The following is a 72089-nucleotide window of genomic DNA, read 5'->3' as shown; positions in this document are numbered from 1 at the left end:
AAAATAAGATTATAAAAATACTGGAGGAAGTGTGAAAAAATTGTAAGAATGACATTGTCAGTAAGATGGTGGAACTTTAATGAATGATTGGACAGACTGGGACTCCTTTCTCTCCAAAAGTGAAGTTTGAGAGTAGACAGAGTTCTTTATAATTATGAAGGGGTTTAATCAGGTAGAAATAGAGGTGTTTACACTTGGAGGTGAGGAAATTTAACATTGAAGCAAAGAACCATCGAATCACAGGAGGACATTGATCGTGTCTATGCTGGATTCTACAAGAGCAACACAACTCATCCCACTCCTCCACCTTTTCCCGATATTTCACCAAATCTTTATGTTCAGATAATTATCTAATTCCCATTTCAACGCCACGATTGAATATTCCTCCACCACACTCTCAGACAGTGCATTCCAGATCCAACTACCAGCTGCATCAAAAAATATTTTTTCCTCATGTTCTTTGGTTCATTTGCCATTCATGTTAAATCAGTGCAAAAGTAAAACGGGAAAGGTAGCCAAACCATGGCTTGCAAGGGAAATTAGAGATATCATTAGATCCAAGGAAGAGGCATATAGATTTGCCAGGAAAAGCAACAGACCGGAGGATTGGGAGCAGTTTAGAAAGGAGGATCAAGGGATTGATTAAGAAGGGCAATATAGAGTACAAAAGCAAGCTTGCAGGGAACATAAAAACTGACTGTAAAAGTTTTATCGGTATGACACAAAGGTTGGTGGAGTTGCGGATAGTGATGAGGGTTATCAGAGGATACAGCAGGATATAGATCGGTTGGAGACTTGGGCGGAGAAATGGCAGATGGTGTTTAATCCGGACAAATGTGAGGGAAATCATTTTGGAAGGTCGAATGCAGGTGGGAAGTATACAGTAAATGGCAGAACCCTTAGGAGTATTGACAGGCAGAGAGATATGGGCATACAGGCGCACAGGTCACTGAAAGTGGCAACGCAGGTGGATAAGGTAGTCAAGAAGGCATACGGCATGCTTGCCTTCATTGGTTGGGGCAGAGAATGTAAAAATTGGGAAGTCATGCTGCAGCTGTACAGAACTTTAGTTAGGCCACACTTAGAATATTGCGTGCAATTCTGGTCGCCACACTACCAGAAAGATGTGGAGGCTTTGGAGAGGGTACAGAAGAGGTTTACCAGGATGTTGCCTGGTCTTGAGGGCATTAGCTATGAAGAGAGGTTGGATAAACACGGATTGTTTTCACTGGAACGACAGAGGTGGAGGGGCGACATGATAAAGGTTTACAAAGTTATAAGCGGCATGGACAGAGTGGATAGTCAGAAGCTTTTTTCCAGGGTGCAAGAGTCAGTTACCTGGTGACATAGGTTTCAGGTGAGAGGGGCAAAGTTTACAGGGGATGTGCGAGGCAAGTTCTTTCCACAGAGGGTGGTGAGTGCCTGGAACTTTCTGCCGGAGAAGGTGGTGGAAGCAGGTACGATAGCGTCGTTTAAGAGGCATCTTGACAAATACATGAATAGGATGGGAATAGAGGGATACGATCGCCGGAAGTGCAGAAGGTTTTAGTTTAGGCAAGCATCAAGATGGGCGCAGGCTTGGAGGGCCGAATGGCCTGTTCCTGTGCTGTACTGTTCTTTGTTCTTTGTAAGTGAAGAGAAAAAGATTGATGAAGACAAATGCAGGTCCCTTACAGTAAGAAACAGGGAATTTATTATGGATATTAAAGAAATGGCTGACAAACTAAATGCATACTTTGCTTCTGTCTTCACAAAGGAGGACACAAATATCATACCAGAAATGTTGGGGAACACTGGGCTTAGTGAGAGAAAGGAACTGAAAGAAATCAGTATGAGTAGAGAAATGGTGTTGGGGAAATTGATGGGATTGAAGGCCAATAAATCCCCAGGGCCTGATGGTATGCATCCCAGAGTAATTAAGGAAGTGGCCCGAGAAATAATGGATGCATTGGTGATCATCTTCCAAGATTCTATAGACTCTGGAACAGTTCCTACAGATTAGAGGGTAGCTAATGTAACCCCACTACTTAAAAAGGGAGGTAGAGAGAAAGCAGGGAATTATAGACCAGCCAGCCTGACGTCGGTAGTGGGAAAAGTCTGGAGTCCATTATCAAAGATTTTATAGCAGAGCACTAACAGTACAGTGGTAGAATCGGGCACAGTTAGCATGGATTTACGAAAGGGAAATCATGCTTGACAAATCTACTAGAATTTTTTGTGGATGTAATTCGTAGAGTTGATGAGTGGGAGCCAGTGGATGTGGTTTATTTGGACTTTCAGAAGGCTTTCGACAAAGTCCCACAAAAGAGATTAGCATGTAAAATTAAAGTGCATGGGATTGGGGGTAGTGTATTGTGATGGATAGAAAATTGGTTGGCAGACAGGAAACAAAGAATAGGAATAAATGGGTCTTTTTCTGAATGGCAGGCAGTGATTAGTGGGGTACCCCAGGGCTGGCGCGAGGACCCCAGCTACTCACAATATACATTGATGATTTAGATGGGGAACTGAATGTAATATCGCCAAATTTGCAGACGACACAAAAATGGATGGGAGGATGAGTTGTGAGGAGGTTGCAGAGAGGCTTCAGGGTGATTTGGACAAGTGGAGTGAGTGGGCTAATGCATGGCAGCTGCAGTATAATGTGGATAAATGTGAGGTTATCCACATTGGTAGCAAAAGCAGGAAGGAACATTATTATCTGAAAAGCTATAAATTGGGAGAGGGGAATATGCAGCGAGACCTGGGTGTTCTCGAACACCAGTCGCTGAAGGTAAGCATGTAGGTGCAACAGGTGGTAAAAAAGGCAAATGCTATGTTGGCCTTCATGGCGAGAGGATTCAAGTACAGGAGTGGGGATGTCTTGCTGCAATTATACAGGGCCTTGCTGAGGCCACACCTGGAATATTGTGTGCAGTTTTGGTCTCCTTATCTGAGGAAGGATGGTCTTGCTACAGAGCGAGTGCAGCGAAGGTTTACCAGACTGATTCCTGGGATAGTGGGACTGACATATGAGGAGAGATTGAGTCAGTTAGCATTATATTCACTGGAGTTCAGAAGAGTGAGGGGGAAATCTCACAGAAACCCATAAGATTCCAACAGAAATTGAAAGGGTAGATGCAGAAAGGATGTTTCCGATGGTGGGGGAGTCCAGAACCAGGGGTCATAGTCTAAGGATACGGGGTAAACCTGTCAGGACTGAGATGAGGAGAAATTTCTTCACCCAGAGAGTGGTGAGTCTGTGGAATTCGCTACCACAGAAAGCTGTTGAGGCCAAAATCTTGCATGTTTTCAAGAAGGAGCTACATATAGTTCTTGGGTCCAAAAGGGATCAATTGATATGGGGCGAAAGCGGGAACAGACTACTGAGTTGGATGATCAGCCATGATTATAATGAATGGTGGAGCAGGCTCGAAGGGCCGAATGGCCTACTCCTGCTCCTATTTTCTATGTTTCTATGCTAATTACATGAATTACAAAGGGAAATTTGAAATGAAAAACAAGGAACCAGGTTTCTTGTGCAAGGGTGTAGGGTATAGTATCGGAATGGCATTAGCCGATGCAGCAGAGTTTCTGGAAAAGGAAAATGTGTCCCTCAGTGTCTTGAAAACTTTAACCAAGGTTAAATTGATAGAACTCGCCTCAAAATTGGGGTTGGAGTTAAAATCAGGTGCCACAAAAGCAGAGATATTTGATGTAATCATCCAGCAACTGAACTTGTAGGAAGAAGAAGAACAAGCAGATAGTCAGTCAGGGAGTGATGTGGTGATATTGACTAGAATACAGTTATAAACGAAAAAAAACATTGAGCAAGACAAATAAAAAGAATTAAGAAAACTTGACAAAGAAAAAAAGAAAAAAATGAAAAGAAATAGCATCGGAAAGACTTGATTTGAATTTCAGAGAGAAAGTGAAAAAGGAGCAAGGGAATCAAATAAAAAAAAATGGAATTAAGACAAAGGAGTGTTATTGAATCCAGGATAAATTCCAGTCAGGAAGAATCTGAATCCAGCCCAGGACCCAATGGAAAGCTGTTTAAATGTGTACAAGCTGTCCTGAAGTTTACAGAAAGAGATGGAGAGGCATGTTTTCATATCTTTTGAAGAAGTAGCCAAACAAATGAAATGGCCAAAGGAAAGCTGGCCAGTGCTTGTGTAAAGCAGGTTGATGAGCAGAGCTCATGATATTTTTGCCATGCTTCCTGAAGAAGTTTCTGCAGATTATGAGATAGCAAAAAAGGCCATTCTTGTTGCCTGTGAGTTAGTCCCGAAATCTTACCGTCAGAAGTTTTGGAACTAATGGTGATTGGCTGGGCAGACATATGTAGAATTTGAGAGGGTGAAGGAAATTAATTTGATCGCTGGATACGGGCATTCAGGATGGAACCCACGTTAGAGAACCTGAGAGAACTGAATCCATTGAAAGAGATTGAAAATTGAATCCCTTCAGTAGTGTGCACTCATGTAAATAACATGAAAGTTTTAAAAGCCAGGAAAGCAGCAGAAGTTGCTGATGATTTTGAGCTTGTGAATAAGCCAAAACCTATTATCCATCACCCCCATAAACCCGAGAAGGACAGGAAGTTGGAGAGTGAAAGGAAGGCAAGTATCCGAGGATAAGAGAGAGCTGTTGGGAATGCCCCAGGATCACCTTCTCAGGCCAGAAAGGAATGTGCTGAGGGTAGAAATGAAGACAGCAAGCCAAAGTATTATCATTGCCACAAGGTAAGACATCTTCGGTCAGAATGCTGGAAGTTACGAGGTAAACCCATGAGACTTGTTGAGATACACAATACTACTGCAGAAAAAGCGACTCTGACTGAGAGTACAGCAGACCAGGTTGTAGCTGTAATGGTAACTTTAAAACCAGACACAAAATCGAGAAGTAAGTGTCGAAAGTAAGGGTAAGATACCTGAAAATTATAATGATTTCTTGTCAAAGGGAAAAGTAACTCCATATCTTTTAAGGAAGATAGAAAAACCTATCATTATACTGAGGGATACAGGAGCAACCCAAACCATTTTGCTGGGGAAACGTTAAACATTTCCACCAGAGAGCTCGCTGAACACTAAAGTTTGAATTAATGGAATTTGTGGGGAGGATATGCTTTTAGTTTTAGTTTTAGAGATACAGCACTGAAACAGGCCCTTCGGCCCACCGTGTCTGTGCCGACCATCAACCACCCATTTATACTAATCCTACACTAATCCCATATTCCTACCACATCCCCACCTATCCCTATATTTCCCTACCACCTACCTATACTAAGGGCAATTTCTAACGGCCAATTTACCTATCAACCTGCAAGTCTTTTGGCGTGTGGGAGGAAACCGGAGCACCCGGAGGAAACCCACGCAGACACAGCGAGAACTTGTAAACTCCACGCAGGCAATACCCGGAATTGAACCCAGGTCGCTGGAGCTGTGAGGCTGTGGTACTAACCACTGCGCCACTGTACCTTTACACAGAGTGCACCTAAAATGTGACCTAATATCTGGGATGGTAACTGTAGGAGTTGTCGATAGTTTGCCAGTGGAGGCAATTGACCTACTCTTAGGAAATGATTTGGCTGGATCAAAAGTATAAGTTTCTCCTATAATTACAGATAAAACAAGTGAAGTTAAAGAAACAGAAGAATTACAGAAACAAATTCCGGGAATATTTCCTATGTGGGTAGTTACCTGAGTAATGGCGAAAGAGGTTCCATTGTCTGAGATTAAATTTTCACCACAATCAGATAGCCGAGTATATGAAAATTGTATTTGGTGATTTGGATAATCCAGGTGAGCTGTTTAATAAATCTTCAATAATTGCAGCACAACAAGCTGATCCACAGTAACATAGAATAGCACTGTCGGCTCTGACAGAAACTGAGGCAAAAGGAGTTCCAGAAGGCTATTATGTTGAGCATGGTGTTCTGAGGAGGAAATGGCGACCGCATCACAGACCTGCAGATGAACACTGGAAAGTTATTCAACAGATAATGGTACCACCTAAGTATCACCAGAAATTATTAAGGTTAGCACATGGCTGTCCTCTAGCAGGACATAGGCGGATTCAGAAGATAAACTCACGTATAAGTCAACATTATTACTGGCCAATCCTTACAAAGAACGTGAGGCAATTTTGTAGGACATGCCATTCATACAAAATGGTCGGGAAACCGCAACCTACCATAAAACCAGCACAACTAATTCCCATAGCTGGACGTACAGCAAACAAAATCGGAACTCAGTGATGCCATTGATTCTCTAGTCAGCAGAAAAGCCCCTGGGAAGGACGGCATTACCCCTGAAATTATCAAGAGTGCCAAGCCTGCTATACTTTCAGCACTGCACGAACTGCTTTGCCTGTGCTGGGAAGAGGGAGCAGTACCACAGGACATGCGCGATGCCAATATCATCACGCTCTATAAGAACAAGGGAGACCGCGCTAACTGCAACAACTATCGTGGAATCTCCCTGCTCAGCATAGTGGGGAAAGTCTTCGCTCGAGTCGCTTTAAACAGGCTACAGAAGCTGGCTGAGCGTGTCTACCCTGAGGCACAGTGTGGCTTTCGAGCAGAGAGATCCACCATTGACATGCAGTTCTCACTTCGACAGCTACAGGAGAAATTCCGTGAACAACAGATGCCCCTCTACATTGCTTTCATTGATCTCACTAAAGCCTTTGACCTTGTCAGCGGACGTGGTCTCTTCAGACTACTAGAAAAGATTGGATGCCCACCAAAGCTACTAAGTATCATCACCTCATTCCATGACAACATGACAGCTTTCCTATCCTGAGTGGCGTGAAACAGGGCTGTGTTCTCGCATCTACAGTGTTTGGGATCTTCTTCTCCCTGCTGCTCTCACATGCGTTCAAGTCTTCAGAAGAAGGAATTTTCCTCCACACAAGATCAGGTGGCAGGTTGTTCAACCTTGCCCGTCTAAGAGTGAAGACCAAAGTACAGAAAGTCCTCATCAGGGAACTCCTCTTTGCTGACGATGCTGCATTAACATCTCACACTGAAGAGTGTCCGCAGAGTCTCATCGACAGGTTTGCGGCTGCCTGCACCGAATTTGGCCTAACCATCAGCCTCAAGAAAACGAACATCATGGGACAGGACATCGCGAATGCCCTATCCATAAATATCGGTGACCACACTGGAAGTGGTTCAAGAGTTCACCTACCTGGGCTCAACTATCACCAGTAAACTGTCTCTCGATGCAGAAATCAACAAGCGCATGGGAAAGGCTTCCACTGCTATGTCCAGACTGGCCAAGAGAGTGTGGGAAAATGGCGCACTGACACAGAACACAAAAGTCCAAGTGCATCAAGCCTGTGTCCTCAGTACCTTGCTCTATGGCAGCGAGACCTGGACAATGTACGTCAGCCAAGAGCGACGTCTCAATTCATTCCATCTTCGCTGCCTCCGGAGAATCCTTGGCATCAGGTGGCAGGACTATATCTCCAACACTAAAGTCCTCAAGGCGGTCAACATCCCCAGCATATACACCCTACTAAGCCAGCGGTGCCTGAGATGGCTTGGCCATGTGAGCTGCATGGAAGATGGCAGGATCCCCAAAGACACATTGTACAGCGAGCTCGTCACTGGTATCAGACCCACCGGCCGTCTTTGTCTCCGCTTTAAAGTCGTCTGCAAACGAGACATGACGTCCTGTGACATTGATCACAAGTCGTGGGAGTCAGTTGCCAGCGATCGCCAGAGCTGGTGGACAACCATAAAGGCGGGGCTAAAGCGTGGTGAGTCGAAGAGACTTAGCAGTTGGCAGGAAAAAAGTCAGAAGCGCAAGGAGAGAGCCAACTGTGTCACAGCACCGACAACCAATTTTACCTGCAGCACCAGTGGAAGAGCCTGTCAGTCCAGAATTATAGCCAGTCCAGGCGCTGCTTCACAAACCATTGACCACCTCCAGGCGCTTACCCATTGTCTCTCGAGACAAGTAGGCCAAAGAATATTAAGGAACCATTTAGTAGGTTATTGGTAGACTGTGTAGGACCCTTGCCAAAAAAAAACCAGGACATCAATATCTACTTACTATCATTGATATGGCTGCTTGATTTCCAGTGGCCATTAATTTGAGGACAATCACTGATAAAGTAGTAGTAGAGAAGTTAACCCAATTCATTACGAGATATGGATTACTACTTGAAGATCAAGCGTATCAAGGTTCTAATTCCATGTCAAAAACTTTTCAAGACGTTATGAGCAATGTGAGTATCAGAGAGTTATAATCTTCAGCATATCACCCACAGACACAGGGGGCTTTAGAGAGGTACAATCAAAGTCACAAAACAATATTCAGATCACACTGTCACAAAGATCTGCATGATTGGGATAAAGGGCTAGACTGTATTTATTTGCAGCTGGAGATTCATCGAATGAGTCTACAGGTTTTAGTCCTTTCAAATAGGTTGACTGACAAAACATATGCAAAAAATGGTCAGACAAGAACGCAAAGACAAGAAATTTTAAACCAGGGGATGAAGTATTGATATTTCTACCTTTACAGGGTGAACCATTAAATAAACGGTTCAGTGGAACGTACAAAGTGATGATGAGAGTGGGTACTAAAAGCAAGAAATGTTGGAAATGCTCAGCAGGTCCGGTAACATCTGTGGAGAGAGAATCGGAGTTAACGTTTCAGGTCAGTGACCCTTCATCATTAAACTGAGACTGGGACACGACACAAGGTTGATCTGATGTTTGGAGCACATGGTCAGGAGATAAAAAATCAAAATAAGAAAATCCCGCTCCAGATTTGAGAATCTGTCGATCCTCTTTGGGAAAGTGAATCAGAGCAGAATGAAGGGTGAACTGTCTGACTGTCCGGAAGTGATGAAGACACAGCTCACTCAGCATATTCCACTGGTTTATGATGCTGGAACATTCCTCATATTAAAATTATTCAACCAAGTGAAAACGTTTCTTCCAGCGACAATTTATGCTACTGATTGTAGGAATGGCTAACGTGATTTCTGAGTGATGTCTAAATAAATAAACTTTGCATCCAGCTACAATGAACTTTGAACTTTTTTCTCATTATGTCAACAGTATCCGAAGGGTTTCGGTAACAATGTTCAGTGTTGATGAGAGTGGGATCTGGGTGAGCAGCTGCTGAATGTAACAGGGTCAGGACTGGATGTTATGACCGAGAAGGGAGGAGAGCACTGTGAATTCAGTCCCACTTCTGCACAGTTCACCAAGTATTATTTCAAGTATTCCCATTTACACATATAGATCATCAAGTAACTATTTTTCACAGAATTGAAAACATTAACCAGGTTTCTTTATTGAACAACAAAATTATCAGGTTATTAGAAAATATGTCGAAACTGGTAATGACATGAAACACACAGATTAAAATTTTTAAAGTGCCAACATTGAATTTTAAAGACCCTTTTTTTCCCTTAGCATCTCACACTCACGCGTACAGACATATATGCACACCAGTTAATTGAAAAATAATTTTTAAAAAGTATTTTTGGATCAGAGCTCTGTTACAGGCAAAAAAAAACACCAAGGCAGATCACTTGCCCATCCCTGAAGAAAACAGATGAGACACGTTGCACCAAAGCTGTCACACAGTCCAACCTCTGAGTACATGCAGGCAGGCCACCTGTATTCACTGAAAAAAGTTCTCTTCAGGCGGCACTGAGAAGCATCTTTAGCAAGCCCTCCTCAACGACAGGAGATGAGAAGAATATACACAGTGGACTTCACATGGTCTTTAATAGAATTGCTGGAAAGTGAGCTGGGTTGTTATCTTTTCTCCTTCCTTGACACGTCAGCAGACTTGACTTTATCTCCTGCCAGAAGGGAAAGCACATGCACACACACATGCACGAACACACACACACACACACACACACACACACACACCCACTCACACACATACACACACACACACACTCTCTCACACACACACACACTCACACACATACACACACACACACTCACACACACACACACACACGCACTCTCTCACACACACACACTCACACACATACACTCACACACGCACATACACTCACACACACACGTGCACACAAACATTCACAGAGTGACAACCAAAAGGCTTGTCAGTTTTCTGCCCATCCCAGGTGCTTTGCTATGACAGTATGCCTGTCTATTCAAAGGGACACTTATCACTTCTCTGCCCCTCTTCACATGAGCTGCAAGAAGTATTCGACTGAAATACTGAAATTAACTTACATAATATAACAACTCTGTTGGCTAATTCAATTTTCTGATGAGAAATTGAACCTGGTCTGTATTGTGAAAACACAGAAACCTCAGTTCTCGATAAACAGGGAACACTGTAACAATATCTTCATAAACCTGTATATCATTGAGTCTATCCATAGTGGATACCAAATTATAAATCATAGAAACAGGCCATTCGGCCCACTGTGACAGTGCTGGCTCTTTGAAACAGCAATGCAGATATTCACACTTCCTGTAGCCCTGCAAATTTGTTCTCGACAGCTGCTCTTCTGATTTGTTTACATGTAACTGTGTTTCATGATCCTGCTGTTGACATATTTATTTACATGTTGTTAGTAAAATTTATTGATTTATTTGGGACACATCTGTCTTCATTCAAAGTGTATTTTGGATGTGTTTATTTCGCAACAAGCTACTTTTAAATTACGCACAAATACATTTACACACAACACAGTCACACACAAATACAATGAGAAATAGCGTACACAGACTCAGAAACATATTTATAACAGAGAGGAACTGACCATCTGACCAGCTATCCCATCACGTTTCTTGACACGTCTATGGGACAACTTTCTAAATTTTGGAACAAGTCCCCAGATGTTAGTGATGAAAATTTTGCAGGGTCCACCGGGCAAAGTGTGTCGTCATTGTATTCAGTGCCCAGGTCAATACTGGGTGATTGGTCCTGTTTTATTGGTATTATCCATTGTGTAACGGTTTGATACAACTGAGTGATGTCAGATGATAAAAACACAAAGTGCTGAAAATACTCAGCAGGTCTGGCAGCATCTGTGGGCAGAAACAGAGTTAATATTTCAGGTTGTGACCTTTCATCAGATCTGTTCCTTTCATCCATTCTGATAAAAGGTCACAGAACTGAAACGTTAACTCTGTTTCTCTCCACAGATGCTGCTAAACCTGCTGAGTATTTCCAGCATTTTCTGTTTTGATTTCAGATTTCCAGAATCCACAGTATGATTGCCTTGCCAGGTCATTTCAGAGAGCAGTTAAGATTAAACTGTGGGTCTGGAATGACATTTCCTCCAGACTGAGTAAGGACGGCAGACATTCTTCCCGACAGGACATCAGATTTTATCCTTGTTAAATACATGTTTTAGACTGTGTTTAACTTCATTGAAATTCTGCATACTGCCTCCATTATTGTTGAAAATCCCATTGAGTTCGAATGGCTTTCTCCAGTTACACTTCCAGTGTCCTGGCTAAGGTTACTGTTGTTCAGGTAATGATAGAAACATGGGAGAGGTGGGAAAACACTTCCCTCAGGTAGGAGCTGCAGTCAAACATAGAACCATCCAGCACACAGGGAGGCCATTTGACCCATCGAGCCTGTGTTGGTTCTTTGATGGAGGTATCTAATTACTCCCACTGCCCTGTTTATTTTTAAATATACTTCTGAAAGTTACTATTAAATCTGCTTCCACCACGCTTTCAGAGAGTGTATTCCAGATTGTAATAACTTGCTGAGTAATACAACCTCATCACCTCCACCACACGCACCCCTCCCAACTTCATTTTTTACAATGATCTTAAATCTGTTTCCTCTGGTTACTGAGCTTCTTGTCAGTGGAAACAGTTTCTCCCTATCAGCTCTATCAAACCAACTCCACCCCATAGTATTCAACACTCTATTAAATGTCTACTTCAGTTTCTTTCCTGTCAGGAGAACAATCTCAGTTTCTATAGTCTCTCCACATCACTGAATTTCCTCATCCCTGGACATTCTGCAATGTGAAGGATTGCAATGAGATTTGGGAAATATTGCCAGTTGGGAATGGGAAAAATCAAAGGGAACCAGAAATGAGCGTGCAGTCACCATGTTTGTGAATCTTTAGAGCCACTTTGGGAAATGGAATCAGAGGAGAATGAAGGTAAACTGTCTGATTGTTTAGAGGGGTCAAGGCACCTTTCCCTGATGGAAGATCCTGGAACATTTACTCTGATGTTATTGGTGAGATTAACTGATCTGATCCATGTAAAGGATTCTCATTCATGTGGATCAGGAGTTAAAACATAGTTTCAGCTGTGGGACATTCAGAATAGTTAGTAACAGACAAGGTGTTGAAAGGCTCGAAAGGAGACCACACAAGTTGTAGGAGAGCATGTTGGTGGTGACATAGATGTGTCTCCAGTGTGAGGGACCAGACTGCTTTCATGTGTCCACAATGAATGTCCATCCCTTTACTTTGGTCAAGTAAACCTGATAATGGACACTGTTTTCTGGTCACAGTAACCTGAAGCTTTAACTCATTGACACCCTGCTTTAAGGTATTGAGTGATAGCTACATAGCTAGAGGATAGCTATTAGCAGTCTCTTTCAAGCAATCGTTTAGGGTGTTCGGCTATTACCCACGGTGTTAGTGGTTTGAGCCCACCCAGTGTCCAAGACATAGTCTATTTTTTCCCATTTAGGATACTTTGTCACATCGTTCCGGGTTGTCAATGTGTGTTTTGGCTGGAAGAAAATATTCCCCAATCACTGCCACCTACACTGTTACATATGATCATACGAGCAGACAAATTAGGAGAAGGAGTCGGCCACTCAGCCCTTCTAGACTGCTCCACCATTCAATATGTTCATAACTGAACTGATTACTCCACATTTCCACCTACCCCCGATAACCCTCCACCCCCACTGCTTATCAAGAATCTATCAAACTCTGCCTTAAAAATATTCAGAAACTCTGCTTCTGTCACCTTTTGAGGCAGCAAATTCCAAAGACTCACGACCCTCTGAGAGAAAAAATGCTCCTCATCTCTGTCTATTTAAACTGCGACCCCGAGTTCTAGATTATTTCTCTTCTGAGTTCCAGTGGATACAAGCTGAGCCTGTCCATTCTTTCCTTGTAAGACAGCCCCTGCCCCCACCCCACATTCCAGGTTTAAGTCTAGGAAACCTTCTCTGTACTGTCTCTGACGCATTTACATCCTTCCATAAATAAGGAGACCAGTACTGAACACAGTACTCCAGATGTAGTCTCACCAATGCCCTGTCTAGCTGAAGCATAACCACCCTAACTTTACATTCAATTCCACTCGCGATATGCACTGACATCCATTAGCTTTCCTAATTACGTAATGCAACTGCATACTAACCTTTTGCGATTTATGCACTCGGACACCCAGATCCCTCAGCATGCCAGAGCTCTGCAATCTCTCACCAATCAGACAATATGCTTCTTCTTAAAAAAATTCTTCCTGCCAAAGTGGATAATTTCACAATTTCCTACATTGTACTCCATTTACCAGGTATTTTCCCACTCACTTAACCTATCTATATCCCTTTGTAGCCCCCTTCCGTCATCTTCACAAGTTACTTTCCTACCTATCTCTGTGTCATCAGAAGATTTAGCAACCATACCTTCGGTCCCTTCTTCTAAGTCAGTTATATAAATTGTAAAGAGTTGAGACTCCAGCACAGATCCATGTGGCACACCACTCATTACATTTTGCCAACCAGAAAATGACCCATTTATGATTTCTGTCTGTTTCCTGTTGGCTTCTATCCATGCCAACATGTTACCCCCTATACCATGAGCTTTTATTTTTAGTAATAACCTTTGATGTGACACCTTTTCAAATGCCTTCTGGAAATCTAAGTACAATAGATCCACCGTTCTCCTTTATCCACAGCACATGTAACTCCCTCACAGAACTCCAATGTATTGGTTAAACATGATTTCCCTTTCACAAAACCATGTTGACCCTGCCTGATTACCTTGATTTTTTCTAAATGCCCTGCTATACCGTTTTTAATAGTAATTTCAAACATTTTCCCTAAGACAGATGTTAAGCGAACTGGCCTGTAGTTTCCTGCTTTCTGTCTCCCACCCTTTTTGAATGAAGGAGTTACATTTGTTATTTTCCAATCTAACAGTACCTTCCCCGAATCTAGGGATTTTTTGAAAATGAAAACTAACACATCAACTATCTCACCAGCCACTTATTTTAACACCCTAGGATAAAGTCCATCAGGACCCGAAGACTTGTCAGCCCGCAGCTCCAGCAATTTGTTCAGTACCACTTCCCTGGTGATTGTAATTTTCTTGAGTTCCTCCCTCCCTTCCATTTCCTGACTAACAGCTAATACTGAGATATTACTTGTATACTCAATAGTGAAAACTGATGCAAAATATCTCCTCAATTCATCTGCCATCTCCTCATTATCCATTATTAATTCCCCAGAATCACTTTCCACAGGACCAACACTCACTTTGTTAACTCTTCTTTTTTAAATATCGATAGAACCTCTTACTATCTGTCTTTATATTTCTAGCTAGCTTTCTCCCATACTATAGTTTTACATTCCTTATCAATCTTTTAGACATTCTTTGCTGTTTTATTTATATTCTTTTCAATCTTCTGACCTGCCTCCCACCTTTGTGGAACTATAGCCTGTTCTTTAAGTTTGTTTTAGTTAACCATGGATGGCGCATTCCACCCTTGGAATTTTTCTTTCTCGTTGAAATGTTTCCATTCTGTGTATTTTGAAATATCCCCTTAAATGTCTGCCACTGCATCTCTATTGACCTATAAATTAACCTGATTTGCCAGTGCACTTTAGCTAGCTCTGCTTTCATGCCCTCATAATTACCCTTATTTAAGTTTAAAGTACGACTCTTGGACCCTCAAACTTCACTCTCTCAAACTGAATGTAACATGCAGACATATGATGATCGCTGCTACCTAGGGGCGCCTTAACTGTGAGATCATTAATTAATCTGATCTCGTGGCACAATACCAGGTCTAGTAAAGCCTGCTCTCTGTTTGGCTCCAGGACGCATTGTTCCAAGAAATTATCCCGATAAAATTCGATGTACTCCTCATCTCTGCCCATCTGATTTTTCCAGTTTAGATGTAGATTAATGTCCCTCATAAGTATTGCTCTACCTTTCTGACAAGCTGCTACTATTTCTTCCTTTATACCCCTTCCTCCAATCTGGTTAATGCTAGGTGGCCTATACAGCACTCCCAGAAGTGACTTCTTCTGCATATGATTTCTCACCTCTACACAAACAGCTTCTACATCCTCGTCTCCTGTTTCTCTATTGCGCGAATACCATCATTAATTCACAGAGCTACCCCTGCACCTTTTCCCAGCTTCCTGTCCTTCCTAAATGCCATACACCCTTCAATATCCAGACCCAATCTCTGTCCCAATTTATGTTATACAGTAAATCACTCCCTGCTGCTTCTCCATGTATTTATTACAAAATAAAATGCTAAAATATTTCGAAGATCATGTATATCCAGCCAACCCATTAGAAATATATCAATTTATTGAGTGTGAAATGCTCATATAGAACTGAAACATGCAATCTGACTGTGAAGTTACATTTAATTTGTGAAGATTGTACAGCTGGATTAAGAGAAAACAGTTGCGAACACGTTGGACCATTGTAATGATATTTTCTGGTAACTTTATTTATGTTGATGTATAATTTTGGAAAACATTGTCTCCCATAGCAGGCATGTGAGAATATGATGCAATATTTATGTGAGCCTCATGTTCTGGAATTCTCTGCCTAAACCTCTAACACTCCAACACCTCCTTTCACACCCTCCTTAAAACTGAAAGCTTTGAGCAATATTTTGGAGAGGGGTCAGTGCTGTCTTTTACCCTGATTTCTCAGTAATCATTTAAAACCATTCTGGTTCAATCCCTTCCTTTAATCCTGCACAGCAGCAGTGACAATAACTTTGTAGATTTGATGGTTGAGACCCAAAGAATTTCCTGAATTCCTGGGCACATTTGTATCACAGAGATATAGAATCGTCGAGTCATTTCCAGTGCAGAAAGAGGCCATTTGTCCCATCGAGTCCATGCTGGCTCTGCATTGAGTCGTCTAGTCAGTCCCATTCACCCGCTCGATCCCTGTAGCCCAGCAAGATTATGTACTTCAAGTGTCTATCCAACTTCCACCTGAAATCATTGTCTCTGTTTCCAATACCCTCATAGGCAGAATGTTCCAGATCATTTATTATCAAAGTTTAAGGGAGGGAAATAAATTCAATCACTGATCTACTTATGGACAGGTGATTGGAAAAAAAGGGAAACAAGTTAAGAGAAAAAAAGGATTAACTACCTGTTTGTAACATAGAAATTGGGAGCTGAAGTCCGCAATAAATCCATGAAGGACCAATTGTAAGGAACGATCTGAATCAGAAATTTAAAATAATCAGCTTGGAAACCAAAAGGGGAAAATCTGGGAGCTGAAAAGATAATGAAGACAAATAAATGACCACAGCAAAACCCTCTTAGTCTAACATTAGAAAATGGCACATTTTGATTGAAAGATGTTTTTGCTGCAAGACAATGTAACTGCTGAAACGTTGGCAAACCTGCGTGCAGACCAGTTAAAGCTATGGCTAGGTAGATACAAGTGAAAATAAGGTGAAATGACCTGAGGTCCTTAATGTGCTGGCTCAGCACTTAGGACACAGTCCCATTCCGGAACAGGTAGATGAGGAATTAACTCCTGAAACTGTCCCATCTCCCATGGCCAGAATAGAACAGGAATAACTCAGGATGTAACTGGAGTTTCAGGAAAGAGAAAAGGAAAAAGAGAAAGAGGAAAGAGAAACAGAAAGAGAGAGAGAGGGGAGAAATAAATGTTTCTCAGCTGGAAAAAATAGAAATGGCTCAAGCAGAGAGAGAGCTGAGACAATTGGAGGCTGCTCGGGAAAATCTCTCTTCACCCACTAACCGCCAAATCTCCCAAACCCAGAATCAGGCTTTGAGGGTCTTAAGTATGCTAATTTTGTTGCAACATTTGAAGAGAGTGAGGTGGAATTGGTTTTTTTGCCACTTTTGAGAAGGTAACGGCACAACTGCAATGGCCACAAGAAATGTGGGCCCTCAAACTTCAGGGTCAGGTAACAGGGAAGGCTCAAGGGGTCTATTCTATACTGACCACTGAAATGTCTGCAAATTACAAGCAGACCAAAGCTGCCATCCTTAGTGATTATGAGTTGGATCCAGAGGCATATCACTAACAATTCAGGAAAGCTTGAAAGAAACCCCTGCAGAGTTATCAGGAATTTGAAAGGGAAAAACAAATCAGCAGCTCCAATCTGTAAAAATACAGCATAGCTGTGATGAATTACATGAGCTAATATTGTGCAAAGAATTCAAAAATTGCCTACCGTCTAACCGAAGAGTGGACTTGTAAGAGCAGAGAGTCCACATAGCTAGTGAGGCCACAGTTGTTGCCGATGGCTATGACTTCACACATAGGACTGGCTACTCAGAAGATCCTTACAAAGCCACTCCCACATACTGTGGGAGGATAAGAAGAGAGTGTTGGTGTAGAAAGAGAGCCACACCTGGAAAAGGGAGTACAAACAAGGTTGCAAAGTGTCCACTCCAGGCACACAAATAGAGACTCTGGAGACCAGAATGCTCCCACTGCAACAAAGTGGGTAACTCCAGGCCAGACTGCTGGAGATTAAACAGAAAACCAGTGGGTTTAATAGATCTCCAAAAGGGTGGTCCCACGGAGGATACCCCAGTAAAGAGCAAAGCAGGACCAGCAGAGATTCCTTATGGTAGACCTTGGACCCTCGGAGGGAATTCCAGGAGATGAACAAGTCCATTGTAATGCTCAGGGATACAGGGGCGACTGAGTACCTAATGTTAGAGAACAGCCTAAGTGATCAGTGGAGTGGGAGGAGGTTACCTGTCTGTTCCCCTCCATTGAGTCCACTTACAGTGTGACCTAGTCTCAGGCCCCTTAACCATAGGAATTGTCCCAGAGTAGCAGGGATAGACTTCCTACTGGGAAATGATTTGGCTGGTAGCAAGATAATAGTAACCCCTATAATCTCAAAGCAGCCCAGTGAAACCAGGGAAACTGAACTACTACAGGAGCAAGTACCAGGGATCTTCTACGATTGTGTAGTGTCTTGGTCCCAAGCCAGACAGGCCCGATTAGTTGAAAGTGAACCAGTGCTCCAGATGGATGAGCCAGAGGTCTGGTTAGCTGAAACATTCTTTAAGGATCAATGTGAAGGGGAGGAGGTTCTCAGCCAAGCTGACCTAATTAACCCCCAGCAAGCAGATCCTGAATAAAGCACATAGCACAGATGGCTTGTTCTGAGGCAGAGGCCACTCCAACCCCTGAGTGTTACCACTTCCGAGAGGGGGTAGTAATATGAAAGTGGAGACCTCCCAGGAGGAGGAGTCGGCAGTGTTCCACCAGACTGTAGTTCTGCCAAAAAAACAGCCAGTGATTTTAAGGATAGCCCATGCTATCCCGATGGATGGACATGTCGGTACTTGGAAAACTTTAATCCGAGTAAGTAAACACTTTTTCTTGCCTCACCTCCAGTCCGATGTGGTCGAATATTGCAAAACCTGACAAGCTTTCCAGGTTACAGGTAAATCCCAGTCCACAATTAAACTGCCCCAACCTCAAACAGGTTTCGGGATTCGGTGAACCATTTGACCAAGTGTTGATGGACTGTGTGGAACCACGAACCAAAAGCAAGCCCAGTCAACTGGTGAATGATTGGAAAAGAGTGGAAGTAAAGGAGGGAGCCAGGAGGAGTCAGTCGAGGAGGAGGAGACACCAGTTAAACCCCCAGCTACCAAACTGGCAAACACAGAAATCTTAAAAGACTTAACCACCCAGCAGACACACCAAACACACAAGCAGCAGGAGGACATGTCCAACCTGCTAAAGAAATTCAAAGAGATCTGTAAAGATCAGCCAGGGTGTATCACCTTCGTGGTTCATGGCTTGGATATGGGAGACATGCTACCAGTTAGTTAGGCGGGATCCCTGACGGCGAAGTTCTGAGAAGATAGTTCAGATTAGACTGGGAACCAAGAGAAATTTGTATTTACTATTTTCCTGCCAATTCTGTCATTGGACCTGTACCTGACACAATTTGGAAAGAAATGCTGAAACCAGGACGGTCTGTTAACAACCTGCCTTCCAGAAATCATTCCACTGTATTAGATACTAATATTCTGCAGCTTGGGGAATCCATACGGCGGTATACAAATTACCGAATGTTGTTCTCAACATTTATAACCCTAGCATCCCCACTAATAAAGGCACTAACACAAAAAGCCAAGGTGAAATGGACAGGGACGTGCCAGGAGGCGTTTACAAAATTGAAAACCATCTCAGTGAGTGAGCCCATATTAGCTCCCTCAGACTTCAGCAAAGTTTTACGTGTGAATGAGAGAATGAATTAAAACATCTTTATTTCTTTTTAATGAAAAACAAGGAAAGAAAAAGCATTAAGTAGAATTCATTTTTTTCTGTGAGTGGTAAAGGTGTCATGAATAGATGGAAACCCCCTTGTAAATTATGTTTTGTGCATTTGAGTATTAATGTCAACCCCCATTTTGTATGGTAAGTTCAGTTTTAGCAGTTCCACTTGTTAAAATGGAGGAAAGATATCATGGGACAGCAACTTCTAAAGGGTTTAGTGTTTAGGAACAAGAATAGCCTATCCAACCTGCCTGGATTTGAAACTCTAATAGTGTGCGGGTACAGCCTGTTTCAGTCTGCAGCTGCCTTTGGTCAGATTCGTCCAGCTGCCTGAACCTGCAAATCTCTCTCTAAGACAGTCTGCAAAAGCCAGAAAAATGAAAGAAAACACAGACTGCACACAGCGAAGAAAACTAAAGGCACAGTTTACAAAAACAGCAAAAAAACCTGCTCTCTGCGAGCTTCCTGTCCAACTAAAAGGTGGCTTTACCCAAAATAAGTTACCTCCATTTATATCTGAGATTGTAAAGAAGAAGAAATTTGTAAGAGAATCGATATTTCCAACAGCTGATCCTGAATTCGACATTCCCAGTTGGTGATCTCCAGTCATTGGACTCTTTTTGATAATTTAATTGAACACGAGTTTTAATTGAAATTCATGCAGTTCGCAGTTCTATTTAATAAATGCCCTTGCCTTTTTATGCCTTTAACCTTTCCCTGAATGTTTGTAAGCATTTGTGGTGAAGTTAATCACCTTTCCCAGTTTAAGATTGTGCAAATAAATCCTCCTTCTTTGATTTAACTCTAACAACCGTGTTGTTGTTGTGGTCATTTATTGTCAGGTTTAAGAGAGGAAAATAAATTCAATCACTAATCTATTTATGGACAGGTGTAGCAAAAACAGGGAAATTTGTTCAGAGAAAAAAATAAACAGATTCAAAAACAAAACTTGTTCATAACAATGATCAAGAGTAGACTGATGGGGCAGTAATTGGCCGGGTTTGTTTTGTCCTGCTTTTCGTGTACAGGACATACCTGGACAATTTTCCACATTTTCCACAGTGGTGTAGCTGTAGTGGAACAGGTTGACTAGGGGTGCAGCTAGTTCTGGAGCACAGAGCTTCAGTATAAAATGAAAAAAATGATTCATTAAGCAATTTGTTCACTGGACTGTATCTAATATCCCTGCTCATCACATTTCCCAGATGACAGACCCCCTGGAGGTTGGTCTTTGCTATTAATAAGGGCTCCTCTGAAGAAGTCTCTACATTGGTGTTTCACCTAAGAAATGGGATACCCTGTAATTTACCAGATCGAACTCATTTACTACCCTATTCTTGCAGCCGTCAGTATTCCTGGTAAGACAGTCAAACACCAGAATAAAAGTTAAATATCAATGTGTGATTCTTCATGTTATATTTTCCCTGTTTGATGGCATCTGTTAAGTGGCAAGTAACTCTCCTGTTATCTTAATATGATTTCTGAATTACAGTTATATTGTTTCTTGAATTTTCAACACAGAAAATGCTAAAATATCAATTCTGGTTAATGTTTACACTGGAAACGTTTTTGAAGTCTATATGAACATCAGATCAAAAATAAATAAGCAATTTTAAATGTGCTGATGTTGTTAGTCGGTTGACTTTGTAACCAAGGATTCTAAGAGTTATTGTACTGTAATTTTATTTCCGTTTGACAAAGCATGTAACTGCAGAATTTCTCTTGTTTGCATGGATTTGAATTCAGCTTTGATTTTGTTTCTCAATGCAAGTGGAAGGGAACTCCTGGTGATTCCTGTTACTGAAGCATGGTCCAATCCACAAGACTTTTCCATTCTGCACTTTTCCTGGCCAATGTTTAAAAAGAAGAGGAGAATTCACTGTCAATGTAGTACAAACTATAACCTAACAGGGTGAGATTGTGCTCTCCATGTTGTACAGACCGTAACCCAAAAGGACGAAAGTGTGCTCTCCATGTTGTACAGACCGTCACCCAACAGGACGAGAGTGTGCTCTCCATGTTGTACAGACCGTCACCCAACAGGATGAGAGTGTGCTCTCCATGTTGTACAGACCGTCAACCAACAGGACGAAAGTGTGCTCTCGATGTTGTACAGACTGTCACCCAACAGGACGAGAGTGTGCTCTCCATGTTGTACAGATGTTACCCAACAGGACGAGAGTGTGCTCTCCATGTCGTACAGACCGTAACCCAACAGGACGAGAGTGTGCTTTCCATGTTGTACAGACCGTCACCCAACAGGACGAGAGTGTGCTCTCCATGTCGTACAGACCATAACCCAACAGGACGAGAGTGTGCTCTCCATGTTGTACAGACCGTCACCCAACAGGACGAGAGTGTGCTCTTCATGTCGTACAGACCGTCACCCAACAGGGGGAGAATGCACTCTCCAGAATAATAAAAACAAAATACTGCAGATGCTGGAAGTCTGAAATAAAAACAGAAAGTTCTGAAAATACTCAGCAGGTCTGGCAGTATCTGTGGAGAGAGAAGCAGAGTTAATGTTTCAGGTCTGTGACCCTTCATTAGAACTGGCAAATATTAGAATGTTAAATGTTAGGTTTTAAGTAAATAAAGTGGGGGTGAGCAAAGAGATATGTTGATAGGACAGAGGGTGACAGAGAATAACTGACCAGAAGGTCATGGAGCAAAAGCAAATGGTATGTTAATGGTGTGCTGAAAGACAAAGTGTTAGTGCAGAGAGGGTGTTAATCGGCAGAAAAATGAACAACCCTCGCCTAAAACACCAAGATGAAGAAAAAGACAGTTGGTAGACACATGGTAAATAAAAAATTAATTACGAAACAAACTAAAATAACATCAACAAATAAGAAATAGCAAATAATAACAAAAAGAAAACAAAAATAAAAAGGGGGCCCGTCATGCTCTGAAATTATTGAACTCAATGTTCAGTCCAGCAGGCTGTAGTGTGCCTAATCCGTAAATGAGATGCTGTTCCTCGAGCTGGCGTTGATGTTCACTGGAACACTGCAGCAAGCCCAGGACTGATTTGTGGGCATGCCAGCAGGGGTGTATGCTGAAATGGCCAGCAACCAGAAGCTCAGAGTCATGCTTTTGGACTGAGCAGAGGTGTTCCGCAAAGTGGTCACCCAATCTGCATTTGGTCTTCCCATTGTAGAGGAGAGCACATTGTGAGCAGTGAATACAGTCGACAACATTGAAAGAAGTACAAGTAAATTGCTGCTTCACCTTAAAGGAGTGTTTGGGCCCTGGGATAGTGAGAAGAGAGGAGGTAAAATGGAAGGTATTACACCTCCTGCGACTGCAGGGGAAGGTGCCATGGGAAGGGAATGAGGAGTTGGGGGCAATTGAGGAGTGGACTAGAGTGCTGCAGAGGGAATGATTCCTTCGGAATGCTGACAGGAGAGGGGAGTGGAAAATGTGTTCAGTCGTGCCATCATGCTGGACATGACAGAAATGGCAGAGGATGATCCTTTGGATGTGGAGGCAGGTGGGGTGGAATGTGAGGACAAAGGGATCCCTGTGGCAGTTCTGGGAGGAAGGGGAAGTGGTGAGGATAGAGATGTGGTAAATAGGCTGGACACAGTCAAGGGCCCTGTCAACCACAGTTGGGGGTGTTAATCCTCGGTTGAGGAAACAGGAAGACATATCAGAAGACTGTCGTGGAAGGTTGCATCATCAGAGAAGATGCGTCGGAGATGGAGAAACTGGGAGAATGGAGTGTAGTCCTTACAGGAGGCAGGGTGTGAAGAAGTGCAGTCGAGCTATCTGTGGGAGTCAGTCGGCTTATAATGATTATTAGTAGACAGTCTATCCCCAGAGATTGAGACGGAGAAGTCAAGGAAGGGAAGGGAAGTGTCAGAGATGGACCATGTAAAGTGAGAGAAGGGGGAAATTGGAAGCAAAGTTGATAAAATTTTCTATTTCGGGGCGGGAGCAGGAAACGGCACTAATACAGTCATCACCTGCCTCCACATCCAAAGGATCATCCTCCGCCATTTCCACCACGCCCAGCGTGATACCACTACTAAATGCAAGTTGCCTCCCCCCCTAATGTCAGCATTCTGAAGGGATCGTTCCCTCCGTGACATCCTGGTCCACTCTTCCATTACCCCCAACACGTCGTCCCCTTCCCACGACACCTTCCCATGCATCACAGTAGGTGTAACACCTGCCCTTTAACCTTCTGTTTTCACATGATCCAAGGCCTCAGAAACACCTTTCAGATGAAGCAGCGATTTCCTTGTACTTCTTTCCATGTAGTATACTGTATTCACTGCTCACAATGTGGTCTGCTCTACACTGGGGAGACCAAACGCAGATTGGGTGACTGCTTTGCTGAACACCTCCGCTCAGTCCAAAAGCATGACTCTGAGCTTCCGGTTGCTTGCCATTACAACATACACCCCTGCTGTCATGTCCACATATCAGTCCTGGGCTTGCTGCAGTGTTCCAGTGAACATCAATACCAGCTCGAGTAACAGCATCTCAATTATCGATTACGCACACTACAGCCTGCTGGACTGAACATTGAGTTTAATAATTTCAGAGCATGAAGGGCCCCCCTTCTTTGTTTATTTTTATTTTTCATAATTTATGATTTTTATTTGTTTATTTTATTTTAGTTTGTTTAATCATTCATTTTTTTATCGTGTGCCTACCCACTGATTTTTTCATCTTTGTGCTTTCGGCCAGGGTTGTTCATTTTTCTGTCCATTAACATCCTCTCTGCACTAACTCTTTGCCTTTCAGCACACCATTAACATACCGTTTGTCTTTGCTCCAAGACCTTCTGGTCAGTTATTCTCTGTGACCCTCTGTCCTATCAACAACTTGACTTTTGTTATCTCTTGCCCCACCCTCACTTTATTTGCTTAAAACCTATTACATTTGTAACATTTGCCAGTTCTGAAGAAGGGTCACTGATCTGAAACGTTAACTCTGCTTCTCTCTCCACAGATGCTGCCTGACCTGCTGTGTATTTCCAGCATTTCTTGCTTTTATTTCAGATTTTCAGTATCTCCAGTAGTTTACTTTTATTTTAGAATGAAAAGACAGTCCTGTTCTGAATTTGTTGAACTCAGTGTTGAATCCAGAAGGCTGTAGAGTGTCTAATCTGAAGATGAGGTGCTGTTCCTTGAACTTGCGTTGATGTTGACTGGAACACTGCTGTAGGTCAAGGACATGGAACAGGTTGGTGAATTATTATAGTAAACAATAGAAAGCTTGGGGTCATGTTTACAGAATGAGTGGAGGTGTTCCGCAAAGCAGTCACCCAAATGCGTTTGGATTCCCCAATGTAGAGACAATCACATTGTGAACGGTGAATACAGTATAGTAAATTGAAAGAAGTACAAGTAAATTGCTGCATCATTTGGAAGCAGTGTTTGGGGCATTGGCTAGTGAGGAAAGCAGAGGTAAACGGGCAGGTATTACACCTCCTGTGATTGCATTAAAGGTTCCGTGTAAAGGGGATGAGGTATTGGGGGTGAGGGAGGAGTGGATCAAGGTGTTGTGGAGGGAACGATCCCTTCAGAATGCTGAGAGGGGAGGGGCGGAGAGGGGAAGATGTATTTGGTGGTGGCATCATGCTGGAGGTGGTGGAAATGGAAGAGGATAATCCTTTGGATGTGAATGCTGGTTGGTTGGGAAGTGAGGACAAGGGAGCCCTATCACAGTCCTGGGAGTGAGGGGAAGGGGTGTTGTTGTCGAAGGTATCATCAGAACCCAACAGGGTGGAGCCGAGGTGCAGTTACTTGTTTTTGGAGGCTCTGGTGTTTTGGATACCAGAATTCCCCAGAAAGAAAGTCAGTACTTTTACTTTTACCACAGTATATTTTTCACTATCTGAGGCCAAGAATGTTTTTTACATTTTAATTTCCCATACATTGTGCCACAGATTTCGCTGCGACAAATAAATAGTTCTTTCAATAAAAATTACACATTTAATTTGGATCTGGAAACCCTATATTTCCATACTGTCTTATTCAACTATAAATAATTCTTCAAAATGATTGGGGACAGTTTCGAGGTAAATTTAATGTTTTCTGTTTCTTCCAGTTAACTTGGTGGCGATTGTGATTTTGTCTCGAGGAAAGTGCGGTCTCTCCAAATGTATCACTCGCTATCTGGTGGCCATGGCAGTGGCGGATCTAATGGTGGTTATCATCCATGTGATATTACACCGGATTAATATCATGTACTTTCCAATTAGTTTCCTGTTTATAACTCCTGTGTGTATGGTAAACATTGTCGCATACGCTGTAGCTTTAGACTGTTCTGTCTGGTTTACTGTCGCCTTCACTTTTGATCGCTTTGTAACAATTTGCTGTCAGAAGCTACAATCAAAATATAACACAGAGAAAACAGCGACCATGGTTATCGCCATCTTGTTTGTGGTGAGCTGTCTTGTAAATATTCCCTATTACTTTGCAGTTGACCCTGTATTTATAATTGACAATGTACCTTGGTATTGTGTTGCTACTGCTGATTACCTCACTTCCCCCATGTGGAGGGCATACGAGTGTATCAAAGGCATCATAACCCCTATCTTACCAATCCTTTTAATTCTGTTGTTCAATGCTTTGACTGTCAGACACATTATAATGGCAAATCGAGTTCGCAGGGGACTCCGGAGAAACAGTGAGAATCAGAATGATCCAGAGGTGAGGAATCGGAGGAATTCCATGATTTTACTTTTCACTATTTCTGCCAATTTCATACTATTGTGGATGACGTATGTTGTTCTTGTGATAGACCGGCCAGTGGAAAACTTTAATTACACAGACAAATATTACAGTAACCTGATATATATTGCACAACAAGTTGGGTTTATGTTGCAGCTTCTCAGTTCCTGCACAAACACTTGTATCTATGGACTGACACAGAGGAAATTCAGAGAGGAGTTGAAGAATGGAGTGAAATATTTGTTTACATTGAATGGGAAATTGTGTTGATAACAAGGAATGAACATCGATCTGGAGCAGGGCTTATAGATTTCTCAGTCACTTCCTTGTGGACAGGTGAAAAACAATGAGAAGACTTATTATCTTTTACAAGACTTTGGATAGTGATGTATAATTACCAATAATATTAAAGATGAATGTTAATGTAGATAAACAAAGTGATATAACATAAAATATCCAGATGTTAATTTAACTGCTGAATTTGTGGAGTTGCAGTGACCTTACACCATCAAAAGACATCAAAGTATTTCCCAATAAAGGAGCAGGAACAATAAATGGCCAATTCTGCACCCTTAGAACAACCTCAGGCAATATTTTTTAGTTTAGTTTTTAGAGATACAGCACTGAAACAGGCTCTTCGGCCCATTGAGTCTGTGCCGACCATCAACCATCCATTTATACTAATCCTACACTAATCCCATATTCCTACCACATCCACACCTGTCCCTATATTTCTCTACCACCTACCTATTCTAGGGGCAATTTATAATGGCCAATTTACCTACCAACCTGCAAGTCTTTTGGCTTGTGAGAGGAAACCGGAGCACCCGGAGAAAACCCACGCAGACACAGCGAGAACTTGCAAACTCCACACAGGCAGTACACAGAATTGAACCCGGATCGCTAGAGCTGTGAGGCTGTGGTGCTAACCACTGCGTCACTGTGCCACCCTAACAGTATGTTCTGACAATCATTACAATTCACCATTGGATCAATTCATGTCAACTATATTTTTTCAAGAATAAATATAGATGGTTAGAAAAGGTACAAATGCAGAAAAAGTTCCTCAAAAGAGGCCAAAATTGATTCAGTGTTAGAGAAACATTTTACATTTGCTGGTTCCTTGACTCTCTCACACACTCATAGAAGATCTTGTTCTGCTCTCAGATTTCCTGTCCCAAGTCAGTTGATGGATTCTTCATTGTTTCTTCTCCACAGCTGGTTCATGCTGGACTACATGAAGCAGCCTCACTGTCCTCTGTGTGGTCATTTCTCCAGGGTCATAGTGGAATGCAAAGATATCCCCTCTCTTCACTAACAGCAAACTTTATAAACCCTTTCCCTTACCTTCTCCTCTCTCACCTCCAACAACGTCTGAAAAACTCTGCACCTTCTTTTCATCTAACTTTAAAAGCAACTTTTCACCAGCTCCTGTTGAAATCAGCCTTCGATTGCCCACCAAAACAACCGTTTCTGTCCTAAACAAAGCTCCTTCACCAATCTCTCTCCTTTCTCCCGTCTGTCTCTGTGCAAATGTGTCTAGTCCATGAAAGACACCTCCTACAACCTTGAGCTTATTTCTACTCAAATAATAATCACTCCTGTTCTTGGTCCTCATATTAGTTGATATTTGACATGTGTCTCTATTCACACTTTCTTCCCCATCCCTTTCAAAACCACTATTGTCACCCCTTCCTCAAAGGTCAAGGCCCAATCCCTTTGTTCTTAAAAAAAAACTCCAATCCCATCTCACATCTCTCTTTCCTCTCCAAATTCCTTCAGCATGTTTTCGCCTCCCAAAACCGTGTGCATCCTTCCGACTGTATCATATTAGACTCTCTTCAATCAGGTTTCCATCCCTGCCACAATCTTCAAACTGTCCCAAACAAAGTGAAATATCACACCTTCTGTGACAGTTATTGTAACGCTCTATCCATCCACAAGACCTCCTCAGTCTCTCTGTAATCTTTTAGATTAGAGATACAGCACTGAAACAGGCCCTTCGGCCCACCGAGTCTGTGCTGACCATCAACCACCCATTTATACTAATCCTACATTACTCCCATATTCTTACCAAACATCCCCACCTGTCCCTGTATTTCCCTATACTAGTGACAATTTATAATGGCCAATTTACCTACCAACCTGCAAGTCTTTTGGCTTGTGGGAGGAAACCGGAGTACCCGGAGAAAACCCACGCAGACACAGGGAGAACTTGCAAACTCCACACAGGCAGTACCCAGAATCGAACCCGGGTCCCTAGAGCTGTGAGGCAGCAGTGCTAACCACTGCGCCACTGTGCCGCCTTTGACATGGTTGACCATGCAATTCTCCTTCAATGTCTCTGATTCATTCACCAGATAACTGGTACTGTCCTCATGTGATTCTACTCTTCCCTGTTGACCTGTTTTTCCTTGGAGCCTCCAAGTATCTACTCCAGCCCTCCAGCTGTTCTTTCCCATTTCCATGCTGCCCTTGAAAGATATGATCAGAACATAAAGGGTCAGCATCCAAATGTACACTGACAACAGATCATTACTTATGATAATATCTTTCTATATCAGGAACATTCTCCAGCCCGACTAAAACCCACCCTCCATTCACAACTCTCTTTTGCTCTAACACCCATGTTAATGCTCCATCCCTTTGCCCTACCATGCCCGGTGATGACTTCAATCATCAAAACTCCATCCAGGGATCTAAATGACAATTAAGTCTAAAACATTTATCTTCATTTCTGCCACTAGTTCATCCATTTTATAATGGATTCAGAGAAGGAGCCTTTAATTTTTATTTCACATGACTCTTTTCATAGACCTTACTCCCTGATGCATTATTACCGTTAAACTCTTTGTGCTCTCCTGTCCTACTTTGCTGCCTGTGGTCAAATCATTACACTGCTCTGGTTCCTGGTAATTTTCTATTTAGTTTCATAAATCTCCCTTCACCTGAACCCTCCCCCACTCTTTTACTTCAATGCCCTGTCCATATCCCTGGTTATACGATTCATCAGGACAATAATCCCAGCCTGGTTTAAGTGGAATCCATACCAATGGAACAGCTCCCTGTTTTCCCAGTGCCCCATGAATGGAAGACCCTCCTTTCCACACCACACATTGAGCCACACATTTAATTCTCTAATCATCTTGTCCCGATTCCAATTGGTCTGTGACCCAATTAACAATCAGTGATTATTATGTTTGAGTTACTACATTTTAATTTGGATTCTAACTTCTCAAACACTCTCAGTCGAACATCATTCCTGTTTCTATATATTTTCGATGTTCCTATATGGACCATGACTGCTGGATCCTCCCCCATCCACTCCAAATTCAGATCCAGCTGTGAATAGGTGTCTTTCATCTTGGCATTGGGAAGGCACACAACCTTTGGAATTCCAGGTCATGGATAAAAGTATCCATCCCCTGACTATACTGTCCCCTATCATTGTCACATTCTGTTTTTCTGCCCCAATTGAATGGCTTCCTTTATCATGGTGCTATGGTCAGTTTGCTCATCCACCCAGCAGTCCTTGTTCTCATCCACACTGGTAGAAAGTATCTCATGCCTGTTGGTCAAAGTCAAGAGCCAAGGCTCCTCCATCACTAAATGCTGGATCTCCAGACCTGCCTGACTCACAGACACATCCTCCTTTCCCTGACCATTGACTAACTCCGAACTTGAAATAAACCGAAGAGGTGTGACCCCCCTGCTGGAACATTGTGTCCAGGTAACTCTCCCCCTCTCTGAGGGTGCACAATGTATGCAGCTCGGACTCCACCTCAGCAACTGGGAGACAAAATTACTTGAGCTGTAGACACTTAACCACAGATCTGCTTGTCCAGCATCACAATGCTCTCCACAAGCTCCCACATATTGCAGTTATGGCACATCTGCTCTGCCATGTCTGTAAATCCTTATTTATTTATTTGATTACGATACTAGTTACTAATTTAGTAAAGTAATAACAAGTTACAGTCTTGGACAGTTACAGACTTGGAACACCAGTAAAGTTTCTGACTGATAATGGAGGGGAATTTGCCAGTGACGGGTTCAGAGACATGGGCGAAGGTGTCAACATCATGAGCATGAATATCACAGCTGAAAGTCCTTTCAGTAATGGACTCTGTGAAAGGAATCAGGTGGTGATTAAAGAACAAAGAACAAAGATAAAACAAAATGACAGCACAGGAACAGGCCCTCGGCCCTCCAAGCCTACGCCGATCCAAATCCTCTATCTGAACCTGTCGCCTATTTTCTAAGGGTCTGTATCTCTTTGCTTCCTGCCCATTCATTTATCTGTCGACATACATCTTAAAAGACGCTATCTTGCCCGTGTCTACCACCTCCGCTGGCAATGCGTTCCATGCACCCACCACCCTCTGCGTAAAGAACTTTCCACGCATATCCCCCTTAAACTTTTCCCCTTTAACTTTGAACTCGTGTCCCCTTGTAATTGAATCCCCCACTCTGGGAAAAAGCTCCTTGCTATCCACCCTGTCTATACCTCTCATGATTTTGTGCACCTCAATCAGGTCCCCCCTCAACCTCCGTCTTTCTAATGAAAATAATCCTAATCTACTCAACCTCTCTTCATAGCTAGCGCCCTCCATACCAGGCAACATCCTGGTGAACCTCCTCTGCACCCTCTCCAAAGCATCCACATCCTTTTGGTAATGTGGCGACCAGAACTGCACGCAGTATTCCAAATGTGGCCGAACCAAAGTCCTATACAACTGTAACATGACCTGCCAACCCATGTACTCAATACCCCGTCCGATGAAGGAAAGCATGCCGTATGCCTTCTTGACCACTCTATTGATCTGCGTTGCCACCTTCAGGGAACAATGGACCTGAACACCCAAATCTCTCTGCACATCAATTTTCCCCAGGACTTTTCCATTTACTGTATAGTTCACTCTTGAATTGGATCTTCCAAAATGCATCACCTCGCATTTGCCCGGATTGAACTCCATCTGCCATTTCTCTGCCCACCTCTCCAGTCTATCTATATTCTGCTGTATTCTCTGACAGTCCCCTTCACTATCTGCTGCTCCACCAATCTTAGTGTTGTCTGCAAACTTGCTAATCAGACCACCTATACTTTCCTCCAAATCATTTATGTATATCACAAACAACAGTGGTCCCAGCACGTATCCCTGTGGAACACCACTGGTCACACGTCTCCATTTTGAGAAACTCCCTTCCACTGCTACCCTCTGTCTCCTGTTGCCCAGCCAGTTCTTTATCAATCTAGCTAGTACACCTTGGACCCCATGCGCCTTCACTTTCTCCATCAGCCGACCATGGGGAACCTTATCAAAAGCCTTCCTGAAGTCCATGTATACGACATCGACAGCCTTTCCCTCATCAATCAACTTTGTGACTTCCTCAAAGAATTCTATTAAGTTGGTAAGACATGACCTTCCCTGCACAAAACCATATTGCCTATCACTGATAAGCCCATTTTCTTCCAGATGGGAATAGATCCTATCCCTCAGTATCTTCTCCAGCAGCTTCCCTACCACTGACGTCAGGCTCACTGGTCGATAATTACCTGGATTATCCCTGCTACCCTTCTTAAACAAGGGGACAACATTAGCAATTCTCCAGTCCTCCGGGACCTCACCCGTGTTTAAGGATGTTGCAAAGATATCTGTTCAGGCCCCAACTATTTCCTCTCTCGCTTCCCACAGTAACCTGGGATAGATCCCATCCGGACCTGGGGACTTGTCCATCTTAATGCCTTTTAGAATACCCAACACTTCCTCCCTCTTTATGCCGACTTGACCTAGAGTAATCAAACATCTGTCCCTAACCTCAACATCCGTCATGTCCCTCTCCTCGGTGAATACCGATGCAAAGTACTCATTTAGAATCTCACCCATTTTCTCTGACTCCACGCATAACTTTCCTCCTTTGTCCTTGAGTGGGCCAATCCTTTCTCTAGTTACCCTCTTGCTCCTTATATATGAATAAAAGGCTTTGGGATTCTCCTTAACCCTGTTTGCTTAAGATATTTCATGACCCCTTTTAGCCCTCTTAATTCCTCGTTTCAGATTGCGCCTACAATCCCGATATTCTTTCAAAGCTTCGTCTTTCTTCAGCCGCCTAGACCATATGTATGCTTCCTTTTTCCTCTTAGCTAGTCTCACAATTTCACCTGTCATCCATGGTTCCCTAATCTTGCCATTTCTACCCCTCATTTTCACAGGAACATGTCTCTCCTGCACGCTAATCAACCTCTCTCTAAAAGCCTCCCACATATCAAATGTGGATTTACCTTCAAACAGCTGCTCCCAATCTACATTCCCCAGCTCCTGCCGAATTTTGGTATAGTTGGCCTTCCCCCAATTTAGCACTCTTCCTTTAGGACCACTCTCGTCTTTGTCCATGAGTATTCTAAAACTTACGGAATTGTGATCACTATTCCCAAAGTAGTCCCCTACTGAAACGTCAAGCACCTGGCCAGGCTCATTCCCCAACATCAGGTCCAGTATGGCCCCTTCCCGAGTTGGACTATTTACATACTGCTCTAGAAAACCCTCCTGGATGCTCCCTACAAATTCAGCTCCATCTAGACCTCTAGCACTAAGTGAATCCCAGTCAATGTTGGGAAAATTAAAATCTCCTCTGACCACCACCCTGTTGCTCCTACAGCTTTCCATAATCTGTTTACATATTTGTCCCTCTATCTCACGCTCGCTGTTGGGAGGCCTGTAGTACAGCCCCAACATTGTTACCGCACCCTTCCTATTTCTGAGTTCTGTCCATATTGCCTCACAGCTCGAGTCCTCCATAGTGCCTTCCTTCAGCACAGCTGTGATATCCTCTTTGACCAGTAATGCAACTCCTCCACCCCTTTTACCTCCCTCTCTATCCCGCCTGAAGCATCGGTATCCTGGGATATTTAGTTGCCAATCATGCCCTTCCCTTAACTAAGTCTCATTAATAGCAATAACATCATACTCCCAGGTACTAATCCAAGCCCTAAGTTCATCTGCCTTACCTATGACACTTCTTGCATTAAAACAAATACACCTCAGACCACCAGTCCCTTTGCTTTCATCATCTTCTCCCTGCCGACTCTTTCCCTTAGTCACGCTGACTTCATTATCTAGTTCCTTACAGGCTTTAGTTACTACATCCTTACTCTCCACTGACCTCATTTGGTTCACATCCCCCTGCCACATTAGTTTAAACCCTCCCCAACAGCGTTAGCAAAAGCACCCCCGAGGACATTGGTTACAGTCCGGCACAGGTGTAGACCGTCCAATTTGTCATAGACCCACCTCCCCCAGAACCGGTCCCAATGTCCCAAAAATCTGAACCCCTCCCTCCTGCACCATCTCTCAAGCCACGCATTCATCCTGACTATTCTTTCATTTCTACTCTGACTATCACGTGGCACTGGTAGCAATCCTGAGATTACTACCTCTGAGGTCCTACTTTTTAACTTGGCTCCTAACTCCCTAAATTCTGCTTGTAGGACCTCATCCCGTTTTTTACCTATATCATTGGTGCCTATGTGCACAACGACAAATGGCTGTTCACCCTCCCCCTTCAGAATGTTCTGCAGCCGATCTGAGACATCCCTGACCCGTGCACCTGGGAGGCAACATACCATTCGGGAGTCTCGTTTTCGACCACAGAACCGCCTATCTACTCCCCTTACTGAAGTATTGCAAAAAAATAAATAAATAACTGATGAATCACACTGCAATAATAAAAGCAAAATACTGCAGATGCTGGAAATCTGAAATAAAAAGAATTAGTGCTGAGAAATTCTCAGCATGTCTGGCAGCATCTGTGGAGAGAGAAGCAAAATTAACAGATCATGTCAGTGAACCAGACTGCAAGTTGACAACCACCCTGGCATGGGCGGTTCACACAGAGAATTCACTCCAGATAGTTGGAGGCAATCGTCCCTATTAATTAGTTTATGTGTGATACCCCAAATTGCATTTTGTTCTGTGCAATAGTCCTCCTGTGCTAGAAGCTACCATAATTAGTTCCATTTCACTGCATAACTGACTAATTGAAAATTCGAAGAGCACTGAACCATTGTTTAAGACCATCTGAGACTGACTTCAAATCAGGAGATTTAGTATCCTATAAATCAGAGAGTCATACATAATGAAAAGATCCAGGGAAGGCAATATGTGGTGTTGGGAAGACATTAATGAGCAAAAATGACAATAAAATTGTTAAGTTTCTTTCATCATGATGAGTCAACATTTATTACAATATCTCAGACTCTGACCGACCAATAGAAGTAAATGAGGTAACATGTGCCACAGATGCTCATGTGTTTAGTAATAAAGGTTCTGAGGAACAGAATGGGGTAGATCAAGGGCAGGTAGTGGGAATTGGATGGTCATGACAGGTCTATCACATCCACAGACCAATTACCCAGACTGGGTACTGGGGTGATATAAATTCCAGAGTGTTCCTGTGATTCGAGGGATGTAACAGTTGTACGGTGTTACTGGCAAGGTGAAATATTAGTTGAACATTCAGGATCATGGTGAATAAATGAGGTCCATGGACTGGCAGAATGGGTTTATAAGAGTGTTGTGCAGGAACTCACAGTTTAAGTACTGATAGTGAGACCAGAAATCACCTTTTTGAGAGAAAGAGCCTCTAATAGATTATTTTTATTCTTTCATGGGATGTGGGCCTCATTGGCAAGGCCAGTATTTGTTTCCAGTCCCTAATTGACCTTGTGAAGGTCTTGTCGAGACACCGTCTTGAACTGCTGCAGTCCATCTGGTGCAGGTACACCCACTGCTGTTGAAAAGGGAGATCTTGCAGTTGTAGTCCAGGCAGACAGATGTGTCAGCTGGGTGGTTAAGCCTTCCATGACGTCAGTGTTTGTCAGTTTGGTAGCTGGAGGTTCAACTGGGGTCTCCTCCTCCTCGACTTACTCCTCCTATCTGCCCTCAGGTATTTCCACCCTCTGGAAACCATCCACCAGTTGACTGGGCTTGGTTTTGAGTATTGGTTCCACGCAGTCTATCAATATTCGGTCAAAGGGTCTGCCAACTGTCCGAATTGGTTTGAGGGTGGCCGTTTTAATTGTGGCCTTGGGTTTGATGCAACCTGACAAGCATGGCAGGTTTGGCAATATTCAGCCATATTGGACAGGAGGCGAGGCCAGAAAAAGTGCTTGCTTATTCAGGCTAAAGTTTTCCGAGTACCCACATGCCCAGCCATCGGGATAGCTTGGGCTATCCATTAAATCTCATGCTGGTATTCTGGAGGTCCTGCAATCTGTTGGAGCACTGTCACTTCTCCTCCGCAGGTCTCCCAGGAGCTCTCCACTTCTGCATTACTACCCCATCCTGCACATAGTAACACGCAGGGATCAGGGTGGCCTCTGCCTCAGAACAAGCAGTCTATGCTATGCACTTTATTTCAGGATCTGCCTGCTGGGCTTTAATTAGGGAGGCTTGGCTGAACACCTCCTCCACTTTGGACAGGTCCTTGAAGAACAAGGCAGTGATAGACTGAGATATAGGTACAGTGAATTTAAGAGAATCACTTTCATGGAGGAACTGAAGAGTACTGGTTATCTGTAATTGTGTCCATCTCATTTTGCCACAAGCTTTGGTGAGCAAATGACATTTAGTCCATGTAATATTCTGTTGTCTCTGTATTTTAGAATGCAGGACCATGTTTCACAGCCTGTCGTGATGAATAAACTAGTGTTGGCTACCTACCGTGAATCTATCTCTCCCTTCCTGTCCAAATCTGCTTTTACAGCAGGTAAACGAGGCTGCTGTGTGGCTTGCAGAGCACATGGTGGTCTTTATGGTGAGGAGGCCATTGATCAATAAGGCATCGTGGTCAGGATGGGCTCCCCATTGTCCACTCAAGGCTGCATCCCTTGCCAGCTGCGCACACTGCATGTGGCACATGATGCTCTCTGACCTCCCATGTGCCTTTCCTGCTGTAAGTCCTCAGTATCCCCATCATCTGAAGATGATTCCTGCTCACGTCAGTCGTCTTCCTGCAGTGCCTCCCCCATGATGACTGCGTAGTTGTGCAGAACACAGAAAAGAGAAATGGTATGATCTACCCTTTCTGGTTCATACTGCAGGGCACCAGCCAATCTATCCAGTCAGTGGAAGCACATTTTCAGCATGCCGATTGCCTGTTCAATGATGGCTGTTGTAGCTCCATGGCTGGCATTGTATCACTCCTATGCAGCATTGGTGGTGTATCTCACCGGTATCAGGAGCCATGTCTGCAAGGGGTTGCCCATGTCTTCAAGTAGCCAGCCCTCCATCTGAGCCAGTTCAATGAATAGCAGTGGCAGCTGGGACTGGTGCAGGAAGAAGGCACCATGACAGCTGCCTGAGAAACGGACACAGATTTGCATGAAGCGTTTCTGGTGCTCACATGCCAGCTGTACGTTGAGCGATTGGAAGCCCGGACTGCAGACGTTTACAGCAGTTTGCCTCGTCGAAGCCTTGATGGTCACATGGGTGCAAGCTCTGACCCCTGACACCGGTGGGAAATCCACAATTTAGCTGAAAGTGATGGCCCTCTGGGCCTGGCTCTCTGGGTCTGTTGAAAAGTGAACATAGTCTCCAGCCCTCTGGTAAAGGGCATCGGTGACCTCCCTGATGCAGCTGCACAAAGGTCTCTGGTGAGCCCCTGAAATAATGCAGGGGCATAACAGTTAAGAGCCGCTGTCATTTTGAGGGCCACAGGGATAGGATGACAACAGAAGCCCATTGGCTGCAGTTCATCATTGATTAGGGAACAGAAATGTGTCACCACCTCTCTCGAAATCTGCAATCACCTCTGACACTGATGCTCAGACATCTGCAGGTATGTCATGTGGGACCTGTCGATGTGCGGTAATCTCTCGTGGCGAGCTCTTCTTGGGGGTTATTGCTGCTGCTGTTGCTCACGACTGCGGGGTTCCACGTGGGCTGCAGTGGCCAGTTGGTTTTGCCCGCGGTGAATATAGATCCTCAAGACAAGCGGATCAATGAATATTGGGTGAACCATTCACATCTGTAAGTAACAATGAAACACGGTTCCTTCACTTCTTCAAAGATACCGAGCAGGGCAAAGAATGATGTTGACTGCTACGTCAGGTGCTTTCATTCATCATCTATGTGACACAGCATTGCCCGTCTTAGCTTCCATTAAAGGTGGCACAGCATGACTACATTAAGATTGTAACAGCTGCCTCGATTGGCCCACCCACCAGATAACATTTACTTATCAATCGTTTCTGGCACTCTCCCCACACACAGGGTGACTGGAATACCATTGCTCCATCACTCACACAAAAACAATCAGTAGCACAGTGCAGCCACCCTTTACATAGGGCTGGTACACATTACCTCCCTACACTTCTGCAGAATTGTGCTCCTGGCAATACCATCCCCTTTCCCACCTCCATACAGGTCTGCAGAGTTGTGCCCCCAGTAATACCATCCCCCCTTCCACCTCCCATCCTGCTTGCTGAGTTGTGCCCCCAGTAACAACATCCTCCCTCACACCTCCCATCCTGCTTGCTGAGTTGTGCCCCCAGTAAAACCATCCTCCCTTTCACCTCCCTTCACGCTTGCTGAGTTGTGCCAACCAGTAATGCCATCCCCCTGACACTTCACTTCCTGCATGCAGAGTTGTGCCCCCAGTAATGCCATCCCCCCTTGCACATCCTTTCCTGCATGCAGAGTTGTGCCCCCAGTAATGCCATCCTCCCTCACACTTCCCTTCATGCATGCAGAGTTGTGCACCCAGTAATGCCATCCTCCTCCCATATCCCCCACTGCACTGAGTGTGAAGAAGGGAATTTGCTAAGTGACTAAATTTTAAGGCTTAATCTCTCAAGGCGAGTTTTTGTCTTATTTACATCTAGCAGTTAATTGAAATTCATATTCCAGGTAAGAGGTAACTAAGGGTTCTTGCAGTTTTAGAAAGGGGGATTTCAGTAAGGAGGAGACCTTTAAATTAAGAAGAAAATAAATTTGAGTGCAGCGATTGTAAAGTGGGAGTTTGGTGCATGAGGGAGTGGCTCCTTTCTTTCTTTCTTTCTTTATTTATTTCTGCCTCCAGCAGCTGCCTCTCTCTTCAGTACAGGGATTCGAGAGTAACTGGTAAGTTATTTTACTGTAATAATAAAAACAAAGTTATGTTATGGCAGTTCAGTTTGACCAAATGGAATGTACATCCTGTGCTATGTGAGAAGTCATGGACACACCACATGTCCTGGACGAACACATCTGTGTGAAGTGTCACTGGCTGAGAATCTTCAGCTCTGGGTTTTAGAACTCGAGCAGTGGCTGGAGTCACTGTTGTGCATCCAGGAGGAAGAGGACTATGTGGATAGAAAGTTTAGGGAGGTGGTCACATTGCGGGTTAGGAGCTTGCAGGCAGAGAGGGAATCGGTAACCACCAGACAGTATCGGAGAACCAGGCAGGCAGTGCAGGAGTCCCCCGATTGCTAATCGGTTTTCCATTTTGGATACTGGTGAGAGTGATAGTTCCTCAGGGGAATGCAGCTACAGCAAAGTCCGTGGAATCACGGGGAGGAAGAAGAGCGGAAGAGCAATAATGATAGGGGATTCGATAGTCAGGGGATCAGACACCCGTTTCTGCTGCAGTAAACATGACTCCAGGATGATGTCTTGCCTACCTGGTGCCAGGGTCAAGGATTTCATGGAGCGGCTGCAGGACATCCTTCGTGGGCAAGAGGTCGTCGTCCACATTGGTACCAATGACATAGGTAGGATGAGGGATGAGGTCCTGAAAGCAGATTTTAGGGAGTCAGGAAGGAAATTAATTGAACATGTGGCTGGAGAATTGGTGTAGGAGGGAGGGCATCAGATTTCTGAGGCATTGGGACCAGTTCTGTGGCAGGTGGGACCTGTACAAGATGGATGGGCTACACCTTAACAGGACCAGAACTAACATCCTCGCAGGGAGATTTGTTTTTGCTGTTGGAGAGGATTTAAACTAGCTTGTCAGTGGGATGGGAACCTGAGGGGTAGCTCAAATTAGAAAGAAGTAAAGCTGGTAACCGGATGTAGAAAAGTAGCAGGTGAAATTAGAAGGTAGGTGAAACAAAGGTGAGCATCAACTAGGCTTAGAATGCAGAATGTCAAGAAGACAAGGTTAAGGGCACTCTATCTGAATGCATGCAGCATTCGCAACAAGGTAGATGATTTAAAGGCCCAAATGGTTGGAAATGGGAATGATGGAATTGCCATTATGGAAATGTGGCTACAGGGTGACTAAGTCTGGGAAATGAACATCCAAGGATATTCGACATTTAGGAAGGGCAGGCAAAAAGGAAAAGGAGGTAGTGTTCTTCTTTGGCCTCCTTGTCTCGAGAGACAATGGGTAAGCGCCTGGAGGTGGTCAGTGGTTTGTGAAACAGTGCCTGGAGTGGCTATAAAGGCAAATACTAGAGTGACAGACTCTTTCAAAGGTGCTGCACATAAAATAGGTTGTCGGGGCTGTGACACAGCTGGCTCTCCCCTTGCTCTTCTGTCTTTTTTCCTGCCAACTGCGAAGTCTCTCCGACTCGCCACACTTTAGCCCCACCTTTACGGTTGCCCACCAGCTCTGGCAATCGCTGGCAACTGACTCCCACGACTTGTGATCAATGTCACAGGACTTCATGTCGCGTTTGCAGACTTCTTTAAAGCGGTGACATGGACGGCCGGTGGGTCTGGTACCAGTGACGAGCTCCCTGTACAATGTGTCCTTGGCGAATCCTGCCATCTTCCATGCGGCTCAAATGGCCAAGCCATCTCAGGTGCCGCTGGCTTAGTAGGGTGTATATGCTGGGGATGTTGGTCGCCTCTAGGACTTCTGTGTTGGAGATACGGTCCTGCCACCTGATGCCAAGGATTCTCCGGAGGCAGCGAAGATGGAATAAATTGAGACGTCGCTCTTGGCTGACATACCTTGTCCAGGCCTCGCTGCCGTAGAGCAAGGTACTGAGGACACAGACTTGATACACTTGAACTTTTGTGTTCTGTGTCAGTACGCCATTTTCCCACACTCTCTTGGCCAGTCTGGACATAGCAGTGGAAGCCTTTCCCATGCGCTTGTTGATTTCTGCATCGAGAGACAGGTTACTGGTGATAGTTGAGCCTAGGTAGGTGAACTCTTGAACCACTTCCAGAGTGTGGTCGCCGATATTGATGGATGGGCCATTTCTGACATCCTGCCCCATGATGTTTGTTTTCTTGAGGCTGATGGTTCGGCCAAACTCATTGCAGGCAGCCGCAAACCTGTCAATGACACTCTGCAGACACTCTTCAGTGTGAGATGTTAATGCAGCATCGTCAGCAAAGAGGAGTTCGCTGATGAGGACTTTCCGTACTTTGGTCTTCGCGTTTAGACGGGCAAGGTTGAACAACCTGCCATCTGATCTTGTGTGGAGGAAAATTCCTTCTTCAGAGGACTTGAACGCATGTGAAAGCAGCAGGGAGAAGAAAATCCCAAAAAGTGTAGGTGCGAGAACACAGCCCTGTTTCACACCACTCAGGATTGGAAAGGGGTCTGATGAGGCACCGCTATGCTGAATTGTGCCTTTCATATTTGTCATGGAATGAGGTGATGATACTCAGTAGCTTTGGTGGGCATCCAATCTTTTCTAGTAGTCTGAAGAGACCACGTCTGCTGACGAGGTCAAAGGCTTTGGTGAGATCAATCAAAGCAACGTAGAGGGGCATCTGTTGCTCACGGCATTTGTCCTGTAGTTGGCGAAGGGAGAACAGCATGCCAATGGTGGATCTCTTTGCTCAAAAGCCACACTGTGCCTCAGGATAGACACGCTCAGCCAGCTTCTGAGCCTGTTTAATGTGACATGAGCGAAGACTTTCCCCACTATGCTGAGCAGGGAGATTCCACGGTAGTTGTTGCAGACACCGCGGTCACCTTTGTTCTGATAGAGGGTGATGATATTGGCATCGCGCATGTCCTGTGGTACTGCTCCCTCGTCCCAGCACAGGCAAAGCAGTTCGTGCAGTGCTGAAGGTATAGCAGGCGACGGATGTTAACTCGCTGGGGGCTTTCTTGTAGTTCAGCAGTGCACTGCGCTGAGTGGCTATGACATGTTCCAGCTCTTCAATGTGAGATTGAAACCAGTCTACATTCCGCTTCGCACGATTGCCAAAGCTGGTCATTGCTGAGTCATGGATGGTGTCTCTGATGTGGGCCCACTTGGTCCCTGCATCCCCTGTGGGAGTGTTTTGAAGGGCTTTTTCAAGTGAATTTAGAAATTTACGTAACAGCTGTGGATGAGAAATTCTGCTTGTGTTGATGCGCGGGCGGCCCTTCTGCTTGGAGTGATGCAGCTTCTTTGGTTTGAGGCTAACCTTGCTGCACACCAGGGAGTGGTCGGTCACGCTGTCCACACTGTGGAAGCTGCGTGTGATTTGAACTCTGTTTAAAGAGGCTCACCTTGTGACGATGAGGTCCAGCTGGTGCCAACGACGTGATCTTGGGTGCCTCCAAGAAACCTGGTGACAGGGTTTAGTGTGAACGAATGAGTTGGTGATGCAGAGGTTATGATAGGTACACAATTCAAAGCAGTCTCTGTCCATTCTCATTCATCCTTCCAATGCCATAGTGCCCAAGGCATTTGGGCCATGAGTCCACAACCCTGGCGTTAAAGTCCCCCAGCAGGAATAGGTGTCCGGTGTTGGGAATGCTACTAATGTTATTATGGAGTTCCTTGTAGAACTGGTCTTTAGCTTCAGGTGAGGAGCAGAGTGTTGGAGCATAGATGCTGAGTAGGTGTACTGGACCAGAGGCGGTGAACAGTCGGATGGACAGTATGCGTTCCGAGCCATTTGAGGGAGGTTCTGTCATGCTGAGCAAAGAGTTTCTGATGGCGAAGCCCACTCCATGCTGTCTTGGTTCTTCAGGATCCCTACCCTGCCAGAAGAAGGTGTAGTCTTGCTCTCTTCGAGATCCGTTCGCAGGGAGGCGTGTCTCCTGAAGTGCTGCAATGTCCACATTGAGTCCACTGAGCTTGCTGTTAATGATGGCGGTCTTCCAAGAATCGTTGATTTGTGTAAGGTCTTCCAACAGGCCAGGACACATAGTTCTGACGTTCCAGCTTGCAAAGCGAAGGGCTGGTACCTTCTTTCCTTTTTTGGTCGTGTTGTTTGGTGCGGTGTTACAGTCCACTTGTCGGGCATTGACCCTGAGCTCCAAGCACCCATTGAAGCAGGTGGACTGTGGCGGGACAGAACCTTACTGACCGGTTTGAGGCGGGCGGTAGCTATCCAGTGAGATGCGATGACCTCTCCCATCGACAAAGGCAACACGTGACGTCCAATCACTACGCCAACTGAGCTGGACTTATAACCCATAACTGCTGCCTTCCGTGTTGTTTCAGTTGCTGTGAGGCGACTATGGAGTGACCTCTCCATGGCGCATGCCTGGACGGATGTATGGAGGTTTTGAGTTGCCCAAGCATCAAAACCCCCCTCTCAGCCTTCCTGGTGGGGTCCAAAGGGGTGCAGAGCACGACTTTTGGCACCAGTATGGCTGCAGGAACTGCCGGTAGGTGGATGCTGGTGGGAGGATGTGGGGGTAGGGGGGTAGGGGGTGCAGGAGGAGGAGTGAGGTGGGAAGGGGTGGAGGGAAGGGGATGAGGGGGGAGCTGGGAGGGAGGCTGCAGGGGATAAGGGGAGGGGTGCAGGGGAATGGGGTGCGAGGGGAAGATGGTGCTAGGGGGAGCTGGGAAGGGATTGTGGGGGGAAGGGGGAGTGAGGTGGGTGGGGGAGGGGAGTGCAAGCGGGGTGGGGGAGGTGGTGCGAGGGGGTGAACTGGGAGAGGGAGGGTGGGTGTGCAGGTAATAAAACAAAACATTGCATCAGCTCCCACCATTGTCCCTTTTACAATGGTGTTCTACTGCAGGTATCGGGATCCGGGATCTGGGAGCCGAGCCGGAGTTGTGGGGAAGGTTTGTGTGGAAACAGCGCGGAGTCATCAAGTGAGCAGAAGCCGCTGCCAGAACCATGTGGCCGCTCTCGGGACTAAGTGGCCGCTCTTCCTCCTGATCGCCTCCGTGGACGGGCTCCCCGAACACAGCCACAGCCTTTCTGTCCAGTTGGCCAAGCTTCATCAGCATTCCTTTCCCGGATTGCCAGCCGTTCACCCTCTCTCTGCGGTGAATTTCTCTCCCAGCCTTACGTGACAATCGCCCTGGGCGCCACAGACATTAAGAGATGGCATCAGTATATCAGTAAGGGAGAATCTCAGATCAGAAGAAGAAAAAGTGGAATCTGTTTGGGTGGAGCTAAGAAACAGCCAGGGGCAGTAAACGTTGGGAGGAGTTGCTAATAGGACATGCAACAGTCGTGGTAGTGTGGGTATTAATCAGGAGATAAGAGAAGCATGTGGCATGGGTAATACAGTAATCATGGGTGACATCAATCTGCATATAGACTGGGTAAACCGAGTGAGCACTAACGCTGTGGAGGACGAGTTTCTGAAGTGCGCTAAGGATGATTTTCGAGAGCAGGATGTTAAGGGACTGACGAGAGCACAGGCTATTTTGGATCTCTCTTATGTAATGAGAAAGGGCTAATTACTAATTTTGTTGTTAAAAAACATTTTGGGATGAGTGACCATAACATGATAGAATTTTACATTTTGTTTGAAAGTGAGGTAGTTCAATCTGAAGCCAAGTTGTTAAATTTGAATGAAGGAAATTATGAAATTATGAGGGGCAAATTGGCTGAGGTAGATTGGGAAAATACATTAAAATTTATGACATTGTTATGACAAATTTATGTATAGTCTTTAAATAAATATTGCATAGTTTACAGCAGATATACATTCCTTCAAGGCACAACAAACACCAAAGTTAATGACATTCGACCGTAGATAATGAAAGAAGTTAGGGATTGTATCAGATTAATAGAAAAGGCCTATAAAGTTGCCAGAAATAGTAATAATCTGAGGACTAGGAGGACTTTATAATAGAGCAAAGGAGGGCGAAGAAACTGGTACAGAAATGGAGAATAGAATGTGAATGCAAGCTAGCAACAAATATAAAAATGGACTGTAAAAGCTTCTATTGGTATGTAAAAAGGAAACGTTTGGCTAAGACAAACTTGGGTCCATTGCAGGCAGAGTCAGGAGAATTTGTAATGGGGAATAGAGAAATGGCAGAGAAGCTAAATGAATCCTTTCTGTCTGTCTTCACTGAGGAAGATGCAAGAAATCTCCCAGAATTAGAGATCCAAGGGATTAGGGGAATGAGAAATTGAAGGAAATTAGTATTACTACGGAGGTTGTATTGGAGAAATAAATGGAACTGAAGGTTGATAATTCCCCAGGCCCTGATATTTTACATCCCAGAGTGTTGACCGAGGTAACTATGGAGATCATGGATACATTGGTGATCATCTTACAAAATTCTACAGATTCTGGAGCATTTCCTGCAGATTGGAAGGTAGCAAATGTCATCCCACTTTTTTAAGAAAGGGCAGAGAGAGAAAACAGGGAATTGTCGACCTGTTAGCCTAATATTATTCATTGGGAAAATGCTCGAATCTATTCTGAAGGATGTGATAAATGGACACTTGGATAATAGTGATATGATTAGGAACAGACAATATGGATTTATGAATGGAAAATCATGTATGACGAACTTGCTGGAATTGTTTTTTTGAGGATGCTACTAACAGAATTAATAAAGGGGGGGTCATTGGATGAGGTACATTTAGATTTTTCGAAAGCTTTTGATAAAGTCTCCCACAGAAAGTTGGTAATCAAAATTAAAGCACATGAGATAGGAGGTAATATACTGGCATGGATTAAGGATTGGTCAAGAGGCAGAAAGCAGAGATTAGGAATAAACGGAACATTTTCACATTGGCAGGCTGTGACTGGAGGGGCACCGCAGGGATCAGTGCATGGACTCCAGCTGTTCACAATATAAATCAATGAATTGGATGTGGGACCAAATGTAGCATTTACAAGTTTGTGGATGACACAGAACTAGGTGGGAATGTGTAATGTGAGGAAGATGCAAAGTGGCTTCAAGAGGATTTGGACAGACTTAGTGAGTGGGCAAGAACGTGACACATGGAATATAATGTGCAAAAAGGTGAGGTTATCCACATTGGTAGGAGGAATGGATGTGCAGAGTATTTCTTAAATGGTAATAGATTAGATAGTATAGATGTACAAAGTGACCTGGATGTCAGTGTCAATAAGTTACTGAAAGCTAACATGCAGGTGCAGCAAGCAATTAAGAAGGTTAAGGCAATGTCAGCATTTATCACAAGAGGATTTGCGTACAGGAGTTTTGGAGTCTTGCTTCAATTGTACAGAAACCCAGTGAGACCACACCTGGAGTACTGTGTGCAGTTTTGGTCCCCATACCTTAAGAACATTATTATTGCCATCGAGGGAATGCAACAAAGATTCACCAGACTTGTTCCAGGATGGAGAGACTGTCCTATTAGGAGAGGTTGGGGAAACTGAGCCTGTATTCTCTAGTGTTTCGAAGAATGAGGTGATCTCATTGAAACCTACAAAATACTTAAAGGAGTAGACAGGGTAGATGAAAGTAAGGTGGTGCACATGGTTGGGGAGTCTAGGACCAGGGGGCACAATTTCAAAATAAGGGGGAAGCAACTTAAGTCAGAGATGAGGAGAAACTTCTTTACTCAGAGCATTGTGAATCTTTTGAATTATCTGCCCCAGAGGGCTGTGGAAGCTCAGTCATTGAGCATGTTTAAAGCAGAGAGTGACAAATTTGTAAATACAAATGATGTAAGGGGATATAAGGATAGTGTGGGAAAAATACATTGAAGTGGATGATCAGCCATGGTCATATTGAATGGCGCGGCAGGCTCGATGGGCTGAATGGCCTACACCTACTCCTGTTCTTATGTTTCCTATGTTCCTGTGATTCAAGTGGAAATAAGCTCAAGGCTGCAGGAGGTGGTTTTCATGGACTAGTCACATTTTCATAGAGATTGTGGGGAGATAGGAGAGAGATTGGTGAAAGCAATTGGTTCAGGACAGAAAGTGTTGGTTTGTTGGGCAACCAAAGGCTGATTTTAACAGGAGCAGGTGAACAGTTGCTCTCAACGCTAGAGATAATGAAGTATCTGATTTTTCACATCTGTTGTTGTAGTTGAGGTAGGAGGTGTTAATGGTGAGGGGTTTATAAGGACAATTGATGGTGATGAAGAGACACAGGGGATATCTATGCATTCTGGGAATGTTCCTGCAGAAATAATGACATAGAGGACAGTGAGGCCCACTTCATGTGACTCAGCTGAAAACAGAAGTGTAGCAGCTAGTTTATCCCATGTATTTGGGACAGAATATCCCAAAAATCTATCCCATTGTATTTGAAACAGCAAATATGAGGGCAAGATAGGATATTCTATGAATGAATAAGACAGTCAAGGCACAGGCAAAGAGCAGATATTTCCAGAACATATGAATCCATTTTGGCCTCTTCGTGAGAAACATTTTTTATTCGTTCCTGGGAGTTGGGCATCACTGGCTAGGCCAGCATTTATTGTCCATCCCTACTTGCACCTGAGAAGGTGGTGGTGAGCTGCCTTTTTGAACCACTGCAGTCTATGTGGGGACACCCACAATGCTCTCAGGAAGGGAGTTCCAGGATTTTGCCCCAGCGACAGTGAAGGAACGGCAATAGTCAAGATGGTGTGTGGCTTGGAAGGCAACTTGCAGGTAGTGGTCTTCCCATGCATCTTCTGCCCTGTTCCTTCTAGGTGGGAGAGGTCACGGCTTTGAAAGATGCTGTGTAAGGAGCCTTGGTGCATTGGTGCAGTGCATCTTGTAGATGGTACACACTGCTGCCACTGCACGTCAGTGGTGGAGGGAGTGAATGTTTGTGCATGGCCCGCCAATCAGGTGGGCTGCTTTGTCCTGGATGGTGTTGAGCTTCTTGAGTTTTGTTGGAGCTGGACCCATCCAGGCAAGTGGAGAGTATTCCATCACAGTCCTGACCTGTGCCTTGTAAATGCTGGACAGGCTTTGGGGAGTCAGGAGGTGAGTTACTTGCTGCAGAATTCCTAGCCTCTGACCTGCTCTTGTAGCCATAGCATTTATATGGCTGCTCCTGTTCAGTTTCAGCATCTTCCTTTCTGCTAGGTAAGGCTCCAATCAGCAGAGAGTTTCCCCCCGGATTCACATTAACTCCAGTTTTACTAGGGTTCCTTGATATCATGCTTGGTCACAGGTTGCCTCATTGTCAAGGGCAGTCACATTCACCTCACCTCTTGAGTTCAACTCTTTTGTCTGTGTTTTAACCAAAGCTGTAATGAGGTCAGGAGCTGAGTGGCTCTGGCCGAACCCAAACTGAGCATCACTGAGAAGGTTATTGCAAATGTACCTTTTCTAACCCTGTGAGTTTGTTGTTGAAAACGAGATTGTTGTTGTGCATTAATCCAGTGGTGAATTGTAATGATAGTCAGAACATCCTTGCCTGAGGTTGTTCTTAGGGTGTAGAATATGCAATTTCCTGTTACTGCTTCTTTTTGTGGATTTAATTTCAAATCTTTTGATGATGTATGGTTGCTGTAACTCACAAATCCAACAGTTAAACTGACTTCAGGATATTTCATGTGATACTGTTTCATTTACCCACATTAAAGTTTATCTTTAATGTAATGGCCATTATACATCACAATCCAAAATCTCCTTAAAGATAGTTAGTTTTCTCATTGTCCTTCACCTCCCACAAGGATTTCAGGAATAGAAAAAGCAAGTGACCAAGTAACCGATCAGCTCTGCTCCAGATCAATGTTTATTATTTGTTATTGACACAATTTCCCATTCAGTGTAAACAAATATTTTATCCCATTCTTCAGCTCCTCTCTGAATTTCCTCTGTGTCAGTCCATAGACACAAATGTTTGTGCAGGAACTGAGAAGCTTCAGCATGGCCCCAGCTTGTTGGGTAATATATATCAGGTTACTGTAATATTTGTCGGTGTAAGTATAGTTTCTCACTGTCCAATTTATCGAATGGACAACATATGTCATCCACAATAATATGAAATTGGCAGAAATAGTGAAAAGCAATATCATGGATTTCCTTCGATTCCTCACCTCTGGATCATTCTGATTCTCACTGATTCTCTGGAGTCCCCTGTGAACTCTATTTGCCATTATAATGTGTCTGATGGTCAATGCATTGAACAACAGAATTAAACTGATTGGTAATAGAGGGGTTATGATACTGTCAAAACATTCATAAACCCTCCACAAGGGGGAGGTGAGATAATCAGCTGTTGGAACACAACACCAAGGTACATTGTCAATTCTAGTTACAGCTTCACCTGCACAGTCAAAGGGAATACTCCTCAGACAGCTCACCACAAACACAGTCGTGATAACAACCATCGCTGCTTTCTCAGTATTATATTTTGATTGGAGCTTCTGACAGCAAATTGTTACAAAACGATCAAAAGTGAAGGCAACAGAAAACCAGACAGAGCAGTCTAAAGCGACAGTATATGCGACAAGGTTCACCATACACACAGGAGTTATAAACAGGAAACTAACTGCAAAGTACATGATATTAATCCGGTGTAATATCACATGGATGATAATCACCATTAGATCCGCCACTGCCATGGCCACCAGATAGTGAGTGATACATTTGGAGAGACCGCAATTTCCTCGAGACAAAATCACAATCCCCACCAAGTTAACTGTAAGAAACAGAAACAGATATTTAACTCGATGCTGTCCCCAAGCATTTTTAAAATAATCATTTCAAGTTGAAAAAGACAGGATGGAAATATGAGAATTCCATTTCTGAATTAAATTTAATTGTTCTTTAAAGATCTGTTTATCGGTGACAGGGGAATCTGTGGCAAAAGAAGTTACAGGAAAATGAGAAGGCAAACAAAGTTGTTAATGTGAGATAGCAAAAGAGATGCTGAAGATAAAAACTGATGATTTTTTGTTCTGGAGAATTATGGGACCCAAAACACCAGTCTCTGCAAAAGCAAGTAACTGCAGTTAAGCTTTGCCCTGTTGGGTTATAGTCTGTAAAACATGGAGAGTGCACTCTCGCCCTGCTGTGTTACAGTTTGTACAACAAGGAGAGTGCACTCTCGCCCTGTTGGGATATAGTCTGTACAACATAGAGAATGCACTCTCACCCTGTTGGGATATAGTCTGTACAACATGGAGAGTGCACTCTCAACCTGTTGGGTTATAGTCTGTAAAACATGGAGAGTGCACTCTCGCCCTGCTGTGTTACAGTTTGTACAACAAGGAGAGCGCCCTCTCATCCTATTGGGTTCTGGTCTGTACAACATGGAGAATGCACTCTCTCTCTCTCTTGGGTTATGGTCTGTACGACATGAAGAGTGCACTCTCACCCTATTGAGTTCTGATCTGTACAACATGGAGAGTGCACTCTCGCCCGATTGGGTTATGGTCTGTAATACATGGAGAGCGCACTCTCACCCTATTGGTTTGTGGTCTGTACAACATGGAGAGTGCACTCTCACCCTGTTGGGTTATGGTCTGTACAACATGGAGATGCGAACTCTCACCCTGTTGGGTTATAGTCTGTACAACATGGAGAACACACTCTCTCCCTGTTGGATTATAGTCTGTACAACATGGAGAGTACACGCTCACCCTGTTGACTAAACGTCTGTACAACATGTAGAGCGAACTCTTCCCCTGTTGGATTATTGTCTGTACAACATGGAGAGTGCACTTTCACCATGTTGGGCTATAGTCTGTACAACTTGGAGAGTGCACTCTCCCCCGATTGGGTTATGGTCTGTACTACATGAAGAGTGCATTCTCACCCTATTGTGTTATGACCTGTACAACATGGAGAGTGCACTCTCGCATTATTGGGTTATGGTCTGTACTACATGGAGAGTGCACTGCCGACCTATTGGGTTATGGTCTGTAATACATGGAGAGCGCTCTCTCACCCTTTTGGGTTCTGGTCTGTCCAACATGGAGAGTGCACACTCCCCCTATTGGGTTATGGTCTGTCCTACCAAAGGCTTCTCGGCCTTTTGGCTAAGATCAAGTGTAGTATCTGTTCTTATCAGTGCTTATTTGATTGAGAAGAGACCATGATCATTGCCTTTTGATCCTGGGGAAGCTTTGAGTAAAATGGCTATAACCAATTTTCGAGCTTCGGGCCAGGGAGTGCGCAACACCGTTCGGGTGGTCAACTGCAGCACAGTTGTTTGCAAGAACTGCAAGGAGGAAGGCCATCAGACCAAGGACTGTAAGCAGACTAAGTGTTGCAACTTGTGCGGTGCGGCAGGCCATCTCTACAAGACCTGCCCCAAACGTTGCCTCAACTACGCTCAGGCGGCAAAGTCCAAGGAAAGGCCGGGAGAAGGTTCGTCGAAGGCGTCCGCTGTTCGAAAGGAGACCAGCAACCTTCTCCGCAGTGAGGAACTTCAACCTGAGAAGGAAGGGGAGGCGGCTGAAACCAACGGCCCAGCACCTACCCAGCGCCCGGAAACCCCTCCTCCACAGACAGAATCAATGGAGGAGGAGGCAGCAGATGGACAAACAGGTCAGTGGCAAGTGGTCCAGAGGAAAACCACAAAGAAAAAACATCCCAAAGCCACCACCCAAACCAGTGGCAAGAGGAGGCTCTCTTCTGAATCAGACTGCAACAACTCCTCTTCACTGGACGGGGAAATGCTGGAATGACAGCCCCTTCAAAAGAGGCGGCAGAACTCCGAGATGGATGATAAAGCATCCCAGCCCCCGGGCACTGGAAGCTGTGATGGGCCCGGCGTGCCCGAACCCCAATGCCCCACACGTAACGACGTGGCCAACGCATCTCAGCTCCGGGACACCGGGAGCAAAGACACGTCTGGCGCACCTGAGCTCCGGGAGACCGGGAGCTGTGATGTTTTCGAGGAGGAACAGATAGAAGCAGCTGAGGACAACCCAATGCTCTCTGCCCACAAGACCCCCCCGATGTCACCCGAGCGGCACAAACCCTGCATGAAAATTCAGGAGGGGTTTCTGAGCCCAACCAACGTGAAACTGCTTGCGCACACGATGGGTATGCAGGAACATCCCGAAGGGGAAGGACTGGGACTAGCGAGGACAAATGGTATGGGAAGCAACAACTAATTTTTAGTAAAAAATGGGTGTAAGAATTGCTTCCATTAATGTGCGTAGCATTAAATCTACTACGCGATGTGTTTCAACCTTGGATTACCTTGCCAAGGTCAAAGCTGACCTACTGTTTCTGCAGGAGTGTGGAATACCACACCTCAGCACCTACAGGCAGTGGTCGCGATGGTGGTCCCACGGGCCATCGATCTGGTCGGGGGGTAATGACTGCCGTTCCTCCGGCCTGGGTATTCTGCTGCGGGGAGGTAACTTCACCATCTCCGAAGTTAAGGAGGTGGTGGGCGGTTGCCTCCTCGTAGCAGACGTGATGTACAACAACGCTCCGCTCCGGTTGATCAACGTGTACGCCCCGGTACAACGCAGCGAGCGGCTGAACGTCTTCCAGCAGCTCCCATTGCTGCTGGCGACGTCCAGGCCGGTCACCCCAGGCGGTGACTTCAACTGCATCATCGACCACTGCCTCTTACTGGCCGACTGTCACTTACAGGACGACCAGCGGGTTGGCAGAGGGACGTGGAAGCTCAATGCGACACTGCTGACCCCAGAGAACGTTGAGGAACTCAAAAGGGATTACAAAGGTTGGAGGACCGTGAAACCCCTCTTTGAGTCTCCAGTTCACTGGTGGGAGCGATAAAGGAGAACATCAAGAGGTTCTTCATCCACAAAGGTGTTCAGAAGGCGAGAGAGAGACAGAGGGAACTGTCCCGACTCCAGAAAAGTATGCAAAATCTACTCCGGTTGCAGTCAATGGGGGTCGAGGTCAAGGAGGACCTCCAAGAGGTGAAGAGCCAGCAGGCCTCGCTCTTTGCCAAGGAGGCCTCCAAGATCATCTTCCGGTCCAGAGTCCGCTCCATCGAGCAGGATGAGACGTGCTCGCGTTACTTCTTCCAAAAGGTACACAGAGAGAGCTCTGTTATCAGCAGCCTGAAGGAAGAAGATGGCTCGGTAACGTCTTCGCAGTCCGACATACTAAGGATCAGCAAATCCTTTTATGCTGGGCTGTATGACGCGAAGCCCACAGACAGCAGAGCCTCCCAGTCCTTCCTGTCATCTATCACAGAGGTCTTAGATGACAGCAGGAGGGAGGGACTGGACAAGCCGCTAACTCTGGACGAGCTGACAAAGGCCGTCGAGTCTTTCGAGGCGAGTAAAACTCCCGGGAGCGACGGCTTACCGGTCGAGTTGTACTCGGCCCTGTGGGACTGGGTCGGCCCGGACCTGCTGGAAGTATACGAGAGTATGCTCCTGGCCGGTAGCATGTCAGAATCCATGAGAAAAGGCATCATCACCCTCATTTACAAGCAGAAGGGGGAGAGGGTAGAAATCAGAAATTGGCGGCCCATCTCACTGCTTAATGTTGATTACAAGATTCTGTCCAAAGTCATAGCCAGTCGAGTCAAGTCTGCTCTGGAGCTGGTGATTCACCCCGATCAGACCTGTACTGTACCCGGCAGGAAGATCTCTGATAGCCTCGCGCTACTCAGGGATACGATCGCCTACGGACGGGACAGGAGGGTGGACACCTGCCTCATCAGCCTGGACCAGGAGAAGGCTTTTGACAGGATATCGCACACCTACATGATGGACGTGCTTTCCAAAATGGGGTTTGGGGAGGGAATCTGCAATTGGATCCAACTGCTCTACACAAACATCAGTAGCGCAGTGTCAATCAACGGGTGGGAATCTGAAAGTTTCCCGATCAAATCTGGAGTCAGACAGGGCTGTCCTCTTTCCCCGGTCTTGTTTGTTTGCTGTATTGAACCCTTTGCTGAGTCTATTAGGAAGGATGCGAGCATAAGAGGGGTGACAATCCCAGGCAGCGGAGGCACTCAGGTCAAAACCTCCCTGTACATGGATGACGTCGCCGTCTTCTGCTCGGATCCGCTGTCCGTGCGCAGACTGATGAGCATCTGCGACCAGTTCGAACTGGCCTCGGGAGCCAAAGTTAACCACGGCAAGAGCGAGGCCATGTTCTTTGGGAACTGGGCTGACCGATCCTTTGTCCCCTTCACCGTCAGGTCAGATTACCTGAAGGTGCTGGGGATTTGGTTCGGAAGTGCCGGGGCGTGCACCAAAACATGGGAGGAGCGAGTAGCCAAGGTACGGCAAAAGTTGGGCATGTGGGGGCAGCGATCTCTCTCCATTGTGGGTAAGATCCTGGTCATCAGGTGCGAGGCGCTCACGTTGTTGCTCTACGTGGCGCAGGTCTGGCCCAGACCCCACTCCTGCGCCGTGGCAGTCACCCGAGCCATTTTCCGCTTCGTCTGGGGATCTAAAATGGACCGGGTCCGGAGGGACACGATGTTCAAATCTCTGGACATGGGCGGGAAAAATGTACCCAACGTGGCCCTCATCCTGATGACCACCTTCGTGTGCGGCTGCATCAAGCTATGTGTAGATCCCCAGTACGCAAACTCCAAGTGTCACTACGTGCTGAGGTTCTATCTGTCCCCGGTGTTGCGAAGGATGGGCCTGGTCACATTGCCGCGGAACGCACCATGCAGTTGGGCGGCGCCGTACCACCTATCCTTCGTGGAGCAGTTTCTGCGGAAAAACACCTTTGACCACCGGTCCATCAGGCAGTGGTCTGCACGGAATGTCCTCAAGGCCCTACGGGAAAAGGAAACGGTGGATCCTGTCGGATGGTTCCCCGAGCAGACCGTCAAAGTCATTTGGCGGAATGCCTCATCACCAGAACTTTCAAACAAGCACCAAGACGTAGCTTGGCTGGTGGTGAGAAGGGCCCTCCCCGTCAGATCCTTCATGCACACCCGAAGTCTCGCCCCCTCCGCACAGTGCCCCCGCGTTGGCTGTGGTGGGGAAGAGACGGTCGCCCACCTCCTCCTGGAATGTGCCTTTGCAAAGCAGGTGTGGAAAGAGATGCAGTGGTTTTTGTCAAGGTTCATCCCAAGCAGCTCTGTAACACAGGAGTCTGTGCTCTACGGGCTGTTCCCAGGGACGCACACCGAGACAAACATCAACTGCTGCTGGAGGACTATCAATTCGGTGAAAGACGCCCTTTGGTCTGCCCGAAACTTGCTGGTCTTCCAGCGCAAAGAGTTGTCCACCACCGAATGTTGCAGACTGGCACATTCCAAGGTCCAGGACTACGTGCTGAGGGACGCACTAAAGCTTGGGGCAGCCGCAGCAAAGGCTCAATGGGGAAAGACCACAGTGTAAGGTTCCCCCACCAAGCTGGACTGAGGGGCTGGATCCATGGGAAACCCCTCGAACTGTATCGTTAATATTCTGAATTGCTGTAAATGTAAAACTGTAATTGACATGACAATTGTGAAACGGAAGGGTTGGGAAGAAACTCATGACATTATTGAAAGAAACTGATCTCTTTTGCAATGTTTGTATTTTTTCGTGCTGTTTGGAAACTGTTTGGCAATGTAATTTTTACAGATTTTTATGAATAAAGTATATTTTGGAAATAATAAAAAAAAACTCTGGGATTGCTGCGGATTTCAAGCGACGGACGTTTTCTGCCTGCAGGATTTCCCCAGCAGTGGATACTTCGACGTGACGTTCCGGAACGTGGTGGGATGCATCAAGTTCCTGAAGGCGTTCAAGGAGAAAGGGGACCGGGCGCCGCTGTCGATCCTCACAGCGGAGCCGCTCTTCACGCTTCCGTCACAACGGGACCGGGTGGTGACGATTCACCTCTACAACCCCCATGTTCCGGTGGTGGATGTACTCACCTTTCTCACCAGGTACGTCGAGGTGGCTGGCAGCAGCACTGATGTCAAGGACCCCTTTGGGATCTGGACCAGCAAGCGGCAGGTCAAGGTGACCTTGAAGGTAGATCCCAGTGGAGCCATCATCCACCCTCCCTCCAGCTTTGCTATCGGGGGAAGTCGAGGCTTCTTGGTCTACGCTGGGCAGCCCAGAGTTTGCCGCACCTGTGGCAAATCTGGTCATATGGCAGCCAACCGCAGCACGGTTGTTTGCAAGAACTGCAAGGAGGAAGGCCATCAGACCAAGGACTGTAAGCAGACTAAGTGTTGCAATTTGTGCGGTGCGGCAGGCCATCTCTACAAGACCTGCCCCAAACGTTGCCTCAGCTATGCTCAGGCGGCAAGGTCCAAGGAAAGGCCGGGTGAAGGTTCGACGAAGGCGTCCGCTGTGCGAAAGGAGACCAGCAACCTTCTCCGCAGTGAGGAACTTCAACCTGAGAAGGAAGGGGAGGCGGCTGAAACCAACGACCCAGCACCTACCCAGCGCCCGGAAACCCCTCCTCCACAGACAGAATCAATGGAGGAGGAGGCAGCAGATGGACAAACAGGTCAGTGGCAAGTGGTCCAGAGGAAAACCGCAAAGAAAAAACATCCCAAAGCCACCACCCAAACCAGTGGCAAGAGGAGGCTCTCTTCTGAATCAGACTGCAACAGCTCCTCTTCACTGGACGGGGAAATGCTGGAACGACAGCCCCTTCAAAAGAGGCGGCAGAACTCCGAGATGGATGATAAAGCATCCCAGCCCCCGGGCACTGGAAGCTGTGATGGGCCCGGCGTGCCCCAACCCCAATTCCCCACACGTAACGACGTGGCCAACGCATCTCAGCTCCGGGACACCAGGAGCAAAGACACGTCTGGCGCACCTGAGCTCCGGGAGACCGGGAGCTGTGATGTTTTCGAGGAGGAACAGATGGAAGCAGCTGAGGACAACCCAATCCTCTCTGCCTACAAGACCCCCCCGATGTCACCCGAGCGGCACAAACCCTGCATGAAAAATCAGGAGGGGTTTCTGAGCCCAACCAACGTGAAACTGCTTGCGCACACGATGGGTATGCAGGAACATCCCGAAGGGGAAGGACTGGGACTAGCGAGGACAAATGGTATGGGAAGGAACAACTAATTTTTAGTAAAAAATGGGTATAAGAATTGCTTCCATTAATGTGCGTAGCATTAAATCTACTACGCGATGTGTTTCAACCTTGGATTACCTTGCCAAGGTCAAAGCTGACCTCCTGTTTCTGCAGGAGTGTGGAATACCACACCTCAGCACCTACAGGCAGTGGTCGCGATGGTGGTCCCACGGGCCATCGATCTGGTCGGGGGGTAATGACTGCCGTTCCTCCGGCCTGGGTATTCTGCTGCGGGGAGGTAACTTCACCATCTCCGAAGTTAAGGAGGTGGTGGGCGGCCGCCTCCTCGTAGCAGACGTGATGTACAACAACGCTCCGCTCCGGTTGATCAACGTGTACGCCCCGGTACAACGCAGCGAGCGGCTGACCGTCTTCCAGCAGCTCCCACTGCTGCTGGCGACGTCCAGGCCGGTCATCCTAGGCGGTGACTTCAACTGCATCATCGATGCGGCTGGACGATCCGGCAGTGACGACAGCAAACTGGACGCTACGTCCAGATTCCTAATAGAAACAGTTAAGGATGCCAAACTGCACGACGTCTTCAGCAAACCTGCAGACGGAGCGCAGCGCAGATACACATGGTCAAGATTGGACGGGTCTGCCCGTTCCAGGATTGACTTCCTGTTTGTGTCCCGTGCTGTCACGGTCGGATCCACCGACGTCAAGCCGGTGTTCTTCTCCGACCACTGCCTCTTACTGGCCGACTGTCACTTACAGGACGACCAGCGGGTTGGCAGAGGGACGTGGAAGCTCAATGCGACACTGCTGACCCCAGAGAACGTTGAGGAACTCAAAAGGGATTACAATGGTTGGAGGACCGTGAAACCCCTCTTTGAGTCTCCAGTTCACTGGTGGGAAGCGATTAAGGAGAACATCAAGAGGTTCTTCATCCACAAAGGTGTTCAGAAGGCGAAAGAGAGACAGAGGGAACTGTCCCGACTCCAGAAAATTATGCAAAATCTACTCCGGTTGCAGTCAATGGGGGTCGAGGTGAAGGAGGATCTCCAAGAGGTGAAGAGCCAGCAGGCCTCGCTCTTTGCCAAGGAGGCCTCCAAGATCATCTTCCGGTCCAGAGTCCGCTCCATCGAGCAGGATGAGACGTGCTCGCGTTACTTCTTCCAAAAGGTACACAGAGAGAGCTCTGTTATCAGCAGCCTGAAGGAAGAAGATGGCTCGGTAACGTCTTCGCAGTCCGACATACTAAGGATCAGCAAATCCTTTTATGCTGGGTTGTATGACGCGAAGCCCACAGACAGCAGAGCCTCCCAGTCCTTCCTGTCATCTATCACAGAGGTCTTAGATGACAGCAGGAGGGAGGGACTGGACAAGCCGCTAACTCTGGACGAGCTGACAAAGGCCGTCGAGTCTTTCGAGGCGAGTAAAACTCCCGGGAGCGACGGCTTACCGGTCGAGTTGTACTCGGCCCTGTGGGACTGGGTCGGCCCGGACCTGCTGGAAGTATACGAGAGTATGCTCCTGGCCGGTAGCATGTCAGAATCCATGAGAAAAGGCATCATCACCCTCATTTACAAGCAGAAGGGGGAGAGGGTAGAAATCAGAAATTGGCGGCCCATCTCACTGCTTAATGTTGATTACAAGATTCTGTCCAAAGTCATAGCCAGTTGAGTCAAGTCTGCTCTGGAGCTGGTGATTCACCGCGATCAGACCTGTACTGTACCCGGCAGGAAGATCTCTGATAGCCTCGCGCTACTCAGGGATACGATCGCCTACGGACGGGACAGGAGGGTGGACACCTGCCTCATCAGCCTGGATCAGGAGAAGGCTTTTGACAGGATACCGCACAGCTACATGATGGACGTGCTTTCCAAAATGGGGTTTGGGGATGGAATCTGCAATTGGATCCAACTGCTCTACACAAACATCAGTAGCGCAGTGTCAATCAACGGGTGGGAATCTGAAAGTTTCCCGATCAAATCTGGAGTCAGACAGGGCTGTCCTCTGTCCCCGGTCTTGTTTGTTTGCTGTATTGAACCCTTTGCTGAGTCTATTAGGAAGGATGCGAGCATAAGAGGGGTGACAATCCCAGGCAGCGGAGGCACTCAGGTCAAAACCTCCCTGTACATGGATGACGTCGCCGTCTTCTGCTCGGATCCGCTGTCCGTGCGCAGACTGATGAGCATCTGCGACCAGTTCGAACTGGCCTCGGGAGCCAAAGTTAACCACGGCAAGAGCGAGGCCATGTTCTTTGGGAACTGGGCTGACCGATCCTTTGTCCCCTTCACCGTCAGGTCAGATTACCTGAAGGTGCTGGGGATATGGTTCGGAAGGGCCGGGGCGTGCACCAAAACATGGGAGGAGCGAGTAGCCAAGGTACGACAAAAGTTGGGCATGTGGGGGCAGCGATCTCTCTCCATTGTGGGTAAGAACCTGGTCATCAGGTGCGAGGCGCTCACGTTGTTGCTCTACGTGGCGCAGGTCTGGCCCATACCCCACTCCTGCGCCGTGGCAGTCACCCGAGCCATTTTCCGCTTCGTCTGGGGATCTAAAATGGACCGGGTCCGGAGGGACACGATGTTCAAATCTCTGGACATGGGCGGGAAAAATGTACCCAACGTGGCCCTCATCCTGAAGACCACCTTCGTGTGCGGCTGCATCAAGCTATGTGTAGATCCCCAGTACGCAAACTCCAAGTGTCACTACGTGCTGAGGTTCTATCTGTCCCCGGTGTTGCGAAGGATGGGCCTGGTCACATTGCCGCGGAACGCTCCGTGCAGTTGGGCGGCGCCGTACCACCTATCCTTCGTGATGCAGTTTCTGCGGAAAAACACCTTTGACCACCGGTCCATCAGGCAGTGGTCTGCACGGAATGTTCCCAAGGCCCTACGGGAAAAGGAAACGTTGGATCCCGTCGGATGGTTCTCCGAGCAGACCGTCAAAGTCATTTGGCGGAATGCCTCATCACCAGAACTTTCAAACAAGCACCAAGACGTAGCTTGGCTGGTGGTGAGAAGGGCCCTCCCCGTCAGATCCTTCATGCACACCCGAAGTCTCGCCCCCTCCGCACAGTGCCCCCGCGTTGGCTGTGGTGGGGAAGAGACGGTCGCCCACCTCCTCCTGGAATGTGCCTTTGCAAAGCAGGTGTGGAAAGAGATGCAGTGGTTTGTGTCAAGGTTCATCCCAAGCAGCTCTGTAACACAGGAGTCTGTGCTCTACGGGCTGTTCCCAGGGACGCACACCGAGACAAACATCAACTGCTGCTGGAGGACTATCAATTCGGTGAAAGACGCCCTTTGGTCTGCCCGAAACTTGCTGGTCTTCCAGCGCAAAGAGTTGTCCACCGCCGAATGTTGCAGACTGGCACATTCCAAGGTCCAGGACTACGTGCTGAGGGACGCACTAAAGCTTGGGGCAGCCGCAGCAAAGGCTCAATGGGGAAAGACCACAGTGTAAGGTTCCCCCACCAAGCTGGACTGAGGGGCTGGATCCATGGGAAACCCCTCGAACTGTATCGTTAATATTCTGAATTGCTGTAAATGTAAAACTGTAATTGACATGACAATTGTGAAACGGAAGGGTTGGGAAGAAACTCATGACAGTATTGAAGGAAACTGATCTCCCTTGCAATGTTTGTATTTTTTGGTGCTGTTTGGAAACTGTTTGGCAATGTAATTTTTACAGATTTTTATGAATAATGTATATTTTGGAAAATAAAAAAAAAAAAAACTCTGTTGGGTAATAGTCTGTATAGGATGGAGAGTGCACTTTCACCCTGTTGGGTTGTAGTCTGTTCTACATGGAGAGTGCACTCTCGCCATTTTGGGTTATGGTGTGTATAACATGAAAAGTGCACTCTCATCCTGTTGGGTTATCGTCTGTACAACATGGAGAGTGTGTTCTCACCCTATGGGGTTATAGTCTGTACAACATGGAGAGTGCACTCTCACCCTATTGGGTTATAGTCTGTGCAACATGGAGAGTGCGCACTAACCCTGTTGAGTTCACATCTGCACAAAATGGAGAGTGCACTCTCACCCTGTTGGGTTATGGTCTGTAAAACATGGAGAGTGCACTCTCACCCTCTTGGGTTATAGTCTGCACATATTGGAGAGTGTGCACTCTCACCCTATTGGTTTTTAGTCTGTACAACATGGAGAGTGCACACTCACCCTGTTGGGTCCTCATCTGCACAAAATGGAGAGTGCACTCTCACCCTGTTGGGTAAGAGTCTGTACAACATGGAGAGTGCACTCTCACCCTGTTGGGTTCTCATCTGCACAACATGGAGAGTGCACTGTCACCTTGCTGGGTTATGGTCTGTGTAACATGAAGATTGCACTCTCAACCTGTTGTGGTATGGTCTGCACAACATGGACAGTGCACTCTCACCCTGTTGGGTTATAGTCTGTATAACATGGAGAGTGCACTCTCACCCTGTTGGGTTATAGTCTTTATAACATGGAGAGTGCACTCTCACCCTATTGGGTTGTAGTCTGTATAACATGAAGAGTGCACTCTCACCCTGTTGGGTTATAGTCTGTATAACATGGAGAGTGCACTCTCACCCTATTGGGTTATAGTCTGTACAACATGGAGAATGCACTCTCACCCTTTGGGTTTATAGTCTGTCCAACATGGAGAATGCACACTAACCCTGTTGAGTTCCCATCTGTACAAAATGGAGAGTGCACTCTCACCCTGTTGGGTTGTATTCTGTACAACATGGAGTGCGGACTCTCACCCTGTTGGGTTATTTACTGTACAACATGGAGTGTGCACTCTCACCCTGTTGGGTTATAGTCTGTATAGGATGGAGAGTGCACTCTCAACCTGTTGGGTTGTAGTCTGTTCAACATGGAGAGTGCTCTCTCGCCCTGTTGGGTTGTGGTCTGTTCAACATGGAGAGTGCTCTCTCGCCCTGTTGGGTTATCATCTGTACAACATGGAGAGTGCACTCTCACCCTATTGGGGTATAGTCTGTACAACATAGAGAATGCACTCTCACCCTATGGGTTTATAGTCTGTCAAACATGGAGAGTGCACACTAACCCTGTCGAGTTCACACCTGTACAAAATGGAGAGTGCACTCTCACCTTGTTGGGTTATGGTCTGTATAACATGGAGAGTGCACTCTCACATTATTGGGTTATCGTCTGTACAACATAGAGAGTGCACTGTCACCCTATGGGGTTATAGTCTGTACAACATGGAGAGTGCACACTAACCCTGTTGAGTTCACATCTGCACAACATGGAGAGTGCACTCTCACCCTATTGGGTTATAGTCTGTGCAACATGGAGAGTGCACACTAACCCTGTTGGGTTCTCATCTGCACAACATGGAGAGTGCACTGTCACCCTGCTGGGTTATGGTCTGTGTAACATGAAGATTGCACTCTCAACCTGTTGTGGTATGGTCTGTACAACATGGACAGTGCACTCTCACCCTGTTGGGTTATAGTCTGTATAACATGGCGAGTCCACTCTCACCCTGTTGGATTGTAGTCTTTATAACATGGAGAGTGCACTCTCACCCTGTTGGGTTCTCATCTGCACAACATGGAGAGTGCACTCTCACCCTGTTGGGTTATAGTCTGTATAACATGGAGAGTGCACTCTCACCCTGTTGGATTGTAGTCTTTATAACATGGAGAGTGCACTCTCACCCTATTGAGTTATTGTCTGTATAACATGGAGAGTGCACTCTCACCCTGTTGGGTTATAGTCTGTATAACATGGAGAGTGCACTCTCACCCTATTGGGTTGTAGTCTGTATAACATGAAGAGTGCACTCACACCCTGTTGGGTTATAGTCTGTATAACATGGAGAGTGCACTCTCACCCTATTGGGTTATAGTCTGTACAACATGGAGAATGCACTCTCACCCTTTGGGTTTATAGTCTGTACAACATGGAGAATGCACACTAACCCTGTTGAGTTCCCATCTGTACAAAATGGAGAGTGCACTCTCACCCTGTTGGGTTGTATTCTGTACAACATGGAGTGCGGACTCTCACCCTGTTGGGTTATTTACTGTACAACATGGAGTGTGCACTCTCACCCTGTTGGGTTATAGTCTGTATAGGATGGAGAGTGCACTCTCAACCTGTTGGGTTGTAGTCTGTTCAACATGGAGAGTGCTCTCTCGCCCTGTTGGGTTGTGGTCTGTATAACATGAAGAGTGCACTCTCACCCTGTTGGGTTATCATCTGTACAACATGGAGAGTGCACTCTCACCCTATTGGGGTATAGTCTGTACAACATAGAGAATGCACTCTCACCCTATGGGTTTATAGTCTGTCAAACATGGAGAGTGCACACTAACCCTGTCGAGTTCACACCTGTACAAAATGGAGAGTGCACTCTCACCTTGTTGGGTTATGGTCTGTATAACATGGAGAGTGCACTCTCACATTATTGGGTTATCGTCTGTACAACATGGAGAGTGCACACTAACCCTGTTGAGTTCACATCTGCACAACATGGAGAGTGCACTCTCACCCTATTGGGTTATAGTCTGTGCAACATGGAGAGTGCACACTAACCCTGTTGGGTTCTCATCTGCACAACATGGAGAGTGCACTGTCACCCTGCTGGGTTATGGTCTGTGTAACATGAAGATTGCACTCTCAACCTGTTGTGGTATGGTCTGTACAACATGGACAGTGCACTCTCACCCTGTTGGGTTATAGTCAGCAAAACATGGCGAGTGCACTCTCACCCTGTTGGATTGTAGTCTTTATAACATGGAGAGTGCACTCTCACCCTATTGAGTTATTGTCTGTATAACATGGAGAGTGCACTCTCACCCTGTTGGGTTATAGTCTGTATAACATGGAGAGTGCACTCTCACCCTATTGGGTTGTAGTCTGTATAACATGAAGAGTGCACTCTCACCCTGTTGGGTTATAGTCTGTATAACATGGAGAGTGCACTCTCACCCTATTGGGTTATAGTCTGTACAACATGGAGAATGCACTCTCACCCTTTGGGTTTATAGTCTGTACAACATGGAGAATGCACACTAACCCTGTTGAGTTCCCATCTGTACAAAATGGAGAGTGCACTCTCACCCTGTTGGGTTGTATTCTGTACAACATGGAGTGTGGACTCTCACCCTGTTGGGTTATTTACTGTACAACATGGAGTGTGCACTCTCACCCTGTTGGGTTATAGTCTGTATAGGATGGAGAGTGCACTCTCAACCTGTTGGGTTGTAGTCTGTTCAACATGGAGAGTGCTCTCTCGCCCTGTTGGGTCGTGGTCTGTATAACATGAAGAGTGCACTCTCACCCTGTTGGGTTATCATCTGTACAACATGGAGAGTGCACTCTCACCCTATTGGGGTATAGTCTGTACAACATAGAGAATGCACTCTCACCCTATGGGTTTATAGTCTGTCAAACATGGAGAGTGCACACTAACCCTGTCGAGTTCACACCTGTACAAAATGGAGAGTGCACTCTCACCTTGTTGGGTTATGGTCTGTATAACATGGAGAGTGCACTCTCACATTATTGGGTTATCATCTGTACAACATAGAGAGTGCACTGTCACCCTATGGGGTTATAGTCTGTACAACATGGAGAGTGCACACTAACCCTGTTGAGCTCACATCTGCACAAAATGGAGAGTGCACTCTCACCCTGTTGGGTTATGGTCTGTATAACATGGAGAGTGCTCTCTCACCCTCTTGGGTTATAGTCTGCACAACCTGGAGAGCGTGCACTCTCACCCTTTTGGTTTTTAGTCTGTACAACATGGAGAGTGCACACTCACCCTGTTGGGTCCTCATCTGCGCAAAATGGAGAGTGCAATCTAACCCTGTTGGGCAAGTCTGTACAACATGGAGAGTGCGCTCTAACCCTGTTGGGTTATGGTCTGTGTAACATGAAGATTGCACTCTCACCCTGTTGGGGTATGGTCTGTACAACATGGAGAGTGCACTCTCACCCTGTTGGGTTCTCATCTGTACAACATGGAGAGTGCACTCTCACCCTGCTGGGTTATGGTCTGTGTAACATGAAGATTGCACTCTCACACTGTTGGGGTATGGTCTGTATAACATGGAGAGTGCACTCTCACCCTGTTGGGTTATAGTCTGCACATATTGGAGAGCGTGCACTCTCATCCTATTGGTTTTTAGTCTGTACAACATTGAGAGTGCACACTCACCCTGTTGGGTCCTCATCTGCACAAAATGGAGAGTGCACTCTCACCCTGTTGGGTTCTCATCTGCACAACATGAAGATTGCACTCTCAACCTGTTGTGGTATGGTCTGTACAACATGGAGAGTGCACTCTCACCCTGTTGGGTTATAGACTGTATAACATGCAGAGTGTACTCTCACCCTGTTGGATTGTAGTCTGTATAACATGAAGATTGCACTCTCACCCTGTTGGGTTATAGTCTGTACAACATGAAGAGTGCATTCTCACCCTGTTGAGTTATAGTCTGTATAACATGAAGAGTGCACTCTCACCCTATTGGGTTGTAGTCTGTATAACATGAAGAGTGCACTCTCACCCTGTTGGGTTATAGTCTGTATAACATGGAGAGTGCACTCTCACCCTATTGGGTTATAGTCTGTACAACATAGAGAGTGCACTCTCACCCTTTGGGTTTATAGTCTGTACAACATGGAGAGTGCGCACTCACCCTGTTGGGTTATAGTCTGCACAACATGGAGAGCGTGCACTCTCACCCTATTGGTTTTTAGTCTGTACAACATGGAGAGTGCACACTCACCCTTTTGGGTCCTCATCTGCACAAAATGGGGAGTGCAATCTCACCCTGTTGGGTAAGAATCTGTACAACATGGAGAGTGCACTCTCACCCTGCTGGGTTATGGTCTGTGTAATATGAAGATTGCACTCTCTCCCTGTTGGGTTCTCATCTGTACAGTATGGAGAGTGCACTGTCACGTTGCTGCGTTATGGTCTGTGCAACATGAAGATTGCACTCTCACCCTGTTGGGTTATATTCTGTACAGCATGGAGAGTGCACTCTCAACCTGTTGGAATATAGTCTTTATAACATGGAGAGTGCTCTCTCACCCTGTTGGGTTCTTGTCTGTATAACATGAAGAGTGCACTCTCACACTGTTGGGTTATAGTCTGCATAGCATGGAGAGTGCACTCTCACCCTGTTGGGTTATAGTCTTTATAACTTGGAGAGTGCACTCTCACCCTGTTGGTTTATAGTCTGTATAACATGAAGAGTGCACTCTCACCCTGTTGGGTTATAGTCTGTATAGCATGGAGAGTGCACTCTCACCCTGTTGGATTATCGTCTTTATAACATGGAGAGTGCACTCTCACCCTGTTGTTTTATAGTCTGTATTACATGGAGAATGCACTCTCACCCTTTTGCAATATAGTCTGTGTAGCATGGAGAGTGCACACTCAGCCTGTTGGATTATGGTCTGTCTCACATGGAGAGTGCACTCTCACCTTGTTGGGTTATAGTCTGTACAACATGGTGTGTGCACTTTCAGCAGTTGGGTTCTCATCTGCACAACATGGAGAGTGCACTCTCACCCTGTTGGGTTGCAGTCTGTACAACATGGAGTGTGCACTATCACCCTGTTGGGTTATATTCTGTACTACATGGAGTGTGCACTCTCACCCTGTTTGGTTGTCAATCTGTACTACATGGAGAGTGCACTCTTACTCTGTTGTGTTCTTGTCTCTGCAACATAGAAAGTGCACTCTCACCCTGTTGGTTGTCATCTGTGCAACATGGAGTGTGCACTCTCACCCTGTTGGGTTATGGTCTATGCAACATAGATAGTGCAATCTCACCCTGTTGTGTTGCAGTTTGTGCAACATGAAGAGTGCACTCTCATCCTGTTGGATTATAATCTGTGCAACAAAGAGAGTGCACTCTCACCCTGTTGTGTTGCAGTTTGTACCACATGGAGAGTGCTCTCTTGCCTTTTCGGGTATATTCTATGCAACATGGAGAGTGCACTTTTTCCTCACTTGGGATTTTTTGTACAACATGTGACCTCGCACCCATCCTGTTGCATTATGATCTGTGCAGCATGGAGAGTGCTCTCTTGCCTTTCCGGTTATATTCTCTACATCATGGAGAGTGCACTCTTGCCTCACCGGAGATGTTCTGTACAACATGAGACCTCACTCCCGTCCTATTTCATTATGATCTGTGCAGCATGGTGAGTGCACTCTCTCCCTCTGTTTAAGCATTGGCTGGCAAAGTGCAGAATGGAAATCTCTGTTGGAATGGGTCATGTGTCAGTAACATGTCCATTCCTTCCACTTACACTCAGAAACACAATTGAAAATGCATTCAAATCCATACCAACAACAGAAACCTCTGCAGTAACTCCATTTGTTAACATGAAATACATTTACAATACAATATCTCCTAGATTCCCCATGGTACACGTGTAACCCACTTAACAACATCAGCACATTGAAAATTGCTCAAACATTTCTGATCAGTCCATGCAGACTCTCGGGAAGAGGTTCTATTGTAAAGATTGAGGGATTTCTGTTTAATCGCTTTCTGTGCAAAAAATTCAAGAAGTATTCGAATTCTAATTGAGAAATCACATTAAGAAAACATGACAATCAATTGACATTTAACTGATGGCAGGAAACAGGGAAAATATAACATGAGGTGTCAATATTGATATTGAAATATCACTGTCTTAATTCACTGTCTTATCAGTAATACTGACGGCTGCAAGAAATCGGGTAGTAAATGAGCTCGATCTGGTAAATTACTGTGTATCCTATTTATTGTGTTAAACACAAATGTAGAGACATCTTCAGAGGAGCCCTTATTAATAGTACAGATCAACCTCCATGGAGACAGTCATCTAGGGAATGTGAGCAGGGATATTAGTTTCAGTCCACTGAAGAAACTGATTTGACGAACCGTTTTTAGTTGTGTGTCATAAAATATCATCAATAAATGATATAGAAAACAAAATAATTTTATATTCCTTATAAATTTCTTCAAAATGTGATGTACAAATTATTTTGTTATGATCTCAGGTGTTGCTGTGGATTACCAGTCTCAGGAACAATAGTCCTGGTGTTGATGTGGATGAACAGTCTCAGGAACAATAGCCCTGGTGTTGATTTGGCTGAAGTCGGACTGAGTCATTTGCTCACCATGCAAGCTTGTTGCTGAAATAGGGCGAATCAAAGACATTCTGCATGAAAATGGTTACCCTGATCAAGATCATTTCGCACGATATATTGTGTAAACTTATGAATCAGCTTGAGATCATTTTTTTTCTGCCCTGAAAATTGCCCAGTCTACCTCAGATTACGCTGGAAGGGTAATATATCCCAAATCTTTGAGCAACAGGTAAAGCTAGCTCTTTCATGCTGCTACTATGCTGTAGCAACATGTGTGATGTTCGCCACCAACCGGATGCTGCCATCAAACCAAAAACATCCTGCTTATCACACAAATGAATAATGTGATATATAAATTTCAATGCCAGTGTGATGCTAGTTATATGGGCCGTATGTCCCAATGACTGGCAGATCACATCAATTAACATGTTCCTTCCACTGTTCACAACAGATAAGGTACAGGTCAAACTCAACCAGCTCATGCTTGCAAAACTCAAAGCACAGGATCCAACATTACTTGTGATTCCGCGATTGGACAACATTTGCTAAATAATCCACAATGGGCTAAGAATGATGCTAAAAACCAATTTAAGGTTGTCAGTAGGGCTCGCAGTGTGGAGCATGTGTGCGGACTGCAAGCTACATCTATTAATACACAGGGCCCTGTTACTTGCAGATGGAAATAATATGTACAAACATTGTACCTGTTTCAGCTGAACAAAATAAGTGAGAGCCACTCAGTGGTTCATTCCTCAGGGCAATGCCTTGACCAATCAGGGTCAAGGTGTCTGGTTTAAATTTCAAACAAAGCTTGGAAGTTAACTGTCAGTCACCATAAACTGGTGCATTCTCCATGGCAACGCCTCTACCAACCAGAGTTCACTTGCCAACCGATCAGCACTCCCTTCTCATGCAGAATAAGTTTTTATTTTCCCTTACATTCGTTATTCTTGCGGATTGTCCTGATGAGTGCAAGACGAAAAGCTTAGACAACACGACTCTGTTTTCAAAAATAACCTATTTCACAAATTTCACAGTACCACCCCAAAAGAAATCATAACATGTTTCATGATGATTCCTAAAAGTTTCCCTTTGTGAATCCAATGAAAAATTGTAGGATTTGCTTTTAGGTTGAACACATCTCACTGGAAAATACCAAATCCATTCAGGCCATAGACACATTTGTTCAGTCTAAAAGGTTTTTAGCCTGCATCTGCTGCCTCTTTGCATAGTTTCAGAAACACTTCTGATAAATATTGCCGTGCAGAGATAGAGCAGTTATGTCAATTTACCTGTACTCCAAGACTATGTGGCCAAAAAATCTGAAAGTGTTTTAAGAGTACTTTTCGAATTTTAAGTGTCCACTCAAACATCTGTATCATGCAGTTATTCTTCAAAACCCCAAGCTTTCGCCTTGTAAGGTAAATTTGCAAGTTGTTCAACACAAAACAACCTTTGTCACAAAGTTTGTTTCACATTATCTGGCAACTCAGAATAAATTCCAAACTCGCTCCAATTATCCCACTCCCTTTTTTTGTCTCACCTATTGTTTGCTCCTCAAGATTATAAGCAGCCACCAAAAGTTCAGTCAAAAGGAATTCTGCTTCTGGTCCTGTTCTCTGTTGGCTTTATCACATTGTTTAATTAATTCAAGTTATGGACTCTACTTGCACTGTTATGTCTGCCGGGACGACTGCTGCAAGCTCTCCCTATTTGACAGCACCTGCACCAGGCAGACTGCAGCAGTTCAAGATACACATGGTACACACTGCTGCCACTGTGCATCGGTGGTTCAGGGAGTGAAAGTTGTGGATGGGATGCCAATCAAGCGATCTGCTTTGTCCTGTACGGTGTCTAGTTTCTTGAGTGTTGTTGGAGGTGCTTCCATCCAGGCAAGCAGCGAGTATTCCAACAGACTCCTGATTATGCCTTGTAGATTGTGGACAGGCTTTGGAGAGTCAGGAGGTGAGTTACTCACCGCAGGATTCCGAGCTTCTGACCTGTTCTTGTAAGCACGGTATTTATATGGCTACTCCAGTTCAGATTCCGGTAAATGGTAACCCCGAGAATGTTGATAGTCGAGGATTCAGCGAATGTAATGCCATTGAATGTCATGGAGAGATTGTTAGATTCTCTCTTGTTGTTGATGGTCATTGCCTGGCATCTGTGTGTTGCGAATGTTACTTGCCACTTATCAGCCCAAGTCTGGATATTGTCCAGGTCTTGCTGCATTTCTACACGGACTGCTTCAGTATCTGAGGAGTTGTAAATGGTGCTGAACATTGTTCAATCATCAGCGAACATCCTCACTTCTGACCTTATGATTGAAGGAAGCTCATTGATGAAGCAGCTGAAGATGGTTTGGCCTAGGACACTAACCTGAGGAACTCCTGCAGTGATTTCCTGGAGCTGAGATGATTTACCTCCAACAACCACAACCATTTTCCTTTGTTCTAGGTATGACTCCAACCAGCGGAGAGTTTTCCCCCCGATTTCCATTGACTTCAGTTTTGCTAGGGCTCCTTGTTGCCATACTCGGTCAAATACTGCCTTGGTGTCAAGGGGCAGTCACTCTCACCTCACCTCTTGAATTCAGCTCTTTTTTTCATGTTTGAACCAAGGCTGTAATGAGGTCAGGAGCAGAGTGGCCCTGGTAGAACCCAAACTGAGCGTCACTGAGCAGGTTATCACGAAGCAAGTGTCGCTTGATAGTCGATGACACCTTCCATCACTTTACTGAAGATTAAGAGTAAACTGATGGGGTGGAAATTGGCCGGGTTGTTCCTGTCCTGCTTTTTGTGTACAGGACATACCTGGGCAATTTTCCACATTGCAGGGTAGATGCCAGTGTTGTCGCTGTACTGGAACAGCCTGGCTAGGGGCGCGGCTAGTTCTGGCGCACAGGTCTTCAGTACTATTGCCGGAATATTGTCAGGACCCATAGCCTTTGCGGTATCCAGTGCATTCAGTTGTTTCTTGATATCACGCAGAGTGAATCGAAGTGACTGAAGTCTGGCATCTGTGATGCTGGGGACTTCAGAAGGAGGCCAAGATGGATCATCAACTTGGCACTTCTGGCTGAAGATTGTTGCAAATGCTTCAGCCTTATTTTTCGCACTGATGTGCTGGGCTCCCCCATCACTGAGAATGGGGATCTTTGTGAAGCCACCTCCACCAATTGTTTAATTGTCCACCACCATTCACGACTCAATGAGGCAGGACTGCAGAGCTTAGATCTGATCCGTTTGTTATGGGGTGGCTTAGCTCTGTCTATCGCAAGCTGATTACGCAGGTTGGCAGGAAAGTAGCCCTGTGTTGTAGCTTCACCAGGCTGACACCTCATTTTGACCAGATTCACAATATATATATTAATGATTTAGATGAGGGAACTAAATGCAACATCTCCAAATTTGCAGATGACACAAAACTGGGTGGGAGGGTGAGTTGTGAGGAGGATGCAGAGAGGCTTCAGGGTAATTTGTACAAGTTGAGAGAGTGGGAAAATGCATGGCTGATGCAGTATCATGTGGATAAATATGAGGTTATCCACTTTGGTAGCAAAAACAGGAAGGCAGATTATTATCTGAACGGCTATAAACTGAGAGAGGGGAATATGCAACGGGACCTGGGTGTTCTCGTACACCAGTCACTGAAGGTAAGCATGCAGGTGCAACAGGTGGCAAAAAGGGCAAATGGTATGTTGGCCTTCATAGCGAGAGGATTCGAGTACAAGAGCAGGGTTGTCTTGCTGCAATTATACAGGGCCTTGGTGAGGCCACACCTGGAATATTGTGTACAGTTTTGGTCTCCTTATCTGAGGAAAGATGTTTTTGCTATTGAGGGAGTGCAGCAAAGGTTTACCAGACTAATTTTTGTGATGGCAGGACTGATGACTGAGGAGAGATTTAGTCAGTTAGTATTATATACGCTGGAGTTCAGAAGAGTGAGGGGGGATCTCAGAGAAACCTGCAAAATTCTAACAGGACTTGACAGGATAGATTCAGGTAGGATGTTCCCGATGGTGTGGGAGTCCAGAACTAGGGATCATAGTCTAAGGATACGGGGTAAACCTTTCAGGACTGCGATAAGGAGAAATTTCTTCACCCAGAGAGTGGTGAGCCTGTGGAATTCACTACCACAGAAAGCAGTTGAGGCCAAAACATTGTATGTTTTCAAGAAAGAGTTAGATATAGCTCTTGGGGCAAAAGGGATGAAAGTATATGGGGGGAAAGAGGGAACAGGTTACAGAGTTGGATGATCAGCCATGATCATAATGAATGGCGGAGCAGGCTTGAAAGGTCGAATGGCCTACTCTTGTTCCTTTTCTCTCTGAATGACCCTGGCATTCCCTCCTGCAATCTTCACTGAACCAGGGTCGGTCTCGTGTCTTGATGGTAACAGGAGAATATGGAATATGCCAGGCCTTGAGGTTACAGATTGTGGTGAAGTACAATTCTGCTGCTGCTGATGGCCCACAGAAACTCAGGGATGCCCAATTTTGTATTGCTAGATCTGTTCTAATTCTATCCCATTTAGCACGGTGGTAGTGCTGCACAACACAATGGAGTGTATCTTCGAAATGAAGGCTAATAAAGAACATTAAACAGACATGGCAGAACAGATGATGTGCCTTGACTGGAACATGTGGGAGCTTGCAGAGAGGATTATGCTGCTGGACAAGCAGATCTGAGATAAATGTCTGTTGCTCAAGTAACTTGGTCTCGGAGTTGTTTTATTGCAGTCTGAGCTGCATACACTGTGCACCCTCAGAGAGGGGCAGACTTACCTGGACTCAACCTTCCAGGAGGTAGTCACACCCCTTAGGTTAAGTTGAAATTTGGAGTTAGTGAA

At 45.5% G+C, this 72089-nt stretch overlaps 1 pseudogene; it reads left to right on the top strand.

Moving 5' to 3' along the window:
* Positions 1–50189: 50189 nt before the first annotated feature.
* On the top strand, positions 50190–50298 carry LOC137346347 (U2 spliceosomal RNA; annotated as a pseudogene).
* Positions 50299–72089: the final 21791 nt, after the last annotated feature.

The sequence above is a fragment of the Heterodontus francisci genome, chromosome 29 (assembly GCF_036365525.1).
Source record: "Heterodontus francisci isolate sHetFra1 chromosome 29, sHetFra1.hap1, whole genome shotgun sequence".
In the NCBI taxonomy this organism is placed as follows: Eukaryota; Metazoa; Chordata; class Chondrichthyes; order Heterodontiformes; family Heterodontidae; genus Heterodontus; species Heterodontus francisci.
This window is presented reverse-complemented; position numbering and strand designations above follow the sequence as displayed.